We start from the raw sequence: 64,598 nt of genomic DNA on the forward strand, positions 1-64,598 counted from the left end.
AAGCTGGCTGGTGGGTGATTCAGAGCCTGTTCTCTCTTCTCTCTCGCTCTCTTTTTTTTTTTTTTTTTTTTTTTTGAGACAGCACCTTGCTCTGTCACCCAGCTGGAGTGCAGTGGCATGATCACGGCTCACTGCAGCCTCGCTCTCCCGAGCTCCTCCTACCTCAGCCTCCTGAGTAGCTGAGACTACAGGCACGTGCTACCACATGTGGCTAATTTTTCTTTTTTCTTTTTTTTTTTTTTTTTTTAGACTGCGTCTCACTCTGTCACCCAGGCTGGTGTGCAGTGGCTCCATCTTGGTTCACTGCAACCTCTGCCGCTTGAGTAAAGAGGTTCTCATACCTCAGCCTCCCGAGTAGTTGGGATTATAGGTGTGCGCCACCATGCTCAGCTAATTTTTGTGTTTTTAGTGGAGACGGGGTTTCACCATGTTGGCCAGGCTGGTCTTGAACTCCTGACCTCAAGTGATCTGCCTGCCTTGGCCTCCCAGACTGCTGTGATCACAGGCATGAGCCACCATGCCCAGCTTTTTTTTTTTTTTTTTTAAATAGAGTTGAGGTCTCGCTATGTTGCTTGGGCTGGTCTCTTGAGCTCAAGCTATCCTTCCGCCTTGGCCTCCCAAAGTGCTGGGATTACAAGCGTGAGCCACTGTGCCCAGCCCAGAGTCAGCTTCTTTAGGCCACTCCTGGCACCAACTGTCTTAGATTAGGTCCCCAGGAAACAGACTTTAAGATGGAGTTTTTTGTGCAGAAATTTTGGGGGTAGTAACTGCAGTAGGACTGGGCAGAGACAGACATTTCACTGCAGCGGATTCACAACAAAGGCCTCAGCCGACCCCACAAGGAGTTCTGGAGCTGAGGTAACCCTTGGGAGTTGTCCCTGCCTTAAGACAAGGAGTCAGGCTTTTATACCCTCACAACAACCAGCCCTAGGATGACCGCCCCCCAGGGTGGGAGCGAGACCTCCGGACTCCCTTTGCCTTGGGTGATACTTGGGGAGGAATATCGAGGCAGCGGCCTCCAGCATTCAGCTGGGGAAATGGGTGTTGCCGTCCTGCAGGGGCACCCACAATACAGGCTGAGGAAAAGCAGATTTCACAGATCTCCCCAGCCATTGGAGCCTTCTTGAAAATGTGTGGGCTGGGCGTGGTGGCTCATGCCTGTAATCCCAGCACTTTGGGAGGCCGAGGTGGGTGGATCACCTGAGGTCAGGAGTTCGAGATCAGCCTGGCCAACATGGTGAAACCCCATCTCTATTAAAAATACAAAAATTAGCTGGGTATGGTGGCGCATGCCTCTAATCCCAGTTACTCAGGAGGCTGAGACAGGAGAATCGCTTGAGCCTGGGAGGCGAAGTTTGCAGTGAGCTGAGATTGTGCCACTGCACTCCAGCCTGGGCAACAGAGTGAGACTCTGTCTCAAAAAAAAAAAAAAAAAAAAACCTGTGGTGGCCCTGTCACCAGAAGTATGTAAGATCTAGTTTATAATTCCCTGTCTAGGGTTTTAGAGCTCAAAACCAAGTACTGAACTGAGCTTGGCCTAAATTAATGGTTTTCAAACTTGGTTCCATGGTATCCTGGGGGTTTCTTATAATTCTCAGGGGGTTCCATGTTCCATGGAGATTCATATTCAGGGGATCATTTCTCATCACTGCTGTGACCATTGCAACTCCATTCTTATCTGTTCACAGACTAGGACTCTGCGGAAGGTTTTGCTTGAGGAAAGGCTTTTACTGCTGAAAACTAACAGTAGGACATTCTATGGAATACCTGACCAGTACTCCTTGAAACTTCAGTCATGAAAAACAAGGAGTGACTGAGAAACTCTCAAGAACCAGAGGAGACCAAGGAGACACAAACACCAAATGCAATGCGATATCCTGGATGGAATGCCGGAACGGAAAAGGGACCTTAGGAGAAAAATTCGTGAAATCCGAATAAAGTCTGGAGTTTAGTTCACAGCAAAGCACCAGTGTTGACATCTTCATTTTGGCAAATGTTCCATGACGATGTAGGATGTTAACATTAAGGGAACTGGATAAGGGATACATGGGAACTTTCTGTACTTTCTTTTCAACTTTGCTGTAAATCTAGAATTATTAAACCCAAATTGTAAAAGTTTATTTTAAAAAAAATAGCATTCAAAAACCGTCAGACAAATGAGCTCCAAATACATCCAGAGATGAGAAGAAAGATGGTGACCTGATTCTGGAAGTTCAGATGTCCATGTTGGTGACCTGATTCAGGAAGTCTTTCAGGAGGATATCAAGCTTGGATCTTGGATAGAACTGGGATGCGAGGCACTGGTGATTGGGCAATATCCCTGCCTGTAGGATTCTTTGTGGAATGCTGGATATTCATATTCTGGTCTTTTCTTATCTCTGGCTGCCTCAGGGAAGTAAGAACCCATATGGGAAAGAGAGGACAGGACTGAAGAGGGACTCAAGGAAGTTGAGCTTACTGGATTGAGGGTGAATGTTAAAGTTCCAGTTTGAACAGGTTTGGAGGGAGAGATGGATGGTGGGGAGGGCATCATACCTTCATCCTTGCTAAATACTTCCTCTTCTTTCCAGCAGAGCCCAAGCTGGAGACCAGGAGAATCTAGAGGAAGGAGGTGACACAGGCCTGCTCCTAGTCTGATGGGAAAACCTACGTTATAACCTCAAGGAACCCCAATCTGGTATGGGAGACACACTCCCCTGACTTCAGAGAGCTCTCTGTCTGAACGAGTGGACACAAGGCCTACCTTTAAGGAGACCCTCTGTTTGATGGGAGGGACACAGCTTCTTCCTCCAATCCGAAGGGGAGGTGCATCACAGGCACACTGGTGGTAGCTGGGCTGACCTTTAGACATTAGTATTCAGGGACAAGGAGAGCCTGGGAGGAAGGCTTGAGGATGACCCGTGGTCCTTTGTGAAGACAAGGCCAGTGTAAAGTGTGCTGGGATGGAGCTGATGGGCCCCCGGGGAGTGGGCCCTGCTCAGACATAGATGTCCATATTGGTGACCAAGCTGTGATCTGTTGTCCCCACAGGGGTCTATACCAGCTGAAAAACAGTGAAGAGACAGGGAAAGATAGGAGACACACAGAGCAATATATGGAAGAAGATCTGAATTGGAGTGATAAAGATAGATATGAGGCTGGGCGCAGTGGCTCACGCCTGTAATCCCAGCACTTTGGGAGGCTGAAGCCGGTGGATCACCTGAGGTCAGGAGTTCGAGACCAGCCTGACCAACATGGTGAAGGCCCATCTCTCCTAAAAATACGAAAAATTAGTAGGGTGTGGTGGCACGCGCCTGTAGTCCCAGCTACTCTGGAGGCTGAGACAGGAGAATTGCTTAAACCTGGGAGGCAGAGGTTGCAGTGAGCTGAGATCTAGCCACTGCACTCCAACCTGGGTGACAGAGCGAGACTCCGTCTAAAAACAAAAAAGGAAAAAGAATAGATATTAGTATATGATTAAAATGCAGGCAGAAGCGAAGAGAGATTCCTGCTCCCAGACCTCTCCTCACCCCCCACCCTATCCCCCACCCCTGCCCTGGCCCCAGCTGGCACCCCATTTGCATCTGCCTGTGTCCATGCTCCCCAGTCAAGCGTTACCTCAGTATTTTCTTTCACTAGGGGTCAAAGGCAAACAGAGCCAATATCCACATGCGCCAGCTTGCGGGGGAGGAGGATCTCTGGAAAAGGAGAGTGAGAGCAGGTACAGCCCCCATCTACCATGTGGTACACACCAGGCTGGGTCAGGAGGAGGGGGCAGGGAAGAGCCATCCCGGGGGCCTGTGCAGAGTTGGGCACAACACGGCAGTCAGTAATAGTTGATGACTGACTGAATGAGTGTAGCATGCAATCAATATTAGAGAATGGGCCATAGCACAGTGGTTAAAGCCTGCGTCCAAATCTCAGCTCTGCAACTTCCTAGCTGTGTGACCTTGGGCAAATTACTTAACCTCTCTGAGCCTCAGTTTCCTCATTTGTAAAATGAGGATAAGAATATTAAAGGAACCTACATCCTAGGATTGTTGTGGCCTTGCATCTAGCTCATGCCTACACGGACCTTACAACAGGGCCTGGCACACAGGAAACTCCAAAAAGCCCTTAGCCTGTGTCGTGCAGGTACTACCTGAGTGTGATTTTCCTGTCTGTGACATGCATGTGTTCTCATTGGGAATATGGTGTGTGCAGGGGGTGCTTCTGGGCTGGTGATAGTGAGGGTGGCAGGTGGTATTGGAGGGTGGGAGGAGCGGTAGCTTTGTGGCCAGGCCAGGCAGATGTGGTATCTATTCACAGCTTTACCACTTCCAGCCGGGGGAAGCCCCAGCAAGGGGCTTCCCCTCACAACAGAATGGGCATAAGCCCTTCCTGGGGCATTGTCAGTGAGGAGGTGCAAAGTGCCTCTTCAAACACTACCGAGAGCTGTAATTTTTTTTTTTTTTTTAGATGGAGTTTTGCTCTTGTTGCCCAGGCTGGAGTGCAGTGCTACGATCTCAGCTCACTGCAACCTCTGCCTCCTGGTTTCAAGCGATTCTCCTGCTGCAGCCTCCTGGGTAGCTGGGATTACAGGTATCCGCCATCACGCCCAGCTAATTTTTTTGTATTTTTAGTAGAGACGGGGTTTCATCATGTTGGCCAGGCTGGTCTTGAACTCCTGACCTCAGGTGATCCACCCACCTCGACCTCCCAAAGTGCAGGGATTACAGGCGTGAGCCACCGCGCCCGGCCAAGAGCTGTAATTCTTTCCAAAGTTCTGCGTGGTCTGTTGTATGTGGCTGTGTGTGTCTAGAAGCCATGTAGATTTGGAAATAGGGGACTTGTGGATCAATGAGAGAAGCCTGATCTGGCTGTTGGGACACCTGGGTTCTTTCTGAGCTTGAGAAAGGGGATCTTGCGCAATGCCTCGGCCCTTCTGACTCTCCAGCTATAAAATAGAGATATTAAGGCTGACGTCCCAGAGCTGTTGTGAGGATTAAATGAGATGTCGTGTGTGGTGTGGTCAGCTCACAATAGTTCCTCAGCAAAAGGGAGGGAGGCAGCTCTGTTCTGATCTTTCCAACTACTGGTGGTGCCTGTGGTCAGTTTCCAGCCACGTCATCCTGTGATCCTTTCCATGCACGCACACAGATGGAAGCCTGTTTGTGCAAATAGCCTCTTCTTTAGATGAAGGGGGAGGGTGTCCCTTGGACCATCCTGGGTCCCTTGGACCAGCTGGGAGTAACAGATAAGCCAGGCTGCCTGGGTTTGAATTCCAGCTCAGCCACTTGCTAGCTTTGTGACTTCAGGCAACTGACTTGACCTCTCTGTGCCTCTCTTTCCTCCTTTGAAATTGGAGACAATTGGAGCACCCATCTCAGAGGGCTTTTGGAGGAGTACAAAGGTGTAAAGGGCTTACAGCAGAGCCTGGCACAATCATTTGTTGTTATTCTGAAGTTGGGCCAGGTCTGGAGGGTGTGCTCCGCTGCCCAGTTCCCACGCCTTTCCTGGCCAGCAGATATCTCATCCCCTGGAACAGTCCCTCCTGAGCTCTGACCAGTCTGCCTCAGGCGGAAGTTCCTAGAAGGGTGCAACCTGGGGCAACAGCCAGGGCAAGCTGCTAAAATGATCACACTTCAGAGGAGGCCTCCGGATGTCAGTGGGACAGATTTTGTTGGAAAGCGAATGTTCATAATGTTCAGGAAAGACAAGTGAAGGGCACCCTTTTGCAGGTCCCCAGCTGGGTAGGAAAGAACCAGCCTTTCTCAGCTCTATTCTCTCTCCTCACTCAGACTCCCTCCCACCCAAAACTCAGAAGGAGCCTTAGGGGATGGTCAGAGTGGTCTTTGGCAAGGTCAGAGGTCTGATACTCTGAAGTTCAAATCTCACTGCCCTGCCAGTGACCTCAAGAGGAGGAGAACCAGAAGTAGAAAAATGTAAAGAGGGTGGCTAAAGGGGGTGGGGTGGGGGCTGGGGGAGGTATGATTGGAATGAGACAAGACATGGTGGGCTGTCAGAAAGAGGGAAACAGAAATTGTGGGGATTTGCTGTACCCTAAATAGGCAGAGGGCCACATGTGCGTGCAGATGTGTGTGTAAGTGTGCATCGGGGAATGTGTGAGTGAATGAATGTGTGGGAGAGCGTAGGTGGGTTTGAGTGGGTATGAGTGCCTGAGTCTGTCTGACTGTGCAGAGACAGAATCACAGACTCACCCATGGGTGGAGACTCTTTCTGTTCATCCGCCTTATTTTCCAGTTGAGGAAACTGAGGCTCATTGATGGAGAGTGAAATGCCCAGACAGGCTGGGAGGGGGCGGAGAGGAGCTTTTCCTAGCTTGGTTTTCCCTTCAGTGTCCCCTCCCCCCACCCCCCAGCTATTTCTTGAGGTCAGAGGGAGGGGGCAGGCCAGGGCTGCTGGGGAGAGAAGGGAGAGGAGGAGGGGGGTGGGAGGCAGCCTTGCAGGGCACAGGGGCTCTGCGGGAAGGGTCCAGACACGTGGCCTCCCCCTTTTCTGCGGACGTGGACTCCCCACCCAGCAGAGACGTGTCATCCCTGGAGCGGGCAGCAGAGCCTCTCCAGCTTTTCTGCCAGATCCAGCCTCGAATGCAGGGAGGGCCCTTCAGAAGGACACTTGGGCAGGTTCCCAGTCTGACAAAGCTGAGCCCTAAAAGGGAGTGGGTGAACCTGGGCCCACCCAAGTTCAGGCCCTCCCCTCCCCGCCTCTCCTCAGTGTCCCCACCTGGGAAATGGGAGAAAGTCAGGGAATTCTATCTGCCGTGGGAAGGTAGAATCCAGGTGCAAGTCTTCGAAGCCTCCTTCTGATGGCAATCGGGGAGCAAGACCTCATCCCAGGCCTGCCTGTGGCTTCCTCTCCCACTTCAGAGCCCCCTGCCTGGGAGGAGCACCCTGTCCCTGAGTGTGGGGGAGGAGGAGAGAGAGGGTCCACGTCAGGAGAGGGAAGCTGCAGCCAGAACAGACATTCCCGATGACTCACAGCCCCGGAACGCCTTGAGAGCCACAGGGACAGCCCCCTGTTCAACTGGGGCAGCTGGAGACCCAGGACCCTGGAGGGCAGGGAGGAAAAGCGAGGGGGAGGCAGGGGTCAGAGGCAGAGCCTGGAGACAGGATTGAAGCGAAGGTCCCTGAGAGCAGCTGAGAGACGAAGACAGTGTACCGCCCACCTCATCCTAGCCACATACTGTGGTCCTCATACAGCAGAAGGAGGAAGACTAGATCTTACAGAGGACCCCCTCCTAGACCACCATGGAACTCTTCTTCTTGTGAATGCTTGAAAAGAGGAGGAATGTCCTGCCCCTGTCCCTTTCCGGGTCTGATCCTAGCACCGTCCTGCCCTGAGGAGGCAGGGGGATGGCTACAATGACCTGAGAGCCCCCACCTGATTCTCACCCACTCCAACCCACTTCATTGTCATGCTTCTCCCGTGACCTCTGTCCCCTCCACTTTCTGGGCCTCAGGTTTGAGGAGGGTAAACTGAGGCCCAGCCTGGTCATGGGGGACGCTTGAGGAACACAGCTGCCCTCCCCAGGCCAGCCTGACCCAGCAGAGCTCTGGGCTCAGGGCCTCTGTGTTCTGCTCTTCCTCCCTCCAGTGAAGATGCAGCTAAGCCTCCAGTCTACGTGGCAGGCAAGGGGGGAGCTTGCGAGAGAGGGGAGCTGGGAATGAGGTCAGCGGGTTGGATGGGCCAGGCCATGGCTGCGAAGGCATCTGGGCTGCCGCAGTCTGGAAGGTAGGGGCCTCCGGGTCAGGCCACTCCCAGCCCAAACCCGCCATCCACCCGCCCACCATGGCCTCCTTCCCGTCTCCTGCTCCTCCCCTCCCTGCAGCCCACATTCCGCCCGCCCAGGCCAGATGGTTCGCATCAAGGCTTTTCCATGTGGCAGTTCCTCCCCGTCCACCAGGCTCCCTTCCCCCTCTGGCCACACGGCTCAGCTGAGAGTTGGGGAGCAGCTCTCCCGGGCTGTCCTCCCAGGACCAAACTGGGATTATGTGGGATCCCCGTGTCATGCTGTTGCCACCATCCTCGGTGATCTCCCTGGCCTTGCCAGCTCCCCAGCCCCAACCGCCTGGGCTCTTGAAGTGTCACAGGGTTCTTATCTCTGATCCCTCAATCCCAGCTGTGTGACCTCTGGCAGCTACTTTCCTTCTCTGGGCCTCAGTTTTCTAATCTGTACAAGGAGGGGAGAACAGAATAAACTCAAAATTTCCTTCCAGCAGAACGTCTCTTATTCTGTGATATTTCCACCTAGAGACTCTAAAACTCTGAGATCCAGCAGAAGTCAAACAGCAACTCCGGAGGGGTTTTCTGGTCTACCTCTTTACCTGCTCCCGGCCCCATTTGTTTGTTCATCTGCATATCCATGAATTCCTCCCAACCCACCTATACTTTCCTCAAATCTTCCCCTCCCTTTAAGGGCCCCGGCCTTCTAACTTGAGTCCTTCTGCTGTCACCAAGGTATAAGTCCTCTGGGTGAGTTCTCGGCAAAAGGATCACAACCATTCCCCTCTCAAAGGCAGTCACCAACTCTCTATGGCCACCACTGAGTATAACTCCTTCCCCCCACAGAATCCCAGGCCTCTAGAAGTTGGCCCCAGCCTACTTTTCCAGCCTTATCTTCCTCTGCCCAAGGCCTTATCTCTCTTTCTGTCTGTCTGTCTCTCACTCAATCTGTGTCAAGCTTCCCAGGCTGGGCGGTGCCTTTCCTCCCATTTAAACCCTGCATTTGAACCCTGTCACGCACCCTCCCAAGCCTGGCTGGAAAGCCGCCTCCTCCGTGCAGCCTTCCTTATCTCTCATTGGCACTCCCATCATCCTTTGTGTCTAGAGGCTTCCATTTACTGAGCAAGACATAGACCAGCAAAGTGGTCTCACCACTACCCCAGTTCACAGACTGGGGAAATGAAGTTCCGAGATGGAGCATTTACTCAAAATCACACAGCCAGTGCTGCCTCAAGTGAGGGGCATTTTTGTGTGTGTTTTATTCCTCTTCCTGGCTCCCCACTCTCCCAGAATAAGAGCTATTGTCCCCAGAGCTCTCCCCAGCACACGGCTGGCCCCAGAAGGCCTGAAGTAACCACTCAGTGAATAGGATCAACTAGAGGGCCGGCAACAGGCACCAAACTCAGCATATTGTCCCCCAAGCAGGGTCCTTGCCCAGCCAGAAGCCCGGGGTCATCCCTGTTCCTCACCACCCCCACCCTACATCCAATCCAACCCCAGCACCTGTAAATTTTGCTTCCCAAAGGGCTCTCAAGCCCATCCTCTTCTCTCCATCTCCATTCCCACCTACCGGGTCCAAGCCCTTCACCTGGGCAAGTATAGCAGCCTCTCAGCTGCTCCTCCACCTTCGCCCACAGCCCTCCTCCCGCAGGTACCCACTCCATCGAGTGCCCATGGCATTCTTTTACAAATGCAGACCTGATTGTGACCCTCCCCTGCCTCAGGCCCTCTGCTGGGGCCCATAGCTCAAAGGAGGCAAACTACACCCGTGATGGGGCTTCTCTGGCCTGCCCAGCCTTTGCCTGTGGTACTCCAGCCACACTGGCCTTCCCTGAATTCCTTGGGCATTCAGCACTCGCCATGCTCCCTCCTGCCTTTGCATATATGATCCCATCACTTTCCATCCTGCTGCCTACCCTTTTCCCATCAGCCTACCCAGGGAAGCCTTCCTAGGGCTCCAGGACTAGAGCAGACCCTCTGCCATGTCTGCCCATTCAAAGCTCTGCATTCTTCTCCTTAGTAACCTTAGTGGTTGCACCTCCACATTTATTCATGTGATTTCATTGCTGTCTGTGTCTTTACCAGACACAAACTCCATCAGGCAGACACAGGGTCTGTGCTGCTCACCAATGAATGCCCAGTACCCAGCACAGTGCCTGGCACATGACTATTGTTGCATGAATTTATCAGCAAATGAATGTAGCTCCTTAGCAAAATGGGGTGGGGGTGGCTTTTGGGAAGAAGGCAAGGTCATGTTATCCGTACGGGATACTTTCTGTGTCTGAGCCAGACTGTCCAAAGGGGCCCTCTGCCAGGATCCCTGCCTAACACCCCGCCCTGAAACTCCAGAATCTCAAGTTTGCCAGGAGGAAGAACTGGTGGCTGGGGCAAAAGCGGAAGACAGGAGACATCGGTGGCCAAGGCTTACCTGGAGTGGGGGTTGTGGGGGCTGGGTATCAAGGAAGGAGATCGAGATCTGGAAGGTACCTCTGCCCAACAGAGGCTTCTCCTCAGCACCCCCCTTCTTTTATTTAAATTCAGGATTCAAAGGAACCCTGGCATTTATCTCCCAAACACAACACAGCAACCAGACATCTGGCTGTGATGCAAGCCCTGCACCACCCGCCCTCCTGGCCACGCCCTCTATGGCTGCTGCCCTTTCTCCCTTGGAGCAGCTCACGAAGGCTGCACGCCCGCCTACAGCATGAGGAGACCCAGCAGAGCGCCATCCCCCAGGATGGGCACCAGAGAACTGGGGACTGGGGAAGAGGAGATACTGGAAGAGAATAAGAGAGGAAGAGAGGGTGGGAGAAAAAAGTATGTGGGTGGAGGGGTGGGACAATGAGCCAGAGACCGAGGAAAGAAAAGGAAAGGAAAAAAAGCTAGGAAAAGGAAGAAAAATGCATGAAGAGAAAAATTTGAAGGGAGAGAGGTTGGGGGAGGGGGAGAGAAAAGGTAAATGAATAGAAAAAAGAAAGGAGGAAAGGAATGGAGAAAAGTAAGTGGGGTAAAACAGGCACAGAATTGAACCAAACCAGAAAGGTGTAAATATTCAATCAATTCATGGGGCCAACTTTTTCTTTTTTTTTCTTTTTTCTTTCTTTCTTTTTTTTTTTTTTGAGAGAGAGTTTCGCTTTTTTTGCCCAGGCTGGAGTGCAATGGTGTGATCTCGGTTCACTGCAACCCCCGCCTCCTGGGTTCAAGTGATTCTCCTGCCTCAGCCTCCCAAGTAGCTGGTACTACAGGCGCATGCCACCATGCCTGGCCAATTTTTGTATTTTTAGTAGAGATGGGGTTTCACCATGTTGGCTAGGCTGGGGTCTCAAACTCTCGACCTCAGATGATCCGCCTGCCTCAGCCTCCCAAAGTGTTGGGATTACGGGCGTGAGCCACCCCACCCCCCCCAAGCCAGCTTTTAAGAAGAACTACACTGCCTCCAGACATCAGGAGCAGGGAGGGATGTGACAGAAAAGCTGCCAGCTACCCAGCTGGGAGCTCACTCCAGCAGGAAAGATGGGGGCTGACCCCTCACTTCTGACTACCAGAGAGCAGCAGTGAGAACTGGGGTTCCCTAACTCAACAACATCCCCCGTTCACTGCATTATTCTCAGCTGGCGCCTGGCTGGGACCTGGTGGGGTGGCTGGAGAGGGCCTGGGAGCTGGGGCCATGACAAACCTCATGTCACCTGGGGCCATGCCCCCAGCTCTTCTCTCTCCAGCTCCCAAGTTCTCCTCCTAGGACTGGGGTGGGGGTGGTGGAGGCGGGGGGCAGAGAATGGGGTGGGATCCGTCCAGGACTAGAAAACAAGGTTCATCTTCAAGAGCCTGGAATGAGGGCTTGTTCCAGAGGAGAATGAGGGGGAGGCTGGGCCTGGCTGTGGACATTTGAGGGCTCCGGTCACCTGGGAAGAAAAGGAAAGGGGGAAGGAGAGCAAAAGAGGCAAATGAGATCTGGAAAAGGAGCTCTGGAGACAGAGGTGGATGGAGAAAGCAGCAAAGTAACTTGGAAGACATAAGAGGGATGCAGGGGCCTGAAAACAACTCAGGATCCGGGCTGGAAAGAAAGAGAAAGAGCAGGGGAGAGATGCCTCTCTAGACTCCTGCCACAGCCAGACTCCTCCTCCCAGTCGCTGCCCTCTGACCTTGCTTCCCGGCCTCCCACACACTCCTTAGCCCACTCCAGTCCGGCTTCCTTGCCCGTCTCTCCACCACAGCAGCTCACGCTGCGGGGATCAATCACCATCATTCTGCTAAATCCAGGGAACGTTTTACTCCTTACCATACTAGTTCTCTCTGCAGCATATAACTCTCCTTCCTTCTAGTACCATCTCTTTCCTCTGCACTCATGACCCCCCAATCCCTCTCACTCAGCCCTCCTTCTCTGGCCACTCTTGCCCTGTCTCCTCCCCTCTACCCAGCCCTCACACCCTGAGGGTCCCCAAGGCTCAGTGCCAGCCCCTCCACACGCCTCCCTCCATGCTTTCTCTGAGACAACACCATCCACAACCCCAGCTTCAGTTACCATCGTCCTGGGACCCACATTTGTCTCTCCTCTGAACTCCTGACCCAGGCGCCCAAGGGTTTCCTCCATATTTCTAATTGGATGTCTCACAGGCTTCAAACACTCAGCATGGACAAAACCTACTTCATCATCTTCCCCCTAACCCTGGAAAGGAAGGAAGGAGGGAGGAAGGGAGAGAGGGAAATCCTAGGAGGCTGGAGGATTTGGGTTTGGGGCTAAGGCATAGAAGAGCAGAGCTGTACCTGGAAGCTGAGGAACCTAGCAAAGGGCTCCGACTGTGCAATGCTAAAGCAAGGGAAGAAGGGCTTGCACACACCCGGGTTCTGTCCCCAGACTCTTCTCCAGGCTCCCTCAACAGGAACTGTGCAGGGCTCCATGATAGAGATCATGGAGAGCTTCATCCTGGGGTCTTCACTGCACCCCCACTCTTAGACCCTGCCCTTCTCTCTCCTCAGTCCCTCTCCTAGGAACCCCCTCTCTATCATCAGACTAGGGCTAGAGGTGGGAGCAGAGAAGCGTTCTGGAGAATCGGAGTTGGGGGAAGAGCAACAGAACCTCAACTGGAGGCTGCAGCAGCTGGAAAAGGTGACCCGGATGTGCAGGGCAGGGGTGCATGCCCCCCACCAGGTGCACAACACCTGGGCTACCTCTTCCAGGTGTGTTCTCCTCCTTTGTCCCACACCATGGAGTCCAGATGGGGTGCCTGAGGAGCTCTGAGGGTGGGGGCCTTTTCCCTCCTTCTTTGGTGTCGGCGGGGGCACTTGGGGAAATTTGGAGAAGGAGAGAACTCAGAGCTCAGCACTTTCCTCTTTCTGTTTTTCTTCTTAAGGAATTTTTTTTCCCTAACTGCTGATGACTTTACCATTTCTTGGGGGTGTGGGGAGGAGATTTTGGCTTTTGCTCTCCCCCACTTTAAGTGCCGGACAAAGTCTTACATTCCACAAGAAGCCAGAGCTTCAGAGTTTCCTAAAGATGAGGTGGCGTCTCCTCCTCTCACAGGCACAAGCTCCCTCCTCGTCCTACCCCCCACCCCCCTAGTCTGCAGCCCTCAATCCTGGCCAGGAAGGCCCAGCCAGGCTGGGAGGAGACCCCAAGCACATTCTTCCTCTCACTGTCATACTGCAGAAATTAAAGACACATCTTCAGCCTGGGCGCCCGCCAAGCGTTTTAAGTCGAAGAGTGGCAGGGGAGGCCTTGAGCCTCAGCTCCATGCCACGTGTAAAGGATGCTTGGAAACTGTCTGCCTCGGCCCCTGGGAGGAAGGCCTGGAACTGGACATTGGGGTGGTGGCTGTCACACTCCAGGCACACAAAACCCCAATACCAGGGATCCCCAAATATCCTTCAGAACCCCAGGCCCATGATGTAGCAACCCCCAATTCACACCTTGGAGGTTTCAACTCTTCTTTACGATGGGCGTGGGAAAGCCTGGATGGGAAACATATGGGGAGGGGCGGGGAGCTGCAGGCAGGAGCCCTCCTCGCTATGAAAACCCAAGAAGCGAGGAAGTAGACAGGTCACTAACCTTCATACTACAAAGCCCTGTGGCACCCTGCCCTAGACCACCACTCTAAATGTCTGTTCCCTCCAAAAACAGGACCCCTGTCCCCTATTAGGGAGGGGGTCTCTTGGAACTGACCCACAGTAGAGGGCAGGACTTTGGTGGGTTCAAGAACTGCCATCTCAGCACCTCAGCCCCCCAGTCCTGCCGTGCAGTCGCTGGCACTAGGCGGGGGCAGACCCTGGGCCACAAGTTGCTGCCACATGGTCGAGATAATTGATGAAGGTCCATCCCTCCATTGCTGTCTCCAGCCCTGCCTCTCTGGAAACTCTATATTTTCCCTTTAATTATAGCCCCTGCAGTCTCCCTCTGCTGCCCCACCCGCACCGCTCATCCTGGCTGCCCACGGCCAGCCGACGTGGCTCCCTCCCCTTCTGTTCCTTTTTTTTCCCCTTTGCCTTCGTTGCACAAAACCAGCTGGGGGAGGGCGTGGAGAGGGGCGGGGGGAGGCAATGGAATCTTGGATGGTTTGGGGGAGGCGGGACTCCCCGCTTCCACGTTTGCAGCTCTGGAGCACCGGGGGTGGGGAGCTGCACAGGAGGGAGAGAAATGAACAGGGCACTGCAAGGAGACCCCCAGGCCTTCTCTCAGCCCTACAGAGTTTCTCAGGACAAGGTAGATTGGGGTTGATGCAGAGCCTTGTTGGGGGATTGGGACATAGAGGAAGACAGGACGTGGAGTTCTAGAGGCATCTTCCCTAGATATAGCCTGCTGTCCTTCGGGTCCCCAGCCCCTTTCAGAGTGTACAGATGATTCTCTGGTTGCTAAGGCAGAGAGCAATGACTGGGATTTTCAGGAAAGAGATGAGGCAGTGGGAAGTAGCCCCTAAAATAAAGTCAATCATCCTCTGCAGCCCATCCCACACCCCCAAAGGCAAGTTTCACCCAGACACCCAAAATATCCTATACATCCCCAACACTGAGTCCAGGTACAACTGGAGAAGGGGCTTTATGCAGCTCCCAGAAAGACACCCCTTTAGCTAAGTGCCCTCCCTCCACCCAGGTTCTCTCTGGTTTGACTGTGCTGGGTAGGAGGGTCTCTAAGCAGCCCCTGGCCACAGCCATGGCAAACAAAACTCTTCTCTAAGTCACCAATGATCACAGGCCTCCCACTAAAAATACTTCCCAACTCTGGGGTGGAAGAGTTTGGGGAATGAATTTTTAGGGGATTGCAAGCCCCAATCCCCACCTCTGTGTCCCTAGAATCCCCCACCCCTACCTTCGCTGCTCCGTCACCCAATCACCAAAACTTTCTTCTGGAGAGGCCACCTAGTCATGTTTCTCACCCTGCACCTCAGCCTCCCCACCCCATCTCTCAATCATGCCTAGGGTTTGGAGGAAGGCATTTGATTCTGTCCTGGAGCACAGCAGAAGAATTGACATCCTTAAAATTAAAACTCCCTGGCCTGCACCCCTCCCTCAGATATCTGATTCTTAATGTCTAGAAAGGAATCTGTAAATTGTTCCCCAAATATTCCTAAGCTCCATCCCCCAGCCACACCAGAAGACACCCCCAAACAGGCACATCTTTTTAATTCCCGACTTCCCCTGTTTTGGAGAGGTCCTCAGCTGGCCTCTTTATGCTCCTCCCTTAGCTCTCGCCAGGAAAGTCAGAGGGCGACTGGGGCACAGCCAGGAGGACCCCCTCCCCAACACCCCCAACCCTTCCACCTTTGGAAGTCTCCCCACCCAGCTCCCCAGTTCCACTTCCTCTAGATTGGAGGTCCCAGGAAGAGAGCAGAGGGGCACCCCTACCCACTGGTTAGCCCACGCCATTCTGAGGACCCAGCTGCACCCCTACCACAGCACCTCTGGCCCAGGCTGGGCTGGGGGGCTGGGGAGGCAGAGCTGCGAAGGGGGGAGATGTGGGGTGGACTCCCTTCCCTCCTCCTCCCCCTCTCCATTCCAACTCCCAAATTGGGGGCCGGGCCAGGCAGCTCTGATTGGCTGGGGCACGGGCAGCCGGCTCCCCCTCTCCGAGGGGCAGGGTTCCTCCCTGCTCTCCATCAGGACAGTATAAAAGGGGCCCGGGCCAGTCGTCGGAGCAGACGGGAGTTTCTCCTCGGGGTCGGAGCAGGAGGCACGCGGAGTGTGAGGCCACGCATGAGCGGACGCTAACCCCCTCCCCAGCCGCAAAGAGTCTACATGTCTAGGGTCTAGACATGTTCAGCTTTGTGGACCTCCGGCTCCTGCTCCTCTTAGCGGCCACCGCCCTCCTGACGCACGGCCAAGAGGAAGGCCAAGTCGAGGGCCAAGACGAAGACAGTAAGTCCCAAACTTTTGGAAGTGCAAGGATACTGTATATCGCGCCTTGCGCTTGGTCCCAGGGGCCACGGCTTAAACCGAGACATGGATGCTCCGGAGACTCGGGAATGGAAGGGAGATGATGAGGGCTCTTCCTCGGCGCCCTGAGACAGGAGGGAGCTCACCCTGGGGCGAGGTTGGGGTTGAACGCACCCCGGGAGCGGGAGGTGAGGGTGGAGCGCTGCGTGAGTCGGTGCAAGAGAGAATCTCGAGCGCCCAACCGGGAAAGTGGGGATCTGGGTGCAGAGGGAGGAAAGCACGTCGAAGATGGGATGGGGGCGCCGAGCGGGGCATTTGAAGCCCAAGATGTAGAAGCAATCAGGAAGGCCGTGGGATGATTCATAAGGAAAGATTGTCCTCTCTGCGGGCTAGACTGTTGCTGGGGCCGTGGGGGTGCTGGGCCGCGGCGGAGGGGGCGCGGAGCGTGGGCGGGTGGAGGATGAGCAACTTTGGCGCTGACTCGGCGGGGCGGGGTCCTTGCGCCCCCTGCTGACCGATGCTGAGCACTGCGTCTCCTGGTCCAACGCTTATTGGGGCAGGAGCCGGAGCGGGAAGACCCGGGTTATTGCTGGATGCGGACCCCACCTCTAGATCTGTAAAGTAAAGCCGGGGATGGGGCAGCCCAAGCCTCTTAAAGAGGTAGTCGGGCAGGCGAGGTCGGCCCCGCCTCGGCCGCATTGCTTAGCGTTGCCCGACACCTAGTGGCCGTTTGGGGAGCTGCTAGCGCGGTGGGAGTGGTTAGCTAACTTCTGGACTATTTGCGGACTTTTTGGTTCTTTGGCTAAAAGTGACCTGGAGGCATTGGCTGGCTTTGGGGGACTCGGGATGGCCCCGAGAGCAGGCTTTTAAGATGTCTAGGTGCTGGAGGTTAGGGTGTCTCCTAATTTTGAGGTACACTTCAAGTCTTGGGGGGCCTCCCCTCCAATCAGCCGTTCCCATTCTCCTAACCCCGCCCCCGCCACCCCACCTGCCCAGGGAATGGAGGCGGGATGAGGGCTGGACCTCCCTTCTCTCCTCCCGCGCCCTCCTTCTGTCTCCACCATGCAAGCCACTCCCCACGAGCCTGCCCTCCCGATGGGGCCCCTCCTATTCTCCCCCCGCCCTCCCCCTCCCACCCTGTGGTTTTTATTTCACTTTGGGCTGAGGTTGGAGTTGGAAGCTACCGCGGACTAAAGCTTTGTTTAAATTCCTGAGAACTGGAAAGAGTTACAGCCTCCCTGGCCAGGCGCCTCGGCGCTGTCACCCGCGCTGATGAGGAGCAGGCGAGCTTTTAAGGATTTGAGGAAAGAGGAACGGGGGGAGGGGCGGGAAGTGAAAAATCCAAGTGTGCCTCTTAGACCTGGGGGAAAGGTGGTTAAGGCGGGGGTCTTGGAGCCCCAAGGTGGGGGTCGCAGTCACTACTGACAACGCCCCTCTTCTTCCGCCTGTCCCAGTCCCACCAATCACCTGCGTACAGAACGGCCTCAGGTACCATGACCGAGACGTGTGGAAACCCGAGCCCTGCCGGATCTGCGTCTGCGACAACGGCAAGGTGTTGTGCGATGACGTGATCTGTGACGAGACCAAGAACTGCCCCGGCGCCGAAGTCCCCGAGGGCGAGTGCTGTCCCGTCTGCCCCGACGGCTCAGGTGCTGCTGCGCTCGGGGCCTGGGGCCTGGAGCTGGGGCTGGGGGTGGTCGGCGCGCGCTGGCCCTCCGTGCTAGAGGCCTCTGCCGACGGGAGCAGCATTAGCAAACCTTGGCTCTAACGCGCGTCTCTTCGTCCCCCAGAGTCACCCACCGACCAAGAAACCACCGGCGTCGAGGTAATCTCCTGCCCTCGAATTTTGCCCCTGCGCGGCCCGTGACTCCTCACAGTCCTCCCTTCTCTAACCTGGCCTCCTGTTTCTTCTCCCCCAATCCCACAGGGACCCAAGGGAGACACTGGTCCCCGAGGCCCAAGGGTAAGCGTTGCACTCTGGGCTGTGGGGGGGCTGCAGGTGGGCGTGGCTCCTGGCCCCACGCTCACTCCGGCCCCGTCCTCTCCCCCTGCAGGGACCCGCAGGCCCCCCTGGCCGAGATGGCATCCCTGGACAGCCTGGACTTCCCGGACCCCCCGGACCCCCCGGACCTCCCGGACCCCCTGGCCTCGGAGGAGTAAGTGGAGAGGCCTTGTGTGTCCACTCCCCCCTGTTTTGTTTTTGTTTTTGGCAAATGACATAATTTTATACTTTGAAATAATTTCAAACTTACAGAAAAGTTGCGAGAATCCTACAGGAAACTCTCACATACCCTTCACAGTTTGTGACATGTGCTTTATTAGTCTCTGTTTATGTATATGTATCTTTTTTTTTCTGAACTGTTTGAGTAAGTTGCTAACATCAGGCTCTTTTGCGCCTAAATACTTGGGTGTGTTTTTCCTAAAAACAAGAGCATTCTCTTAACTGACCATACACAATGATTAAATTCACTCTCTAATGTGCAGTCCATATTCAAAGTTCACCGATGTCCCAATAATGTCTTTTATAGATTCCACCCCCCACCACCCCAATCTGGGATCCAGTCCAGGATTATGAATTGCGTTTAATCATCATGTCTCTAGTTTCCACAAATGTAGAACGTTCCTCAGACTTTCTTTGTCTTTCGTGGCACTGGGAGTTTTGAAGAGTCCAGTTGTTTTGCAGATCGTCCCTCAATTTGGGATTGTCTGATTAGATTAGATGCAGGGATGCATTTTTGGCAGGAATATCTTAAAAGCAATGTTATTCTTCTCAGCACATCACACCAGGAAGTGCATGATGTCAGTTTCTTCCATCCTCAGTGCCGTCTGCTGCCTTTCAATTCACTGTCCTGACCCTGACTTCTCTTGTTTGTTCTAGAACTTTGCTCCCCAGCTGTCTTATGGCTACGATGAGAAATCAACCGGAGGAATTTCCGTGCCTGGCCCCATGGTGAGCCAGCAGGGGGAGCAGAGATGACAGAAGAGAGAATGGGTATCCAGAGGAGGTGGGCATAGGCGGCTGGTATAGACAGCTTGGGAGGTCAAGATCACCTTTGGGACCTCAGGGTCCAGAAAGGATGCAGGACGACGACTGGGTGGTCCCAACAGGCATGAATGACTACATCCACATGCTTTCCTACAGAGGGATCACCATGACCCCCCTTTCTTCTCCTTCTATAGGGTCCCTCTGGTCCTCGTGGTCTCCCTGGCCCCCCTGGTGCACCTGTGAGTATCCAGGACATCTTCATATGCCTCCTTGGGCTTTGGTCTTTTAGAGGGAAGACTGAGATGAGGGCAGAGGGGATGCTCAGAGATCTCTTGGTAAGATTGGAGAAGGTTGACAGGGACTTGCCTTCTAACCCCATCTTTCTTTCCTTCTTCTCAAGGGTCCTCAAGGCTTCCAAGGTCCCCCTGGTGAGCCTGGCGAGCCTGGAGCTTCAGTAAGCACTCTCTATACAGATACACACTCCTTCTACAAACACACAGACTCTCCTATCGAAGAACTCCCAGGCCTGGGGTCTTCCTTACCTCTTCCCTTCATTCCCAGCCTTCCCCTTCTTTTTTTCTTATCCATATTCTAACTACCTCTTCTATCTTTTCTAGGGTCCCATGGGTCCCCGAGGTCCCCCTGGCCCCCCTGGAAAGAACGGAGATGATGTAAGTATCCCCAGCAAGGAGGTACCATCTGACTGCATGGCCTCCATGGGTTGCGTCCTGCAATTTCCACTCCACCACATTTGGGAACGATACTCAGAGGAAGGAGGGCAAGTCCTTTCTGATGCACGGACTGCCCTGGAACAATGATCTTTTCCTTTAGTGAGATGATTCCATGTCCCTAACAAAGTGACTGTTCTCCTCACCCCAGCCACCTTAGAGTAATCCCCAACCCTATCCCTTTGGGGAAATTGGTGCACAGATGGTGAGATTAAAATGCTGGTGACAGAAGTAGACAGAAATTCCTTTAGAGGCACTCAGATTTCACCAAACGAAGGTTTCACTGTAGATTTAAACTGAGCTGTAGATTCAAAGATAAGATTCTGGGCCCCCAAACCTGACCTGCAACAATCCAAAGAAGACTGAGACCTTCTCCTCTTTTCCAGCCCCTGGGTGGTGGTGGGGAGGCAGGGGCATGATGGTCTTTTCTCTCCCTCTCAGGGGGAAGCTGGAAAACCTGGTCGTCCTGGTGAGCGTGGGCCTCCTGGGCCTCAGGTGAGCGGGGCGCTGTGGCTGAACCTGGGCTTCACTGCACTTGGGCTTCATTTAGGAGCTGGGTCCACAGTGGTGTGTTCTAATGGCTCTTCCTTGTCTTCTTCATCTCTCTCCAGGGTGCTCGAGGATTGCCCGGAACAGCTGGCCTCCCTGGAATGAAGGGACACAGAGTGAGTTACCTTTGAGTCATTTAAGCTCCCCAAGTCCCTAGCATACCCCCATCCAGTCCCAGCCTCTTCCCCAAAAGATCCTGAGTTGCATCATGGTGGGTGGCAGCTACAGAAGTCCCAAGGGACAGAGAGTGGACATCCAAAAGCACCTCCCTCCATGGGAAAGCAGTCCCGATTAAACGATTGGGTGAGATCTAGAGCCAGTTGGGGTTTAGTCTAGCTCAGAAACCGGGGGATGGCGGTGATGGCCTCCCAAGGCTCTTTCTCAGATCTAGGTGGGTGTCAAGTCTGTTCCACCCCCTCCACAGGTTCTCACGTTCTACCTCTTTCCTGCTTTAGGGTTTCAGTGGTTTGGATGGTGCCAAGGGAGATGCTGGTCCTGCTGGTCCCAAGGTAAGAGGCTGTCTGAATATCATGGTCCTCCACATCCCCGGAGTCCCACCATGAATGAATTTCTCACTCATTATTCTCTGTTCTACAGGGTGAGCCTGGCAGCCCTGGTGAAAATGGAGCTCCTGGTCAGATGGTGAGTGTGCCCAGTTCCAGAGGGCAGGGATGGGGCAGGAGGCAGGGGCAAGATGGAGGCCTGGGGGAACGAGGCTGTCTCCCATCTCATCTGACTTCTCTTGGTTTGGTTGTCAGGGCCCCCGTGGTCTGCCTGGTGAGAGAGGTCGCCCTGGAGCCCCTGGCCCTGCTGTAAGTATTCCTGGCCCCTTGGGGATCCCTGAGCTCTGGAAGGGGCTCCCCAGGAACTCTGGGGACTGGCCAGTGCTCAGTGGACTTAACGGGGCTTCCCCTCTCTCCTGCAGGGTGCTCGCGGAAATGATGGTGCTACTGGTGCTGCCGGACCCCCTGTGAGTGTGGCCTGTAGGCCTCAGGGCCTGGGAGTGGGGAGGGGTCTCAGTGTCTCCTCTTGGGGCTGACAATGGGGGCAGGTTATGTTGGTCTGAACCCCAGGACTTCCTCTGTCTCAGGGTGTGACTTGCAGCTGCCATCTCTTCCTTCTCGCTAACATCTCCATTTCATTCACAGGGTCCCACCGGCCCCGCCGGTCCTCCTGGCTTCCCTGGTGCTGTTGGTGCTAAGGTGAGACCCCCACTCTCCTCTAAGCATGACCCTTATTGGCCAAGGGGTTCATGTCTCCCTGTTCCCCAAACCAAAGGGACCCAGAGTGGCAAGAGAGCAGCCCATTCACTAACACCTTTGTCCTGGGGTCTCCGTCTCTGATCTTAGAGTCCTGATCATTGCTCTCCTGTCCCTGTCTCCCCCTCCTCCTGCCATCCCGAGAGGCAAGGTTGGGTTTCCCAGGGTGGCTTCTGATATGTCCTTTCTTCCGATTCAGGGTGAAGCTGGTCCCCAAGGGCCCCGAGGCTCTGAAGGTCCCCAGGGTGTGCGTGGTGAGCCTGGCCCCCCTGGCCCTGCTGGTGCTGCTGGCCCTGCTGTAAGTGTCCCCGCCTCAGTGTCTCCTTTGCCACTTTCTAACCTCAGAGTCCTTGCCTGTCGCTCACACTCCTTTCTCTGTGCCACAGGGAAACCCTGGTGCTGATGGACAGCCTGGTGCTAAAGGTGCCAATGTAAGTATGCTGCCAGGCTTCAGTCCCACTCCTGCTGCCTGCAGCCTGCCTGCCCCTTTCCCTCTGCTCCTAGGCTCACCTGGCTGTCTGTCTCCCACAGGGTGCTCCTGGTATTGCTGGTGCTCCTGGCTTCCCTGGTGCCCGAGGCCCCTCTGGACCCCAGGGCCCCGGCGGCCCTCCTGGTCCAAAGGGTAACAGCGTGAGTACCAAACTCTCCCTTCTGCCTGCCCCATGCACTGGCTCCACTGCGGCTCTCATCTGGGGAGCAGAAAGATGCAGGCCAACTGAGCGCCCCCGACTCTCAGCTCATCCTCTTGTCCCCCCTTGCAGGGTGAACCTGGTGCTCCCGGCAGCAAAGGAGACACTGGTGCTAAGGGAGAGCCCGTAAGTCTCCCTGCCATCCTTCTTGCAGCCCAGCCCACCCTGCCCTAGGAGCCCCCTGAGGGAAATCCAGAAAGGAAGAGGAGCCCCTAGTGTTCTGGGGGAGTCCCTGCCCCACCCCCAGGAACCCCTGATGCTGGAGACTGAGCCTCAGCCGGCTCTGAGGCTGGCACAGGATGGCCCCTCACCACAGGCTGCCTCCTCCTCTCGGCCCTCTCCAGGGCCCCGTTGGTGTTCAAGGACCCCCTGGCCCTGCTGGAGAGGAAGGAAAGCGAGGAGCTCGAGGTGAACCCGGACCTACTGGCCTGCCCGGACCCCCTGGCGAGCGTGTAAGTGTCCCTGCCCGCCCCCTCCCGCTCCACCCTCAGTGCCTGGCTGGTGCCCGTGTGTCTCGGAGTTCACTGGCCTCCTCTCCTCCTGCAGGGTGGACCTGGTAGCCGTGGTTTCCCTGGCGCAGATGGTGTTGCTGGTCCCAAGGTAACCTCTCCTTGAGGCCGGGGGGCTAACACTACCGCTCCCTGGGCATCTTCTTCCTCTTTTGGCCCATGGCAAAGAGCCACAAACTTGAGACCCTAACTGTTCCTGTGACTTCCCCCAACCAGGGTCCCGCTGGTGAACGTGGTTCTCCTGGCCCTGCTGGCCCCAAAGGATCTCCTGGTGAAGCTGGTCGTCCCGGTGAAGCTGGTCTGCCTGGTGCCAAGGTGAGGCCCCAGCCCTGCGGCCTGGCTTGGCCAGGCCCTGACCATCCCATGTAGGGTCTGGGATGAGGCATTGTGGAGCAGGCCCAGGGGTCTGCCCTCCAGAGTCCTCCCCCACCTCCATCATGCTTCTCCCCAAATCCCACTCATACCTCTCTGCCTCCCTAGGGTCTGACTGGAAGCCCTGGCAGCCCTGGTCCTGATGGCAAAACTGGCCCCCCTGTAAGTATCACTCCCCCTGAACCCCCTGCCACTGTCCTGTCTGCCTCCCTGCTATCCTCACCACTGCTTTCATGCCTCCCATCCTTAGGGTCCCGCTGGTCAAGATGGTCGCCCCGGACCCCCAGGCCCCCCTGGTGCCCGTGGTCAGGCTGGTGTGATGGGATTTCCTGGACCTAAAGGTGCTGCTGTGAGTATTCAGTGAGGATCCATGAAGAGCCAGGGACAGACACACCTGAGACTCGAAGGAGTCCTGGGCTCTGGGCTCATCTCTGCTGCTGACCTGCCGTGTGGCCACTCACTCTCGCTTTCTGGACCTCAGCCTCCCTATCTGTAAAATGAAAGACTTCTCGGTGGGGCGCAATGGCTCATGCCTGTAATCCCAGCACTTTGGGAGGCCGAGGCGGGCAGACCATGAGGTCAGGAGTTTGAGACCAGTCTGGCCAACATAGTGAAACCACGTCTCTACTAAAAATACAAAAAATTAGCTGGGTGTGGTGGTGTGCACCTGTAATCCCAGCTAGTCAGGAGGCTGAGGCAGGAGAACTGCATGAACCCAGGAGGTGGAGGTTGCAGTGAGCCGAGATCGCGCCATTGCACTCCAGCCTGGGCAACAGTGCAAGATTCCGTCTCAAAAAAAAAAAAAAAAGAAAAAGAAAGAAAGAAAGAAAGAAAAAGAAAAAATGAAACACTTCTCCAGGCTCCGTGACCACTGCTCTGTCCTGGAAATAAGTGTTGTTGGTGGCCCTCCACCCCTGACACGTGGGGATAGGACAGGCCTTTGATGTGTTAGGCACCCCCAGTCTTGGTGGGTTCTTTGAGGTCCAAAAGGAGATAGCAGAGGAGATGAAAGCCCTTTGCAGTGCAGGCCACAGCGGGCATCTAACAGGGAAAAGGCAGGGGAGAGGGTGCAGGAGGAGGAGCCTGGAAGGACATCTTGGGAGGAGTGGGCTCAGAAGGGGCCCAGCAAGAAGCACTTGCAGGGGCATTCCCCGGGGGCCAAACAGTCTTTTGAAAAGAAAGTCCCTTAAAAAGTCCCACTCAGAGTAAATGAGAGGCCCCAGGAGGCCCTGGCTTCTCATTTCAGCCCCCTCAACCCTAACTCCCTTTCTCCACAGGGAGAGCCCGGCAAGGCTGGAGAGCGAGGTGTTCCCGGACCGCCTGGCGCTGTCGTAAGTATCTCCTTTTCGTTCCTACCACCTTCCCGTTGCTGCCCCGGCACTTTTTCCTCCCTGCAGGAGGGGTGCTAGAGGCCACAGTCCTTGGCTGCTCGGGGCCTCCTAACCCTGAGTTCCCCTTTGCTCTCTCCCCGCAGGGTCCTGCTGGCAAAGATGGAGAGGCTGGAGCTCAAGGACCCCCTGGCCCTGCTGTGAGTGTCCCTGATGGGGAGATCTGGGGAGCAGAAAAGGGGAGACACCCTCAGCCCCTCGTCTCCTCAGCCTCCCCGTGACCATAGTATTCTCTCTGTGCAGGGTCCCGCTGGCGAGAGAGGTGAACAAGGCCCTGCTGGCTCCCCTGGATTCCAGGTGAGGCCTCATGGCTGTCAGGGTTCTGGGAGGTAGGGGTGGGAAACACCTCTTTGGTCTCTTCCAGATTCTAAACCTTCCCTCCCTTCTTCCCCCATTTCCCACCTACAGGGTCTCCCTGGTCCTGCTGGTCCTCCCGGTGAAGCAGGCAAACCTGGTGAACAGGTAAGAGGGAGCAGCCGGCCAGAGGGGTGGGAGATGCAGCGAATCCAGAGGGACAGGCCCCTGCTCCTAGCTAATCAGACAGCCATCAACTAGAGGGATTGAGGTTAAACGCCAGAAAGAACTTCCTACCATGAAGGGAGCAGCACAGAGGGAAGTGGGGGCTGCATGATTGCTAGTCTGGGTGACTTCTTTTAAGAGCTGCTGGAATATGCTGTGACTTTCCCTCAACCTCCTATTGATAAATCTTGGTCCATAGTTTGGGGAGGGGTGAGGCCTTTGACACATCCCTAGGAGGAAGAGAGGGGCTGTTTGGGATAATTCCAATTCAGTGCTGAGAAGGGGTTCCTCTCTAATCACGGCCAGCTCCCAGGAGGAGGGACAGTGCTTTCCAGCAGAGTGGCCCCAGGTAGGTTTTGCTCACTGTCTGTTCCTCCCTCCCTCCCCCTCAGGGTGTTCCTGGAGACCTTGGTGCCCCCGGCCCCTCTGGAGCAAGAGTAAGTAGGCCTCTCTCGCTGCATCCATCAAGGTGCCTTGTACTTGGCCCTGTCTCCAGAGCAGCCGTCACACGCCCTGTCCTTCCCTTCTAGGGCGAGAGAGGTTTCCCTGGCGAGCGTGGTGTGCAAGGTCCCCCTGGTCCTGCTGGTCCCCGAGGGGCCAACGGTGCTCCCGGCAATGATGGTGCTAAGGTGAGGGCAGCGTGGAAGGGGCTCTGGAAAGTAGCCCAGGGACCAGGTCTCACCCATCCTGCAGCAGGGGATGGCTGGCTATGACCAAAGTCATGGAGATAGGGTGCGGGGTTGGGGGAAAAGACCAGGGTAGGGGCCCACACACAGCCTGGAGTCTGGGCTGTGAGTCTTTTCATCTTTTCTCAAGGCTTGTCATTGGCCTTGGAAACAAGCCTGGGAGATACCAAGCGGGGCTTAGGGCTGTGACCCACTCTTGGGGCCCCAGGCCTCACTCCAGTCTTCTTGGTTGTCACATAGGGTGATGCTGGTGCCCCTGGAGCTCCCGGTAGCCAGGGTGCCCCTGGCCTTCAGGGAATGCCTGGTGAACGTGGTGCAGCTGGTCTTCCAGGGCCTAAGGGTGACAGAGTAAGTTCAACCGTCCCCCTCCCCTGAGCCCTACATGGCTCCCATCTCTGCCTGCTTTGAATCCCTCAGCATCTCTCCTTCTCTCTGGGATCTGTCCCTCTTCTCACTAATCCTCCCCTCTTCCCCTTTCCCCTCTGGCCTTTTTGCTGATGAATCCTCTCCTTGTGGTCCAGGCCCGTCTCTCCCCATGAGTTACCATGGTGATGAGAGGTAGGGGCATCTCCTTGAAGGAGGCTCCCTTATTCATCCCGCTACACGAGTCAGGGGCCTCTTAACCTCAGTTCCACCTGAGTCTCCAGGCAGGCACCCTTTTTCCTGAGAGAATCTTTGGGTCCTTGGCTCAGGTGGAGGCAGGGCAGAGCTGCAGAGGGCCTCTCAGGAAACCCAGACACAAGCAGAACACTGTAGGTCACCTCCTTGCCCCACACTGGAAATCTCAAGCTTATCCATGTCTTTAGGGTGATGCTGGTCCCAAAGGTGCTGATGGCTCTCCTGGCAAAGATGGCGTCCGTGGTCTGACTGGCCCCATTGGTCCTCCTGGCCCTGCTGGTGCCCCTGGTGACAAGGTGAGGTGGCCGCTTCCCCACCTTCTGCCCTAACACATAGGCTCCTCAGCAGGCCTGGGCACGGTTCCGTGGGGTTGCATTGGGAGAGCAGGTCCTGCCAAACTGAGCTGTCAACCTGGGAACCTGGAGGGACCAGAAGGAGGGGAGGCTCTCCTGGGGCCATCTACTAGGAGTATTCAGGGGAGGCCCTGACCCTGAGCCTCTTGTCCCTTGCTCTCAGGGTGAAACTGGTCCCAGCGGCCCTGCTGGTCCCACTGGAGCTCGTGGTGCCCCCGTAAGTACAGAAGACCTGTTAAGACCCCGTACTTGGCCCTTCCCTCCCTTCACACAGCACCCCTGGCCCTGTCTGTGCCTCCACCCCTTGCCTCTCCCCTCACCGCATCCCCGCCTTCCCTCATGTCAGCGCATCTCTCCAATCTGCCTCCTTTTCTTCTAGGGAGACCGTGGTGAGCCTGGTCCCCCTGGCCCTGCTGGCTTCGCTGGCCCCCCTGTGAGTACCAAGACCCCCGTCATTTTTCATCACCGACTGGGACCTGGGACCTCGAGGGACGGAATGAGGACAAAGGCGTCAGCCATCCTCAGGGGAGAAGGGTGGAGACGGGATTGTTTCCCACCCTAGCATCTTCCTGCCTCGTTTACTGCTCCTCCCCCAGCCGGTGGAAACTCCTGCCTCCTTCCCTCCACTCACCGCCCTGCTTCCTCCCCTAGGGTGCTGATGGCCAACCTGGTGCTAAAGGCGAACCTGGTGATGCTGGTGCTAAAGGCGATGCTGGTCCCCCTGGCCCTGCCGGACCCGCTGGACCCCCTGGCCCCATTGTGAGTGGCTTGCCCTCTGTGCCCACGATGCTGGTGGCCTGGGACCCAGGACGGGTCCAGGCTTGATGCCTCTGTGCTCTCCTACAGGGTAATGTTGGTGCTCCTGGAGCCAAAGGTGCTCGCGGCAGCGCTGGTCCCCCTGTGAGTGTCACCCGCCTCTCTGCTGAGCCTCTCCCCTCTCCCCAGGCAGCGGTGGCAGGTGAGGGCAGCTGGGTCGGGTGAGTTGGCTGTTCCCCCTCTGACTGTTCCTGTGTTCTCTCCTTCCAGGGTGCTACTGGTTTCCCTGGTGCTGCTGGCCGAGTCGGTCCTCCTGGCCCCTCTGTAAGTCTCTGCAGCAGAGTCCACTGCTCTAGGTTGGGGGTGCTGGGTGGGGGCTGCCAGAAGGATGGTGGGTCCGACTGAGGACCCAGTAATGCACCAGAGCCCCCTGGAGTCTGACAGCCCCTCCTATCCCCATCCAGGGAAATGCTGGACCCCCTGGCCCTCCTGGTCCTGCTGGCAAAGAAGGCGGCAAAGGTCCCCGTGGTGAGACTGGCCCTGCTGGACGTCCTGGTGAAGTTGGTCCCCCTGGTCCCCCTGGCCCTGCTGGCGAGAAAGGATCCCCTGGTGCTGATGGTCCTGCTGTAAGTGCCAGCTCAGATCTCTGCAGCTCCAGAGGTGTCCAGAGCTGGGGAGGGGTCCCTGTGCTGCTGTCCGGCACCTCACCCCTGTTTGCCTCCCAAAGGGTGCTCCTGGTACTCCCGGGCCTCAAGGTATTGCTGGACAGCGTGGTGTGGTCGGCCTGCCTGGTCAGAGAGGAGAAAGAGGCTTCCCTGGTCTTCCTGGCCCCTCTGTAAGTTCCCCCCTCCCCTTGGGGGGCCCTGAGAAAAACCTTCACAGGACTTGGAGTGGGGCGGAGCCAAGGAGAACAGATTTGGTAGAGATGACCCCAGCAGACTCAAGGGTCCTCCCAGACCCTATCTCTGGCCTGACTCTTTCTTCTCCCTTAGGGTGAACCTGGCAAACAAGGTCCCTCTGGAGCAAGTGGTGAACGTGGTCCCCCTGGTCCCATGGGCCCCCCTGGATTGGCTGGACCCCCTGGTGAATCTGGACGTGAGGTGAGCAGTCCCCAGCCCCCATGCCAGTACCCTCAGCATGGCCATTGTGGCCTTGCCTAAGCCCTCTTCCCCGGCTGACTCTCACTTCTCTCTCTCTCTCTGCAGGGAGCTCCTGGCGCCGAAGGTTCCCCTGGACGAGACGGTTCTCCTGGTGCCAAGGTAAGATGGCGACACTCCATGACCACAGCCTTGTCTGCTGCTTCCCTGCCCCATCCTGGCCCTTCAGTCGTGGCTGACCCATATTCCCCTGCTCTCCCCGCCAGGGTGACCGTGGTGAGACCGGCCCCGCTGGACCCCCTGGTGCTCCTGGTGCTCCTGGTGCCCCTGGCCCCGTTGGCCCTGCTGGCAAGAGTGGTGATCGTGGTGAGACTGTAAGTAGCTGGGCTCCAGTTCTCTGTGTCTGGTCAGGCCAGGGACTCTCCAGGCCTCCTCAGAGGCCTGGGGATGGGTGTCGGACTTCACCCAGGCAGGAGGAGGAAAGGAGATCCTGCAAGATGTCCGGGCCTTAATCCAAAAAACTGAGTTAAAGCTCAGCCCCAAGTCCCCTCTCCCAGACAGGACCCCCTCTCCCGTGAGTTGGCCCCAGCTCCCGTGAAGATTGCAGTGGGGAGGTTTCCCTGGGAGTTGGGAGAGATGGCCACAGTGGGAAGCAGCTGAGGAGAGAGAGATCTAGCTGAGGGGAGGCCTCATCCTGCAGCCCCAGCCTCAGCCTCCCCTGGCCAAGAGCTCATGCTTTCCTTGCTCTCCGCAGGGTCCTGCTGGTCCCGCCGGTCCTGTTGGCCCTGTTGGCACCCGTGGCCCCGCTGTAAGTACCCTGCTGTGTCCGCATGCCTTCAGAACTCTACAGATGCGGACAGTGCCCCACTTGATGCCAATGGAACTTCTGCCTGACAGTTTGTCCCTTTCTCTCTTCTAGGGACCCCAAGGCCCCCGTGGTGACAAGGGTGAGACAGGCGAACAGGGCGACAGAGGCATAAAGGGTCACCGTGGCTTCTCTGGCCTCCAGGGTCCCCCTGGCCCTCCTGTGAGTATGCTCAGCCCCTCCCCAGTCCCCATGCTGTGCTGTGTGATAGGAGGGGGAGCTTAGCCTCAGTTTCTCCCTCTGGATAGTCATTCTTTCTCCTCCCTGGTGGGGACTGGAGTCTAAAGATTTATGGGCATGTCCAAGTAGCTTCTGAGAGGGTGAGGGGTACACAGAGAGGGATTATGGGAGAGGTCTCTGCCTATGGACACCCTCGGGCTAGATTTCCAGAATGACGAAGGGGCATGGGTTGCCCACACTGCCCTTGTCTACATTTGACCCTCACTGGGCCTGAATTGCCTTTTTATCTGTCCTTCAGGGCTCTCCTGGTGAACAAGGTCCCTCTGGAGCCTCTGGTCCTGCTGGTCCCCGAGTAAGTCATGCCTTCTCTCTCCTCTTCCTGAGCCCCAAGCCCAGGCTTACCTCGGGGACCCTTGCCAGGGACTCAGGCACCCTTTGCCTCTCTGGAGAAGGGTTCAGGGACAGGGAGTGGGCAAAGAAAGGAAGAATCCTGAACAAACAATCTGATCTAGCTTTGGCCTCTCTGCTCCCCAATCCGTCCTCCCCTGGCTCAGCGGCTGGAAGGAGCTATGGCATGTCCTATGGAAAGAGGCTGAGACTGGCTCTATGAGGCCGTGGAGCCAGAGCCAGCAGGGAGGGTGGTGGGCTTCTCCTCCAGAGCTGGGGTTGTTCAGGCTCTGGCAGCCTTTCTCAAACCATTTCCCCCACTACAGGGTCCCCCTGGCTCTGCTGGTGCTCCTGGCAAAGATGGACTCAACGGTCTCCCTGGTCCCATTGGGCCCCCTGGTCCTCGCGGTCGCACTGGTGATGCTGGTCCTGTTGTACGTAGCCCCTCATCCCCTCTGCTTGTGGCCCTCCAGCCCCCAAAGCAATTGGATGCCGGTAATCCCCACTCTCCTCCTTCTCTGTGCAGGGTCCCCCCGGCCCTCCCGGACCTCCTGGTCCCCCTGGTCCTCCCAGCGGTGGTTTCGACTTCAGCTTCCTGCCCCAGCCACCTCAAGAGAAGGCTCACGATGGTGGCCGCTACTACCGGGCTGATGACGCCAATGTGGTTCGTGACCGTGACCTCGAGGTGGACACCACCCTCAAGAGCCTGAGCCAACAGATCGAGAACATCCGGAGCCCCGAGGGCAGCCGCAAGAACCCCGCCCGCACCTGCCGCGACCTCAAGATGTGCCACTCTGACTGGAAGAGCGGTGAGGGCCTGCCCTAGCCTCTCCCTCCCTCCTACTCCTGCCATGCCAGGGTCCCCATGCCCATATGTGCCCCTACCATATGGTGCTGGCTGCTCCCCTTCCCTGACTCCATCTTGCCCTGCCCTACCACAGGAGAGTACTGGATTGACCCCAACCAAGGCTGCAACCTGGATGCCATCAAAGTCTTCTGCAACATGGAGACTGGTGAGACCTGCGTGTACCCCACTCAGCCCAGTGTGGCCCAGAAGAACTGGTACATCAGCAAGAACCCCAAGGACAAGAGGCATGTCTGGTTTGGCGAGAGCATGACCGATGGATTCCAGGTGCGTGAGCTGGACCTCAGAGCCAGTGTTAGGAGATGGGCTAGCCCAGTGCTCAGAAGGGACATGAAGTTCTGGAGTAGGTCTCTGCTAAGGGTGATGGTCAGAGCTGGGCTGGGAGGCAGGGGTCTCAGGTCCCTGACAATGGTTCAGACACAGGCTGCCTATGGGCAGGTGGTGCCTTCTCTTGATATAACGGTGCATTGGGCAGCTGTCTGAGGACCCTGGACAGGGAGGCCAGGCAGGACTAGAGTTTCCCGCATAGCGGCTCACTCTTCCCTCTCTCCCCGCCCCTGCAGTTTGAGTATGGCGGCCAGGGCTCTGACCCTGCTGACGTGGCCATCCAGCTGACCTTCCTGCGCCTGATGTCCACCGAGGCCTCCCAGAACATCACCTACCACTGCAAGAACAGCGTGGCCTACATGGACCAGCAGACTGGCAACCTCAAGAAGGCCCTGCTCCTCCAGGGCTCCAACGAGATCGAGATCCGCGCCGAGGGCAACAGCCGCTTCACCTACAGCGTCACTGTCGACGGCTGCACGGTGAGTGCCCAGAATCCCCAGGCAGGGCCCCACCTCTCCGGCCTTGGGCTTTTTGGGCAGGCCACAGGACCCTCTTTCCATCACTCCCACGTGGTAATGCCCCCTCCCATTGTCTCCGCCCCACCCCAGAGTCACACCGGAGCCTGGGGCAAGACAGTGATCGAATACAAAACCACCAAGACCTCCCGCCTGCCCATCATCGATGTGGCCCCCTTGGACGTTGGCGCCCCAGACCAGGAATTCGGCTTCGACGTTGGCCCAGTCTGCTTCCTGTAAACTCCCTCCATCCCAACCTGGCTCCCTCCCACCCAACCAACTTTCCCCCCAACCCGGAAACAGACAAGCAACCCAAACTGAACCCCCCCAAAAGCCAAAAAATGGGAGACAATTTCACATGGACTTTGGAAAATATTTTTTTCCTTTGCATTCATCTCTCAAACTTAGTTTTTATCTTTGACCAACCGAACATGACCAAAAACCAAAAGTGCATTCAACCTTACCAAAAAAAAAAAAAAAAAAGAATAAATAACTTTTTAAAAAAGGAAGCTTGGTCCACTTGCTTGAAGACCCATGCGGGGGTAAGTCCCTTTCTGCCCGTTGGGTTTATGAAACCCCAACGCTGCCCTTTCTGCTCCTTTCTCCACACCCCCCCTTGGGGCCTCCCCTCCACTCCTTCCCAAATCTGTCTCCCCAGAAGACACAGGAAACAATGCATTGTCTGCCCAGCAATCAAAGGCAATGCTCAAACACCCAAGTGGCCCCCACCCTCAGCCCACTCCTGCCCGCCCAGTACCCCCCCAGACCCTGGGAGACCTGGGGTTCTCAGACTGCCAAAGAAGCCTTGCCATCTGGTGCTCCCATGGCTCTTGCAACATCTCCCCTTCGTTTTTGAGGGGGTCATGCCAGGGGAGCCACCAGCCCCTCACTGGGTTCGGAGGAGAATCAGGAAGGGCCACGACAAAGCAGAAACATCGGATTTGGGGAACGCGTGTCAATCCCTCGTGCCGCAGGGCTGGGCGGGAGAGACTGTTCTGTTCCTTGTGTAACTGTGTTGCTGAAAGACTACCTCGTTCTTGTCTTGATGTGTCACCGGGGCAACTGCCTGGGGGCGGGGATGGGGGCAGGGTGGAAGCGGCTCCCCATTTTATACCAAAGGTGCTACATCTATGTGATGGGTGGGGTGGGGAGGGAATCACTGGTGCTATAGAAATTGAGATGCCCCCCCAGGCCAGCAAATGTTCCTTTTTGTTCAAAGTCTATTTTTATTCCTTGATATTTTTCTTTTTTTTTTTTTTTGTGGATGGGGACTTGTGAATTTTTCTAAAGGTGCTATTTAACATGGGAGGAGAGCGTGTGCGGCTCCAGCCCAGCCCGCTGCTCACTTTCCACCGTCTCTCCACCTGCCTCTGGCTTCTTAGGCCTCTGCTCTCCGACCTCTCTCCTCTGAAACCCTCCTCCACAGCTGCAGCCCATCCTCCCGGCTCTCTCCTAGTCTGTCCTGCGTCCTCTGTCCCCGGGTTTCAGAGACAACTTCCCAAAGCACAAAGCAGTTTTTCCCCCTAGGGGTGGGAGGAAGCAAAAGACTCTGTACCTATTTTGTATGTGTATAATAATTTGAGATGTTTTTAATTATTTTGATTGCTGGAATAAAGCATGTGGAAATGACCCAAACATAATCCGCAGTGGCCTCCTAATTTCCTTCTTTGGAGTTGGGGGAGGGGGAGACATGGGGAAGGGGCTTTGGGGTGGTGGGCTTGCCTTCCATTCTTGCCCTTTCCCTCCCCACTATTCTCTTCTAGATCCCTCCATAGCCCTGCTCCCCTTTCTCTCACGCTTCTTATACCTCAAATCTTTCTATTTCCTCTTTTATTTTCTATTCTTGCAATTCCCTTGCACCTTTTCCAAATCCTCTTCTCCCCTGCAATACCATACAGGCAATCCACATGCACAACACACACACACACCCTTCACACCTGGGGTTGTCCAAACCTCATACCCACTCCCCTTCAAGCCCATCCACTCTCCACCGCTCTGGATGCCCTGCAGTTGGTGGCGGTGGGATGCTCATGGATACTGGGAGGGTGAGGGGAGTGGAACCCGTGAGGAGGACCTGGGGGCCTCTCCCTGGACTGACATGAAGGATCATCTGGCCTCTGCTCCCTCCTCACCCACGCTGAGCTCCTGCTGAAGGAGCAACGCAACAGGAGAGGGGTCTGCTGAGCCTGGCGAGGGTCTGGGAGGGACCAGGAGGAAGGCGTGCTCCCTGCTCACTGTCCTGGCCCTGGGGGAGTGAGGGAGACAGACACCTGGGAGAGCTATGGGGAAGGCGCTCGCACCGTGCTCTCGGGAAGGAAGGAGGCCTGGCCCTGCTCACCACGGACTGGGTGCCTGGACCTCCTGAATCCCCAGAACACAACACCCCTGGGTTGGGGTGGCCTGGGGAACCATTGTGCCCCTGCCTCCCGCCTACTCCTTTTTAAGCTTTTTCTTTTTTTCTTTTTTTTTTCTTAAATTCTTGCTTCTTCTTCCTCCATCTTCTCCCTCCCTTCTCTTTCCCTTCACCTTCTGCCTGCTCCTTGACTGTTCGGCTCCCCCATCTCAGGTAAGGGGGACAGCGAGTGTGGTCAGCGGGGGACAGAGAATCCAGGGCGTCAGAAGTCCAGAGAGAACCAGGCACCCGGAGCCAGGGAGACAGCGGACAGCTGGTCACCTCTCTCACCTTGTCTCAGGTCTAAACCCAAAAGGAACAAAAAGCCCGCGCTCCTCCCTAAGGTCCCCAGAGAGATGGGCAAGTCTGTAGATACCATCCATCAGCAATACTAATATCGTGGTGTCATTAAGTATTCATGGCCCTTCATTCTGGCCTTCAATAATTCATCATTAGCACTTCTCCCACACTTAGGACAGTGTAGAAAGTGAATCAGTCTAGAGAGGATAAGAATGATGGCATATAAATGAAGGCTTATTCATATGCAAATTACCCAAAGTTGTGTGATGCCCATCCATCTCTCTTTCTCTCTTTTTTTTGAGACAGAGTTTTACTCTGTCACCCAGGCTGGAGTGCGGTGGCGCAGTCTCAGCTCACTGCAACCTCCGCCTCCCAGGTTCAAGCGATTCTCGTGCCTCAGCCTCCCAAGTAACTGGGATGACAGCAATGCACTACCATGCCCAGCTAATTTTTATATTTTTAGTAGAGTCAGGGTTTTACCATGTTAGCCAGGCTGGTCTCGAACTCCTGGCCTCAAGTGATCCGACTGCCTCAGCCTCCCAAAGTGCTGGAATTGCGGACATAAGCCACAGCGCTGGGCTCCATCTCTTGATCAATGTGTTGATTGCTTGGTGATGCCTGCCATGCTGCCCAGGAAACCCTGTCCACCTGGACCTCTGGGACTTTAGGACCCTGGCTGTCCAGGCCACATCCCCATCTGCCCTCATGGGGGACCCATGGACATCCTGAGCCTGGCATCCAAGGCTCTACCTGGCCACTACCCACCTGTCCAGGCTCACTGTCCCCTCCCCTGCCCACCTCTGTCACACCAACCAAAAAGGGTGGCCATAGTTCTCACAAATGCACTGCATTTCCCCACTTCCAGGCCTTCTAGATGTCCTTTCTCTGCATGCTCAGCGCCCTACTGTCCAGGCCATGCTCAAATGTCTCATTCTCTTCCCATTCCCTTGCCCAACCCAGCCTGAGCTCAGCCCCTCTGAGTTTCCAAAGCTCTCCAGATCCACATAGCTCCCCTCGGTCCTTCATCCTAGGATTGTGGATGTGGTCGTGTTTCCATCCTGTTATTCTCTCCAGACTAGAGGCCAGGTGTTGCGATGCAGGGCTAGGCAGAGTCTGTGCTTAGGTACTGGGGAGACTAAAGACAGAGACTGAGCTAGAGAGGCCACCCACTGGGTGAGAGCATGGCACTGTGTGTGCTTTGTGCACACGAGTGAGCAAGTGTGAGAGGAAGAGCAAGCGAAAGGCCCATGGGGGAGCAGACAGCAACGGAGGGCACAGGGCAGGGCTTTCTGCAGCAACAGACATGTCCTAGAGCTGCACTGCCCAGTACGGTAGCCGCTAACCACATGCAGCTGTTGAGCATGTGAGACGCAGTTAGTGTGACTGAGGAATGCAGTTTCCACTTTTACTGAATTGCAATTAATTTTACTAACTATATGTGGGATAAGGGTTACCATATGGGGCAGCAGAGCTGTAGGCAAAGGAGTGAATATGCCTCTTGTCACCTCTGTACAAATCTATATGTGGGTACGTGAGTGTGCATGCACACGTGTGGGCATGTATGTGGACACACGCACTGTGGGTCAGGGCTGCAGCGGGGGCAGCCTTGTGTGGCAGTGCCCCATGGGCAGCTCTGAGCCTGCATCACGTGGTGTGGGGCCGGTGTGTGGTTTCAGTGTGTACAGGACAGGAGGGGAGGGGGACAAAGGGGCCATTGTGCCACATTCCCAACTCAAACCCTCCTTTCCGCTGACATCACAGCCGCCCTAAATACAGCCACCAAGACCCGCTCCCCGAGACCCTCACTATCTCCTGCAGGGTGTCACAGAGCCTGCCGCTCTGTCAGACTCACCTTTGTCTTCTCTGTGAGAAGGACCAGGCTCCTGATTTTTGGCTGATTTTTCAGTCAAGCCCAGATGGAAAATTCTAGAAAGGGAGGAGGCTTCATTTGGATTTTTAATTTCTGCTGCAATCTCAGAATCCTGGGTCCCTTTTGGGACCTGAGCCCCATCTCCTGGCAGGATTTTCTATCACCGGAATATAGTAGATTTTCCCTCCTTTTTGTCCCCGCCCCCCCCCCAGCACCTTAACTCTCAGCTTCCCAGACTTTCTCCAATGACAGAGCTGGGTGGGTGGAGGAGGAGAGGGTTTGCAAGAGAGCTTGCCGGCTGGGGTGAGGAGACTGTGTGTGGAGCAGGCGTGAGCGTGGGCTGAGTGGGAGAGAATGCGAGGCTGCCGTCAAGCCCAGCATCCACACGAGGAGGCCTGCGATGGCGTCTGAGGGAGCAAGGTGAGTGCCACCAAGGGGTCCCTGTCTCCTGGGAGTGCCTGGTGATGAGAATGTGTCTCACTCTCTGTACCCACCTACCTGTGCACAAATAAATGCGTCTGTGTTCACAGGGGCCTATACACATGCACGTGTGTGGGTTGGGGTGGGCGGGCATCTGTGCATGATGAGGGCAGCTTCCCCACACGTATGGCAGTGAAAGCAACCCTGTGTGAATTGTGAGAACGCATGGACTGTGGCATTTGGGACATATGTGTACATGGGCGTGACAGAGGGCGTAGGAGGGTCTGTCTGTGTGATACGGATGAATGGGGCAGGGGAGCAGAGAGGAGTGTGGGAAAAATTAGTGGGGGCTCGGTGTGGGAGGAGACCACTCTCCTGAAGTCCCCCAGCCAGTGGGAGCCCCGGTGCTGGGAAGGCTGTGTCTCCCTGTCCCCTTCCCCTGTGTGCGCTCCAGAGGGTATCAAGTCAGGCCGAGGGCATGTCCACAGTCAGGGAGGCAAGATCCTGGAAGCAGGAAGGGTCTTGTCCAGGAGGGTGGCAGGCTCTCCCCATGCAGAGATTTCAACCCTTTGCAGAGGATGTGCAAGGCAAGGCCAGGAGGGAGGTGAGTTTGGCACATGCTAATGCTGGAGAAAGTGGGATTTTCGCCGCAAAAGACAATGGGAGGAACTGGGAAGTGGGTACTGAATGAGAAGGGACAGAGAACCATGACGGGGACTAAAACATTTTAGAGAGGGAGGCCACATACATGTTCAAGTTCTGGATGAATTCACTGCTGTGGGGCAAACTCTGCCCGCATGCCAGGGCTTTGCTGCTGAGCACACAGAGGCCTAGGAGAGCAGGTGTTCTGTAGAAAGCAGGGAAAGGGGCTGAGTTCTGGGTGTGAGTTAATCTGGGATGGAGATACAGGAAGAGCCAAGAAACCAGCGCAGCCCAATAAAGACACAACCCAAGGCGCGGATGTAATTTTTCATGTTCTAGCAGCCATTTAAAAAAAGATAAAAAGGGCCGGGGGCGGTGGCTCACGTCTGTAATCCCAGCACTTTGGGAGGCCGAGGTGGGCGTATTGCCTGAGGTCAGGAGTTTGTGACCAGTCTGGCCAACATGGTGAAATCCCGTCTCTACTAAAAATACAAAAAAAAAAAAAAAAAATTAGCTGGGCCTGGCGGTGTGCGCCTGTAGTCCCAGCTACTCAGGAGGCTGAGGCAGGGGAATTGCTTGAACCAGGGAGGTGCAGGTTGCAGTGAGCCAGGATAGCGCCACTGCACTCCAGCCTGGGCAATGGAGCAAGACTCCATCTCAAAAAAAAAAAAAAAAAAAAAAAGATAAAAAGGCTGGTGCTATAGTGCATGTCCTAGCTACTCAGGAGGCTGAGGCAGGAGGATCCCTTGAGGCCAGGAGTTTGAGACCAGCCTGGGCAACATAGCAAGACCCTATCTCTACAAAAAAATTGTAAAAATTAGCCAGATGTGGTGGTGAGTGCCTGCTACTTGGTGGCTGAGGCAGGAAGATCACTTGAGTTTGAGGTAACAGTAAGCTATGATCATGCCACTGCACTCCAGCCTGGGCAACATAGTGAGACCTCATCTCAAAAGAATAAATAAGTAACTACAGGTGAAACTAATTTTAGCAATGTCTTTTATTTAACCTAATGTATCCCCAAATCCGATCATTTCACCATTACACTGAGGTACATCTCAGTTTGGACTAGCCACATCTTAAGTGCTCAGTAGCCACATGGCCTGAGGCTGCTGTACTCGATGGTGCAGCTCTAGGCAGCAGATCCATACCAAAGATCATACAAATTTAGGCTTCCACCCCCAATTCACAGGGAGAGATTGAACTTTTTACAAGGTGCAGGTGGAAATGAAGTTCATTTAGCCTGGATCTTAGGGGCCAGGGAGACCCCAGGGACCTCTGGCCTTGGGGGATTGGGTGTGTGCTTGTATGCAATAATGTGTCCATCCTTGGGAGCTGCCAGAGTGTCCAGTTCCCACAAATTCTCACAACAGCCCCAAGGCGGTTATGATGATCATCTTAAGAGTAAACTAACCCTCAGCTGGCTGAGCCAGCTGTTGTGTGGCAGGATCATGATTCCAGTCCTGCTCCCGGGCAGCGTGCAGCAGGGGGCTGAGGCTGGCCCTAGGTGGTGGCTTGAGTCGCCAGGTCTGGCCGATAGAGAGGTGGTGAGGGAATGTCTGAGCATCAGGCCACGTGTGGGTGCTGTGTTTAGAAGGAAGGTGGAGGCCACCCACTGGGCAACAGGGGCAATGCCATCATGGGACTGGAGGAGACAGGGGTGGAGCAGAGTGTGCAGCTGGGCCAAGTCTCCCGGTGGAGGTGGTGGTGGGGGCGGCTGCCCTTCTTTGTCCTGGGCTGTGGGGGGTGGAGCTTGACTGCTGGGTGGAATCTTGTGCGCCAGGGAGGGGCTGTTGCCCAGTGGGGAGGCACTAAGTATGTCTGTGCCCTCTCGGCATGCTGCCGGGGGCCTCTGGACGCGTGTGCCCAGGCAGGGCTCAGCGTCCTCTGCAGGCACACCATCCTCCCAGCTACTTGTCTGGGCCACTTCCTCTCAGGCCGGCAGCCAGGCTCCCGTGTGCTCTTTGGAGCTGAGCAGGGAGAAAGGCGCTGCCAAGACCGCAAGGCAAAGCTGGGAAGTGAGGAGCTGGCCTTGCACTCTCCCAGCCCTGGCCAGCACAGGAAGAGCACAGGAGGCCCAAGAGCTGCCTGGCTGCAGGGGGCGAGCCCAGAGATGAGGTGTGGGCAGCCTCCTCCTCAAGGGAGCAGGGATCAAGGAGGAGCCACCCCAGAGAGCAGGCTGGCTGCTGGAGCCTCCGGTCTGCGCAGCTCCTGGTTTCCTTCAGGAGAAAGAAGGAAATAGCCAATGAGAAGCCAGAGGCACCCGCTGGTCAAAGAACCCGTTTGGTTATGGCGTGGGCACCTAAAGAGCTAGTCATTCAACAGGCAATTATTAAGCACGTACACTGCACTTCAGCCTGCCTCAGCAGATGCTCACGAAACCAATGTTTGATGAGTTGATTAACTAATGGGTACAGGGAGGCTCAGGAGGTAATGGAAGAAGCTTTAGCCATGGCCTTGCTCACCCCCTGTGCCCTGAGAAGGGGAGCAATCTCCTTAAGAACACTGAGCACAGGCACGGTAGCTCACGGCGGTCATCCCAGCTACTCAGGAGGCTGAGGCAAGAGGATCGCTTGAGGCCAGGAGTTCGGGACCAGCGTGGGCAATGTAGTGAGACCATGGCTCTAAAAGAAAGAACGCTGAGCAAACCCAGACACATGGTGTCCCTTCATGCCTTCCTTCAGAACATCCTTCCTGAGCACTCACTGTGTGCAGGCACTGCACCTGCTGCAGGCTGAAAGAATCGTATGTTCTAGTGCAGAAGAGGACTCAGAATACGTGAGCCCAGACAGCGCAAATCCTCTTAGAGAGCAGAAGGCCTCTCAGGGCAGGCAGTGGGACCACAGCGGGGACAGGGAAGGCCTCTCTGAGGAGGTGCCCTTTGGGCAAGGACAGAACCTGCAGTGAGGGGCTAGTTGTGTGGATGCGGGAGCCAGGGCCTCCCAACGGAGGAAAAGGAGAAGGAGGCTGGAGTGGCGATGCCAGCCCTTGTCTGTGTTCTCTCAGAGTTGCCACTAGGGGAGGGCCTTGCCAGCTGTCCCTCTTTTAGCCGGGCCCCTCTCAGGCTGAGTCCCTGGCCTGTCCTCACGTGGGAGTGGGAGTATATGAGCCTGGATGTGGCCAGATGGCAGTGATCGGGGCAGAACCGGCCCAATTTGGTCGTGTCCACCTGAGAAAAACAGGCTCAGGCCTCCTCACGGCCAGCTGAGTTCTTCTGAGCTCACATGGGGTCAAGCTGTGCTAGCGCCACTCAGCCCAACAAGGGTCCCAGGCTGTGCTGTGTCCTCTGCACCCCTGCCCATCTCTGGAGGAGCTCAGCAAGGTGGGGAGTCCTTGAGCCTAGGGCATTCCGGGACCCGCATTCCAACCTCCCTCTTTCCATATCTTTTTTTTCTTTTTGAGACAGAGTTTTGCTCTGTCACACAGGCTGGAGTGCAGTGGTGTGATCTCGGCTCACTGCAACTCCACCTCCTGGGTTCAAGCGATTCTCCTGCCTCAGCCTCCCGAGTAGCTGGGATTACAGGTACGTGCCACCATGCCTGGCTAGTTTTCGTATTTTTAGTAGAGATGGGGTTTCACTATGTTGGCCAGGCTGGTCTCAAACTCCTGACCTCAAGTGATCTGCCTGTTTTGGCCTCCCAAAGTGCTGGGATTACAGGCATGAGCCACCACGCCCGGCCTCGTTCTCCGTATCTCCTCGTTCTCCGTATCTAGATTGGCTTCTCTCCAAACACAACAGACAGAGGGACTCTCCCTCCAGGGAATCTTGAGGTGCCAAAGAAATCTACAGGTAAGGGCCTGGATTTCCTGCTTCTAGAACCCCTCAACCCTGTAGAAGGCAGGGTGGAGGCAGAAGTGCCAGGGTCAAATTCAAGCTTTGCCACTTGCTTGTTCTATAACCTTGGGTAAGTCACTGACTGTCCCTCGGTCTCTGTTTCCTCGTCTATGAAATGATCCGGGAATCCCTCACTACCAGGTTCGTGGGAGGGCTGCAGATAGCAAGTCCTTCCCTCTTTCTTCCAGAGAATTTGAGAAAACAGCAAAATGCCAAGAGTCCAAAGGGCAGGCTGGCAGGCACTGGCTGCCTGTGGGGCCTCCCAGAAAGCACAAAGGGAAACAGAGCCAGTGAGGACGGGAGAGGCTGCCAGCAGCAACAGGTGAGCAGAGCAGCAGGTATTTATTCTGAATGTCCTTACTCCACACACTCTCACCCCGCCCCACCCCCTCTCCCTGCTTGTTTAGAGCCTGGGTTCCAGGCGGGCCAGGAGCTGGAATCAGCAGGTGGGATGTGCCGCTCATGGTGTGGACAGAGAAGGGAGGATGAAGTCAGGGCTGGACCAGGAACCACTGTGGGAAGAGAGAGTGGAGGGCTGAGAGGGCCAGATGCTGGTTATCCTGTTTTCCCCACCCTGACCCTCCAACCGCGAGTGCTTGGCATTGGGGTCATAGCCCTGGCACTGGTGAGGACCCCCAGCAGCGGCCTCAGAGGGGCAGACAAGTCTATGTGCCTCTTCCCCTGACCTCTCCCAGATCCCACCATTTGTCCCAGCCTTGAGATAAAGGCCATCTTGTTCCCAGAAATAAGGCTGGCATCACCCACCAGACCCACCTGGCTGGGCCCTCAGTGCTGGTCCAGAATGAGGGGCACCTGGGCGCTGTCCACGCGGGGAGGCAGCCGCTCGCCCGTGCGCACATTGAACATGGGCAGGGTGGAGAGTGGCCGGGGCACCTCGCGGCTGGCCGCCATCTGCCGCAGCTCCTCTGTGTTCCCGTGGATGGTGCAGTGGTGGACCATCTGGATGCTGGAGGCACAGGTGGGGAGTCATCAGCTGTGGGAGTCAGCTGCCCTGGAGTACAGCCTGGCACTGCCTCTGAGCCACCCTGCAGTCCTCCCCACCACTTATGTGGGGAGAGACTCAAAACACATGATGCAGGGGCAGAAAACAAACAGAAAGCTCTATGGGGCCGGGCGCGGTGGCTCATGCCTGTAATCCCAGCACTTTGGGAGGCCAAGGCAGGCAGATCACTTGAGGTCAGGAGTTCAAGACCAGCCTGGCCAACACGGTGAAACCCTGTTTCTACAAAAAATAAAAATAAAAATTAGCCAGGTGTGGTGGTGGGCACCTGTAATCCCAGCTACTCAGGAGGCTGAGGCAGGAGATTCACTTGAACCTGGGAGGCGGAGGTTGCAGTGAGCTGAGATCGCAATAGACTCCATCTCAAAGAAAAAGAAGAAAAAAAAAAGAAAGCTCTATGGTACCTGCTCAGTGCCCAGTGGTCAAAACATGGGCTGTGGGTGTAGACAGCCTGGGTTCAAGGCTGTGTGTCTTGGGCAAGTTGCTTAACCACTCCATGCCTTAGTTTGCTCAACTGCCAAATGGAGATAATAACACCTACCACCAGGCCGGGCGCAGTGGCTCACACCTGTAATCCCAGCACTTTGGGAGGCCAAAGCGGGTGGATCACTTGAGGCCAAGAGTTCAAGGCCAGCCTGACCAACATGGTGAAACCCCATCTCTATTTAAAAAAAAAAAAAAAAAAAAAAAAAATTCCTACCTCCTAGGACTGCTGTGAAGATTACAAGAGAAAATGAGGCTTAGTGTTTAGAACAGTGCCCACCACGTGGTAAGCGCTCACGAGATACGGAGACATGAATAGACATCCACAGGGGCCATATTCTTCCAGAAGCCAGTGTTTGCTGAGCTTTGTATTATGTTTTTATATTATTTATTTATTTATTTTTAAAAGATGGGGTCTCACTTTGTCGCCAACTTCAGTGCAGTGGCACAATCATAGCTCACTGCAGCCTTCACCTCCTGGGCTCAAGTGATACTCCTGCCTCGGCCTCCTGAGTAACTGGGACTATAAGTGCAAGCCACCATGCTCGGCTAATTTTTAAAATTTTTTTTGTAGAGACAGGCGTCTTACTATGTTGTTCAGGCTGGTCTTGAACTCCTGGCCTCAAGGGACCTTCCTGCCTCTGCCTCCCAAAGTGCTGGGATTACAGGCATGAGCCACTGCACCCAGCCAAGAATTGGTTTTCTTAGAGGAGCTGGGGCCCCAGGCAGGGCTGAAGCGACCCCACTTGCCACTTGGTTACTGATGAGATGAGGGAGGAGAAGTGATCCCCATCCATGTTCAGGTCCCAATTAGTGGACACAGACTCTGGTTAGAGCCTGACAGTTTAGACTGCAGAAAAGACCTAGCTTCACGCTGAATGGACCATGCTCCTCCTGCGGGGAGTGGGACCAAGTCCTGTCTGGCCAGCAGGAAGAGGTAGAGTCACCATCTAAGGCCAGGGGAGGGTCAAGATGAGCTCTTGAGTCTGGAATTTGGTGAGCTGAGTTGTCCGAAACACAATTTTCTATTCCCAGGCAAGGGGAGACTAAGGGGAAAGAAAGCAACCGGTGTGTGGATGCTGAGATGGAGACAGCTGGGCAGGTGAGGCCCTGGCAGAGGAAGGCCGCAGTCAGTGGGCCCCTTCCTTATTCCCAGCCCCACATCTGGGCCTCATTACTCTGGCAACACACAGGTGGAAAAATGTGCTGGGGATGTTTTTCTAGAGCAAGAGCAGAGGCCAGACCCCGCAGAGGCCAGACCCCGCAATGGCTTCCCCACGGTCCTTCCACATCAGCACTTGGGCACACAGACAAACGGCAGGCATTCCTACACACTCAGGCACACGCACAGACACACACACACGTGGCCCAGGTCTCACCCACACCCACTCCACCACCAACGCACAGTCCCGAAAGCACTGCCTCTGGCACAGAAATCCCCAGGAGAGGGTCGTGGGGCCTGGAGGACTCTGTGACCGCTGAAATCTGATCTAGGTGAAAAGCAGGCAGCAGAATCATAACTTGTGGATAATCTGAAAAGTGGCAGACATTGAACAAGTGAAAAATTGGATTTTGTAGAAATACATCAACATGAAATCCAAACCAGCCAAGGCTAATGTTGCACATGGTAAAATGGTTATTGATTTCAAATTGACTGAGGCAGCAGATTTTTCTGACAATATCAGAGCTACAGAGTTGACGCGGGGAAGGCTGGACGTGGAGGAAATACTGGTCACGAGAGAATATCCCCAGTGGCAGTAGATGTTAGTGATTAAATTTGGTGCAGTCCAAAAAAATTGAGGAATAAACTCTTCCTAGTGAAATGTACATGAAAAATCACTGATCCCCATGGGGAAAAATTCTATAAAATTGAAAACAGAAAATAAAAGCAAAGCCTTTTAACTGCTTTGTATAGAAAGTTGCTTAAGGAATTAAGTCAACCTAGCATAGATCAAGGAATTACATCTCTGTTCACTCTGGAAAATACATTTCCCATAAAAATTCATAAATGTTGGTATAACCCTGATGCCTACAAAGCTTGTATTCTTCAACCCAGTGGCTCAAAAACCCAGTGGGTCGAGACGGTGGGGTCAAAATGGTGAGTTTAAAACTGCGGGCCAGGCCAGGTGCGGTAGCTTTAGTCCCAGCTACTCAGGAAGCTGAGATGGGAGGATCGCTTGAGCCCAGGGAGTCTGAGGTTGCAGTGAGCTATGATTATGCCACTGCGCTCCAGCTTGGGTGACAGAGTGAGACCCTCTCTCTAAAAATTGAAAAAAAAATAAAATCAGCCCAGGAATGTGCACACACAAATGTATATGTGCACGCACTGTGCAGGCCCACTGTCTGGCCCACAAGCGCAGCCCTCCTCCCCAGGACACCTGGCATGTTACATGCCTCCACCATCTGGCATCTCTGGGCCACACCTCCCTGGAGGAAACAATGGGGTCACTGTGACTCACGCAGAATTCTGGTAGCCTCTGAGGTCACCACAGAGATAACCTCAACACCCCCTGCACCAAGAGCACGAGTCTGTGGAGGCCAGCCGTGGGTGACCGTCCTTGATCCTCTCTCTGGCCACCCAGGGAAAGGCGAGGGCCGGAGCCCAAGAGGAGGCCTCAGAGAGGACCAGGAACCGGGACGCACCTCAGCCATCCTGCGAGAGGCAGCCCAGTGGAGACTTCCAGCCGCCCTGGAGGTCCTTGCACCCAAGACACTTCACCCACCCCAGGGAGAGAAGCAGAAAGGCACTTCGCCACTGTCCCCGTCAGTGCCATTGAACTCAAATACTGCCATGGGTGGAGGCCAGCAGGGCAGCGTGTCCCTAGCAAGACAGGGACTGGGCAACACACCTGTGCCAAAGCCTACCAGAAGCCCAGCATGTTCAAGGTGATCCTGAGGGCTGTGGCAGACAAGAGGACCTGCAAGTATGTGTCCCTGGCCACCCTGAAGAAGGCTGTTTCCACCACGGGCTACGACATGGCCCAAAATGCCTATCATTTCAAGCATGTGCTCAAGGGGCTGGTGGACAAGGGCATGCTCAGCAGGTGACCGGCAGGGTGGCCTCAGGCTCCTCCACCCTGGGCAAGAAGCAGGCCTCCAAGTCCAAGCTCAAGGTCAAGAGACAACGGCAGCAGAGGTGGCGCTCTGGGCAGCGCCCCTTTGGACAGCACAGGTCACTACTGGGCTCCAAACAGGGGCACAAGCGGCTTATCAAGAGGGTTCGAAGGGTGGCCAAGTGCCACTGCAATTAACAAGGCAGGCCAGGCAAGCAGTCAGGGGTGCCAAGCCTGCCATTGGCTCAGTGCAGTAGGAATAAAAGGAACCTAACTTATTTCACATCTGCCTCCTGGAACCTGGGGTTCAGGGGGTTGGGACAGGAAGAGGGCTGGGGGCACATAGGAGGGGTAAGGCCATGAGTAGGGGAAACCAGGCCAAAATAAGACAGGAAGGATTTGGAAAGGGCTGGCAGAATTGGAAGCACTCATAGACACCAGCTAGTCCAACCTCGTGATCTTGCAGATGGAGCATCAGAAGCCAGAAAGAAGGGTGATGGAGTAATTGTGTGGCAGAGCCCGGCCTGGACCGCAGGTGTCTGACTCATACTGATACTGGGAGTCTCTCAAGTTGCTTCTCAAGCCCTTTCCCCCAGAGTGGCAGCAGGCCCCATTCCCCTGTGTCACAACAAGCTCTTCTTTTTTGGGGGAAAGAGTCTCACTCTGTCGCCCAGGCTGGAGTGCTGTGGCACGATTATGGCTCACTGCAGCCTCGATCTCCCAGGCTCAAGCGATTCTCCTATCTCAGCCTCCCAAGTAGCTGGGACCACAGGCATGCTCCACCACGCCTGGCTAATTAAAAAAATTTTTTTGTTGTTGAGATGGGGTCTCACTGTGTTGCCCAGGCTGGCCTCAAACTCCCAGGCTCAACCAATCCTCCCACCTCAGCCTCCCAAAGTGCTGGGATTACAGGCATGAGCCACCACACCCAGCTCACTAGAGACTCTTCTATGGACACCAGCAAATAAGAAGGCAGAGTCAGGAAAGATCAGGCCCAGCATCCAGCCCGCCCGGAGCTAGGGCTCAGAGGTCAAGGGAAGGGGGTGAGCATCACCCCAGAGTAATTTATTTTGTCTCTGCTGTTCATGGCATAGTTTGGCGGGGGGGATCCAACAACTGTCTAGGTGGGCTCCCACCCCACCCCCAGCTTTCCTTTACTCACTCGGAGGTAGCCAGGTCTCTCTTCAGCCTGTGGAAAAGTGAAGGAGAGGGTTAGCCCAGCTCTGGGCTTCGCCCCAAGGTGCCCCAGGGCTCCAATGTGTGTGGAGGTCTGTGTACGATTATCCACAATGCCCTCCTGGTGCCAGGCCAGGCAGATCTCGAGCCCCAAGTTGCCTAGAAAGGGGACCCGCACTCCTTTTGTGCCTGAGAACCCCATTCCCAGGGTGTCTGGGTCCCACACAGCACAAGTGCCACTGTGAGTCCCATGGGTGTGAGCTTCAGCAGGTGCTCCCCCACCCTTCATACCCACACTCACCTTCCCTCCCGCCGGCAGCACATGACATAGGCCAGCAGCAAGGTGAGAAGCAGGGCGACCAGCAGGGGCACCAGGAGGGTGACCAGAGCATCCACCACGAAGTCACGGTCTGGGGCCTCAGTGGGTGGGCAGAAGAACGGGTCATGCTCCAGGATCCCATCGCCTGGGGTGGGCACCTCATCTGCAGGCTCCGGCACTGACTTATCCACCTGCACAGAGAGCTCAGGGCTGACGCAGGAAGTGGCTGGCTGGACACAGAGGTCCCCAGGAACAGGGCAGGGGCCAGGACTAGGAGGCAGGAGACACAAAGTCCAGCAGAGGCGGGACAGTGCACTGGTTAGCGCACAGCTCTAAGGTCTGACCGCCTGGTTTGAATCCAGACTCAGACAAGTGCTTAGCTAGGATGATTATGTGCCTCTGTTTCATCACCTGTAACGTCAGAAGGATAATAGTAGCACCTGTCTCCTGGAGTGGTGGTGAGCATAAAATATGTTGATGGGACAGTGCCAAGCACATAGCAAGTGCTCAAGAATGTTGTCAATTACCAGTCGCTGGCTGTGGACCCTGAATGAGTCCCTGCTCTGTTGGTCAATTCACAGGAACAGTGTAGACCAGCGGTGGGATCCTGTGAACCTCAGCTCAGTATCCAAAGAGCTGTTGTGAGCATCTTTGGTTTATAGTGTGAAGAGCTATCAGATCCTTGTTGTAAGTGGGTTTGCTAGGTGGCACCTTCGAGAAAAGCAGACAGAGCTGTCACGCAGAGGCCCTTGGTAGGGAAAGGGTTTGGGAACTGGACTATGATATAGCTCTTGACCTGGGCAGATCTGGGGCGCGGGAGTTGGAGACCCCACGTGTGGATTGTGGACTCTGTCGCCCTCTTGTGGGAGAAAGGTAGAACTTCAGGGTGTGTGTGTGTGTGTGTGTGTGTGTGTGTGTGTGTGTTAGGAAGCAGCATGGGAGGGAAGGGGGACTGGGATGGGGGCCATGCCCCACCCCACCCTGGGCCCAGGGTCCCTCCTCACCAGGGTCACATTGCACCAGTCAACGCGGAAGTGGGGTGCCAAGGTGTCGTAGCAAGACAGAAGTGGAGGCTGGCCCTGGGCACAGCGGGCATGGCTATCGGGGGATGCCACCATCTTCAGGCAAGTAGAAAAAGGTGAGGCAGAACCCACCTTAATGTACACCCTGGGACCAGATAGAAGTCACTGTCAGCAGAGTGGGGGCAGGGGGCACCAGGCACCACTCTGCCAGGGGTTGTTGAAACTGTCCTGATTGTAGGCTATGACCTGGGGATGGGATGAGGGAGACGCCTAGGAGGGAGGATTAAGGGAGGAACATGGCACAGCTGGGGTCTGGCAGGAGTCACAGTCCTCCCAGAGATCTGAGGTCATGGTGAGAGTACACAGAGCACCCCATTCTTCTAGGGGCCTTACCCTCCCCACTAAGGAATGTCTTTTAATGGATGTATCTGGTATGTCCTCATGAGGCACCAGGAAGTACAAAGTTCAGGGTAACTAGGGTCTAGACTCTGGAAGGACAAGGAGATGCGGGTGTAGCCAGAGGAGAGTGGAGAGTGGTGTGAAGCTGGGAGGTGGAGATGTGCATGGTAAAGCCCCACCTGAAAATTAGGGAGACCCTTGTTCTATGCCAGCCACAAGCTGCATCCTCCTCTTTCAGGAAGTCCTCTAGGGTTGCACACCTACCCTTCTTTTCGGCCCTCAATGGGAAGGGGGACACGGCCCCCACGGTCCAAGGCAGAAGTGATGTTGAGCAGCTGAAGCTCTCCGGGCTCCCAGAGTCCCCCCAAGGCTGAGAGGAAGCGGCTGGCAGGTGTTGAGGGCAGCACCTCCTCCACATCGTGGCTGCGCACGAGGAACTTGGCTTGGTATGGCAGCAGGGGGCCTGGGAAGGCCAGGTGGACACCTCAGGCTGCACCCAGCCCCAGCTCTGCCCCGCAAAGCCTCCCCGAAGCTCCTCCCCACATCCCTGCACACCCCTTCAGGCCCCTCAATGCCCCATCCATCACAGACCCCAACAAGCCAAGGCCCCATAGTCTGCAATGCAGCGGGTAACAGAACTCCAGAGCCCAGCACCCATTCCCTAAGAGCCTTGTCCCCACTTTCCAGGATGCCCTGCTCCACTCCTCTCCAAGCCTCTCCTGTCTGCAGCCCCCTCCCCTTCCGGGAGAGATTCCCCAAGACCGGCATTGGTGGGGAAGGGATGGGGCACAGCTAGAGGTACCTTCCGGGTCCCCAATCTCCAGCACCAGCCTCTGCCGAGTGGTATCAAAGCTGTCCCGATTGTAGGCTGTGACCTGGGGGATGGGAAAGACACCTGAGAGGTGGGTTAGGGGAGAAACGTGGCACAGCGGGGGCCTGGCAGGAGAGGACTCAGATACCAAATTAGAGGTATGTAAATTATATGTAAATGACTGTGAATGAACACCCAATCCCGACTCGTAGGGCTGCTCCTAGGAGGCCACTCTAGCCCACCCCTGTGATTTTCTCGGGGTCCCTGACGGCACCTCAATGACCTGACGCCCACGATCTTCTGGGGTGGCAGAGCCGTAGAGGAAGCCAGGGTGGCGGGGGCTGCGCTGGGTGTAGCGGAGCCACCGGGGCAGGTCTGGGTGTCCCTGGAGGTGGGCGTGGTAGGTGATGCGGACAGCGGGTGGGACAGCTGGTGGAAGCGAGGAGAGGGGATTAGAGTCACAGCAGGAGCCCTGCGGGGTACACCTCAGCCCGCCTGCCTGGGTGCCTGTCAGGCGACTCACCGACATGCTCAGGAAGGCTCAGAAACGTCTCATGGTCCAAGGTGTGCACAAAGACACGGCCCACAAGTGGGTGTAGCGTGGTCTGCTGGGCCTCGGTGTCCCCCAGCCCTGCCAGGAGAACTGTGGGGACCCCACAAGTCCCAAACACACAGGCCAGCCTCAGTCCTGGGCAGGGGATAAGCTCCCTTCCCCACCAAGTCCTTGGAGCCCCTAAGGGACCAAGAGAAGCGCTTCCTTTGCTGCCTCCCAGGAAGGGATTTGGGTGGGGGTGGGGGAGCAGGCCCTGCTGGGCTAGACATTTTAATCGTCTGGGTTTCGGGATTCGCGGGACAGCCTCTCCCACAACCTTTCCATTCCTTGTTTTAGGCCCCTGTTAATGGTGCAGTGGGCAGGGACTGACGTTTGACTGGGAAGAGTGTGTGTGAGGGTGTGTGTATGTGTGTGAGGGGATGTGGGTGTGTGTGTGAGGGTGTGTGTATGTGTGTGAGGGGATGTGGGTGTGTGTGAGGGTGTGTGTATTGTGTGAGGGGATGTGGGTGTGTGTGTGAGGGTCTGTGAGGATGTGTGTGAGGGTGTGTGGGTGTGTGTGAGGGTGTGTGTGCACGTGAGAGTGTGTGTGAGAGGGTGTGTGTGTGGGGGGTGTGTGTGTGAAGGTGTGTGTGTGGGGGTGTGTGTGTTTGAAGGTGTGTCTGTGAGGGTGTGCGGGGGTATGTGGGGGTGTGTGTGACAGTGTGTGAGGGTGTGTGTGTGAGCGTGTGTGTGTGTGCATGAGGGTGTGTGTGTGCGCGCGTGAGAGTGTGTGAGGATGTGTGTGAGGGTGTGTGTGAGAGGGTGTGTGTGTGAGGGTGTGAGGGGGTGTGTGTGTGAGAGGGTGTGTGTGTGAGGGGATGTGTGCATGAGGGTGTGTGAGGGTGTGTGTGTGAGGGTGTGTATGTGAGGGTGCTGTGAGGTTGTGTGTGTGTGGGTGTGTGTGTGTGAGGGTGTATATGTGTGAAAGGCACTGGGAAAAGAATCCCATGCTAAATGCCCAAGAGCCTGGAGGAGCGGAAGAGGAGGAAGGGTAGCCATTCTGGGCCTGGAGACCCCCACCTTCCTCCCCTAAAACACAGGGAAGAAGAAGGCCTGCCCTAGAGGCCAGTAGGAGCTGAGCAAAAGGAATCCTAAGCCCAGGAGAGGAGCAGAGGACCTGGCTGCCAGCTCCACCCTCCCTCCCAGGGCCAAATTTAGCCTGGGCTTAGAAGCTGCGGCCCAGCCAGCTCATTAAAGGGCCCACGACCCTTTGGGCCTGTGCTGTCAGACCCACCCGGGCCCTAGGACACCTCCAGCCCTCAGAGCTCCCAGCCCCCTCATCCCAGAGCCCAGCTCCCAGCCCCATTCCCTGGATCCCCAGCCGGCCATGGCATTAACACCCCAAAGCCCTTCTGGCCCCTGCCTCACCCAACCCAGATCCCTCTTCTGCGGGCCCTCCACACCTCCATCTTACCACCCCTAAATCCCACCCCCTCATCCCAGGCCTCCCCACTGAACAAGGCCCCAACTTGCCCACGAGGATAGGAGTCCAGAAGAGTGTCACAGCCATGGCTGCCCAGCCTGTCCCGCCCCGTGAGTGACAGAGACAGGGGGCAGGGAGGAGAGGAGGGAAGGAGGGAGGTGGCTCGGGGCAGCTGGGTCCCAGCGTCGGCCTCCCCTCCCCGCCTGGAGCATGCATCAGATCTGGGCTAGACACCCTCCTCACACTCATTGTCCCTCCAACCGTCCCCTCTAGTGGCCACAGTGTTTTTTAAACCACCAACCTGGCCACCTCCATCCTCCCTTAAAACTCTAATTGTTCTCATGGCCCCTGAGTTCCCAGCTCATCCGCAGTTGGTGGCTTTCTGGCCCGTCCTGAACCTGGTCAGCTGGTCTAGATTCCCATCCTCTGCCCCTACCCTTCCAACCCCAGGCCCCTGCTCAGCCTCACTCTGTTCCTGCCTAGCTTGGCAGACTCTCTCAAGTCTCCATGCTGTCGCCCAGGCTGTTCCCTCTGCCTGCAGTTCCCTTCCCACCTTCATTCAAGCAGCAACCTTCCAGTCACCTTTCCAGACTCTGCACGGATGTCCTCTCCTCTCTGAAGCCTTTCTGACCTCCCTTCTTCTGCTAGGCCAAGCTGGGTGTCCCCTTAGCCCCTGTGTGCTTTCCTGGGCACAACCCAACCACACAGACTGCTCCAAGCTCCTCGAAGACTAGGATCTTGTCACGTTTGTATCCTTGGGCCTGGCACAGGGCCTGGCAACTAGTAGGTGTAGCCAGCTGGTGGCAGCTTCCTTAACAGCAAATGTAGGTGCCATCCACCCAGCCTTTATCCCCAGTCCAAGCACTTCAGCGTGCAGGTCTAGCAAGCCCTGGACAGGACCAGCCAGGTAGAGACAGGTTAGCGGAGGAGGCACCCTCTTTGGGCCATGGAGTCAGGGCTCGGCGCACAGACTCAGAGGCCTGGAGGTGGGCACGAGTCCCACCTTGGCCACTTGCTGGGGATGCGGCCTTGAGTGCACCATTTGCCCTCTAGCCCATTTCCACAACTATAAACTGGCAAGAATAGTGCTTGCCTCTTGGCAACATTGTGAGGACTCCACAAAGTAATGAATGCAGTGCATATTTACAGAACACCTGCTATGTATCAGACATTGAAATTGCAGAGATAAGCAAACCTCTGCCCACGTGGAGGTCACCTGCCAGTGAGCAATACCAACTAGCCCTGCCAGCTACTGTGCTGAGAGTCTTACATATATCTACCTATATTACCTCATTCCATCTCCTCAGCAGTTCCATGAGGCAGGTATTATTACTGTGCCCATTTAACAGATGATAAAACTGAGGCACAGGGGTGTATACCTTCCCCAAGGCCACATTGCTGATGAGTAGAATGCATGCAGATGGCTTAGCCCAGTGCCTGACTCAGTCGATGACTAAGCTGCCGATGTACTTGCCCGGCCCTGCTTCCCCTTCCTTCTTGCCTCTGCCACAGGATCTCAGTCCAGGGGTGATGGGGCGGGGTGTCCTCTCCCCAGGTCTCTCACTTAGGGCAGGCACAGGGGCATTCTCCCCAGGTGCCCTGAGAAGGGGGCGGGGACCTATGGCTGCCGGGGTTCCCAAATCCTTGGTGCCTGTGTGACCTCTCCTCCAGGGCCTCAAGAGGACAACAAAATACCCCAGGCAAGGATCGCTTGGGTCCAGCATAAGGGCACAGGTGTTGGCCTGCAGATGGGGTAACTGGCAGGCAGTTTACTCAGTCCTTGTCCCTTCCTCTCTCTCTCTCCACCTGACTGACCCACTCATCCCTGGAGAGGCACCAAATTCCAGAGTCAGCATCTCTTTAGGCAAGGCAGTATTTGTCCCAGCATCACCTGGCCATCTCTCTGTCTTCTCAGAGACAGAGGGAGGGAGGAAGAAAGGTTCTGGAGGCAGAGGAAGAGTCCGAGGGTTCTGGGGGAGCAGGCAGAAGCGCCAACCCTCTGGGCACCTGCCCAGCCTCACCCCTGAGCTTCTCCATGTGACTCCCCGCCCCCTGCTGTCCCCCTGGCTATTTTTGGAGCCACCCACTCAGCTGTCTTAAGGTAGCAGTGCCTGGCCCCAGTGTCACCAGGCCCACAGAGGCCAGACTTCCTTAATGAAAAGCTGCAGCCACTTCCCCATCAGATCCTCCCTGCCCAATTCAAGGGAGCCAGGGACTGTCCCACAAGCCAGAAAGTCCCCAGAAACCCTTCTCAGGCCCGTCAGCTATCAGAGGACCTTCCCACTCAGAGCTGTCTGCATTGCAACCTGCTGCTTGTAACACACAGCACCTTCTGTCTGTTGGGCATAGGGGTGCGAAGGGAGGTCACAGGGTCTTTAAACTTCTTAGTTTGAAAAATTTGCAGCATACTATAATAAGCCCCCATGTATCTGTCACCCGGCTTCAACAAGTATCAACTCATGGCCAATCTAGTTTCATCTATACCCCTCCTGATTAATTTCATCCATCAATATTTCAGTGTGTATCTTTAAATGATAATGACTCTTTTTAACATAATCACATAACACGTTCAGTTATTAACATCATCAATAAAATTCCTTAATATCAAACTTCTAGTGTTCAAATTACCGATTTCTCATAAATATACGTATTTTTACAGTGTATTTGTTTGAATCAGGATACAAAGAAGATACATTGCAATTGATTGATGATTTATAGGGCTTTTATTTTTTTTTTTTTTTTGAGACAGAGTCTCGCTCTGTCACCCAGGTTGGAGTGCAGTGGCATGATCTTGGCTCACTGCCACCTCCGCCTCCCAGGTTCAAGCAATTCTCCTGCCTCAGCCTACAGGCACACGCCACCATGCCCAGTTAATTTTTTTTTATTTTTAGTAGAGACGGGGTTTCACCATGTTGGCCAGGCTGGTCTCAAACTCCTGACCTCAAGTGATCCACCCACCTTGGCCTCACAAAGTGCTGAGATTACGGGCGTGAGCCACTGTGCCTGGCCAAGGCTCTTTTAAATTTCTTCAAATCTATAGGTTCCCATACATCCTTTCTCTCTCTTTTTTCCTTCCTCCCTTCCTTCCTTCGTTCATACTTTCCTTCCTTTCCTCCCTCCTTCCTTCCTTCCTTCCCTCCCTCCCTCCTTCTTCCTTTTCTCCCTCCCTCCCTCCTTTCTTCCTTCCTTCCTTCCCTCCCTCCCTCTCCTTCCTTCCTTCCTTCCTTCTTTCCTTCCTTTCCTTCTCTCTCTCTTTCCTTGAAGGAGCCAGAAAATTTCTTCTGTAGTTTTTTGCCCTCTAGATTTTGTTGATTGCATCTCTATGGTGATCTTTAACATGTTCCTCCCACCTCCATACTTCCTGTACGTTGTATTTCCTGTACATTGTTACTGTAAATTGTAGTTGGATCTAGAGGCCTCATAAGGTTTATGTTCGGTTTCCTTCGTTGAGACCACTTCATAGGTGGTGACAGTGTTCTTCCATTTGAAGGCACATCCTGCGTTTCCGTGGTCTTAGCAGTGTCTGTGCCTCCGCCATTAGCGTTTTATTTTTTGTGTGTGTGCAGAATAGTGATATTCAGATTTGATAACTCTGATCACGCCTTCCTTTATTAGCTGGAATAATTATAGACAGAAACTGCCCCTTGCGATTTGGTTACTGAATGGGAAAGTTCGTATAAGAAAGACAGGAGAAACGCTGGACTCTTCCTGTATCAAACAGTTTCTGAATAAAGAGCTGTTTCCCTAGCATCCTCCAAACTCTGGCCAGTCCGAGCTTTTTTGGTAGCAGTAGAATGATGAATACATGGTTTACACTTATCTGACTGCTTCAGTCCATTGCAACTAGGGTCCCTTCTCATGCTCACATTGCCTATCTTTAGCTCTCCGTTTTGTCATCCCCAGTTGGGGCGTCGGTCAGGAGAGCTGAAGGGGTCGGGGCTCGCACCCCGCCTCGCACAGCTGGTGCCCTTGCCGTGCCGTAGGCTCCGCCGGGACTTCCCCGGCCTCCGCCTCACTCCTGCGGCCCAGCCCTGCCCTGAGCTAGTCGCTTATCTGTCCTGGCCTTTTTGACATCCGCATCCGTCTCTCCAGCTTTCTGCCCCGTCTCTGCCCACCAGTGCCTAAATGTAAGCCCTCTGGTCCTTTGTCCCTGTATCTCCCCATCCCAGTGAATGTTTGCTGAATGAATGAATGACTGCTGTCCAGTGTGTCTCATTCAGCTTCAGTTTCTGTGCACCTGTCTCTGAGTCTCTTGAGGTCTGATGCCGTGTTTTCTTTATCTGCATCTATACGTTGCCGTGAGGCACAAAGGAAAGGGCTTCTCGTCATTGTGATCTGATTCTCGCATCTGCCTCCCAGACTCCACCCACATCTTTCTCCCCTGTCCCGTTCGCCGCCTCCAGTGCAACAACAAAGACTGCGACCTGGCCAGTCCGCCACGAGAGGGCGCGTTCGCTGGCGCCAGCCCGGTCTTGCGCCTGCGCGATGTTGAGACGGAGCGGGAGTCGGGGGCGGGATGCCTGCGGAGCGCACCGCCCCGGGCTGGGGATGCGCGTCAGCAGTGCGTGCTGGGGGACGCAGTTACAGGGGGCGACGCAGGAGGGAACCCAAGGCCACGAGCTCCATCTCGTCCTCCCCTTCCCGACCCAGAAAACGCTCTAATCTACAAGGGGGGAGAACCCTCACGGAGGCAGGGGGCTGGACATAATGATGTCTTCCCCATCCCGCCATCTGTATCAAGCCTCCGACTTCCAAGGACATTTCCATATCCCCCCAGACATTTTGGGGTACCAGCCTGGAGACCTAAAGGTACCCAGAATCCCCCGCCTTTTTATCGGTGGATTTCAGCCCTCAAAGGGTTCCGTGAGCCTCTGACCGCCCAAATCCATCACACATGAGTTGGAATGCCAGGGACCATTTCCGGCCAAACGTTAGCTTACAGGAGAAAGAGAGAAGAGGAGGGACTGTCCGAGGTGCCTCGGCACTATGCCTGCACAGCTGGATCTCTGGACACGGAGCCCTGGGCCGTTTCCACCTAGACACTCCCATTCCATCAAGTGGGGGTAAGAAGGATCAATGAGATAATGGAAGCAAAAGTGCTTTGCAAACTGTAAAGCTCTGGAGAAAGTAAGGGTGTTTTATTTATTTATAACTGACAGTGCAAGGTAATAGCTGCCCAGGGCCAGCCCACAGGCACAGCCCAAGAGCTGGAAGAGGTCAGATTTAGAAGCCACCATTCACTGATAGAAGGATTAGGAAAATAAGACCAGGCACGGTGGCTCACGCCTGTAATCCCAGCACTTTGGGAGGCCGAGGTGGGTAGATCACGAGATCGGGAGTTCCAGACCAGCCTGGCCAACATGGTGAAACCCCGTCTCTACTAAAAATAATTAGCCGGGCGTGGTGGTGGGCACCTGTAATCCCAGCTAATCAGGAGGCTGAGGCAGGAGAATCTCTTGAACCCGGGAGGCAGAGGTTGCAGTGAGTTCAGATCATGCCATTGCACTCCAGCCTGGGTGACAGAGCGAGACTCCGTCTCAAAAAAAATTTAAAAAAAGAAGGGTTAGGAAAATAAGAGGCAAAAGTCTCTGACATCTTCTGTAGACAGCATGATTATTTATATGGAAAATCCAGAGATTCTACGGGCATATTATTAGAGTGATTAAGTGAAGTCATGCTGGACAAAGGTCAACATCCAAATACAAAAAACCATATAAAATTCAGCAGTGTTTCTATGCACTAGCAATAGTTTATTAGAAATTAGAAATTATAGTATCTTTCAAAAAGAAATCATTCACAATAAAATTAAAATTGTACAGAACCCAGAAAAAAATTACAAAACACATTGCAAGACATTTAGGAAGTAAAACATAGGCTACAATAGTAATAAATGGAGAGCCGTAGAGAAGTATTAGGTTAAGTATGAGATGCCTCAATGTTATGAAGATGATTCTCTCCACGTTAATCTGTTGATTCATTGCAGGTCCAATAAATATCCCAACAGGATTTTTCACAGAGCTAGGCAAACTGATTCTAAAATTCATAGAGAAGAGCAAAGACCTCAGAAAAAAGTAGACAGTTCTGAAAAAGAATAAGGAAAGAGACCTGGCCCTAACAAATACCAAGACTTTTTTGAAAGCAACAGTAATTAAAACAATGTGGTATTGGTGCCGGGCTAGACAAAGGGATCAATAGAATAGAATGCCCAGAAACAGATCCAAGTATATGTGGGAATGTGATTTATGATAGTGGCGGCACTGCAACTCAGTGAGAGAGAATAGACTTCAATAAAATGTGTTGTGACAATTGGCTTTTCCTATGAAAAATCTTCACACCATCCATAAATATGAATTCCAGATGGATTAAAGACCTAAAAGTGAAAAACAAAACTTTAAAATAATTAGGAGAAAATGTAGGAGACCTAAGGGTAGGAAAGCATTTCTTAGACGAGACACACTCAAAAAAGATCAGTTGATTTTTATTACATTACCCCCCAAAAGCCCTCTGCTATGAAAATGATATTACGAACAAAGTTAAGAGACAAGGAGCAGCCTGGGTGGCAATGGTGACAGCATACACAACAGATAAAGGGTTAGCATTCAGAATATAAAGACCTCCTGGGAATCTACAAAATTAACTGGGCGTGGTGGTGCACACCTGTAATCCCAGCTACTCGGGAGGCTGAGGCAGGAGAATTGCTTGAACCTGGGAGGCAGAGGTTGCAGTGAGCCAAGATTGTGCCATCCCACTCTAGCCTGGGCAACAAGAGCGAAACTCCATCTAAAAAAAAAAAAAAACCCTCCTAGGAATCAATATGGAAAAGACAGAACTTTTATTTTATTTTTATTTCTTCTTTTTTTTTGAAACAGGGTCTTGCTCTGTCACTCAGGCTGGAATGCAGTGACACAACCTCGGCTCACTGCAACCTCTGCCCCTCCAGGCTCAAGTGATCTTTCCACATCAGCCTCCCAAGTAGCTGTGACTACAGGTACATGCCACCACCATGCCCGGCTAATATATATACATAACATATATATAACATATATATATATATATATATCATATATATATTTGGTAGACATGGGGTCTCACCATGTTACTCAGCCTTGTCTGAAACTCCTGGGCTCAAGCAGTCTTCCCACCTTGGCCTCCCAAAATGCCAAGATTACAGGTGTGAGCCACCAAACCTGGCCTATTTTTTTCTTTCAAGGTACTCATCAAGTAGTAAGGACAGACATTTTTTGTGCCACTCCAAATAGCATCCCTTCCTTCTTCCTTGATAATCAGAACCCCTTTCTGATTCAGAGGTTTGGGCTTTGTGGGAGGCTCGGCCTTCCTCGTCCCCATCAGGTGAACGATGATTGGTCTAAATATAGCATGATAATTTAGTTCCTCTGGTCAATGATTGGTTTAGGTGTGAACGTTTATGCAATTCTGGAAGGTCTCCTGGTGGGGACCCCTGGGAAAGAGACTAATAAGAAAGCATCCAGTTTCTTCTGTCTCTGATGTTGTTGTCTGCACAAGAGAGTTAAGGCAGCCATCCTGGGACCATGAGGGGGCCAGTCTAAGAGGCAAATCAACACAATGAGAGGGTGTTGGAAAAAGACAAAAAGAACCTGGTCCTCGATGTCACAGCCGGGCCTCTGAATTAACCACCCCCAGGACTTCTTGTTACGTGAGCTAATAAACGTTCCTTTTTGCTTAAACCCCTTCTAGTTGGGCTTTCTGTTGTAACTTGCACCGAAAACTACAATAGGATAGCAAAGGATATGAACATAAGTGATTTGCCTAGAGAAAACCCACATGGTCAATGAGAATAAGATGCTCAACCTCATGGGCAGGGAATGCAGCTTCAAATGAGATGCCACTTCATGCCTATCAGATTGGCAAACATAAGTCTAACAAGAGCAAAAGTTGGCAAGGATGTGGTAAAACAGGATGTCTTGTACAAATGCTGGTGGTGAGAGGATCAATTGGTTCAGATGCTGTAGAGAGCAGTTTGGCAGTGCTAGTCAACTTTAAAGTGTGCCTGCCCGACAATCCTAGCTTTCTAAGTATATGCCCTAATAATGGGTTCAGAGAAAAGTCCAAGCATGTTCATTAAAGCCCTATTTATATAATAGCAAAACAGGCCCGGCACAATGGCTCATGCCTGTAATCCCCAGCACTTTGGGAAGCTGAGGCAGGCAAATCACTTGAGCTCAGGAGTTTGAGACCAGCCTGGCCAACATGGTGAAACCCTGTCTCTGCTAAAAATACAAAAATTAGCCAGGCGCAGTGGCGTGTACCTGTAATCCTTGCTACTCAGGAGGGCTAAGGTAGGAGAATCGCTTGAACCTTGGAGGCGGAGGTTGCAGTGAGCCAAGATTGTGCCATTGTACTCCAGCCTGAGCGACAGAGCGAGACTCCATCTCAAAAATAAATAAATAGCAATAATAACAAAACATAGAGACAACCTAAACACCCAATTGATAAATATATTGTGGCTTATTCTTCTGATAAAATAATAAACAGAAGTTAAAATGAACAAATCAAATGCACAAATGTGGCTACATTGTGAAAAAACATGTTGACTGGAAAAATGATACACATAGTATGATGGCCATTGCATAATTTTTTTTTTTTCAGGGTCTTGCTCTGTCACCCAGGCTGGAGTGCAGAAGCACAGTCATAGCTCACTGCAGCCTGGAACTCCTGGGCTCAAGAGATTCTCCCACTTCAGTCTCCTGAGTAGTCAGGACTATAGGTGCACTACCACATCTGGCTAAGTTTTTATTTTTTTGTAGAGACAGGGTCTTGCCATGTTGCCCAGGCTGGGCTTGAAATCCTGGCCTCAAGTGATCCTCCTGCCTCAGCTTCTCAAAGTGCTGGGATTATAGGCATGAGCCACTGTACCTGCCTTTGTTACATACATTTTTAAAATACATAATTCTAGACCAGGCACAGTGGCTCATGCCTGTAATCCCAGCACTTTGGGAGGCTGAGGCGGGCAGATTACCCGAGGTCAGGAGTTCTAGACCAGCCTGGCCAACATGGTAAAACCCCCACCTCTACTAAAAATACAAAAATTAGCCTGGCATGGTGGCGCGGGCCTGTAATACTAGCTACTCTGGAGGCTGAGGCAGGAGAATTGCTTGAACCCGGGAGGCAGAGGAGGGGAATGGGGACTTATATGGGTATGGAGTTTCAGCTCTGGAAGATGAAAGTAAGTTCTAGAGATAGATGGTGGTGATGGTTGCACAACAAGGTGATTGTACTTAATGCCAGTGACCTGTACACATTAAATGGTGAGTTTTATTTTATTTATTTATTTATTTGTTTATTTATTTATTTATTTATTTTTGAGACGGAGTCTTGCTCTGTCGCCCAGGCAGGTGTGCAGTGGCGCGATCTCAGCTCACTGCAAGCTCCGCCTCCCGGGTTCATGCCATTCTCCTGCCTCAGCCTCCCGAGTAGCTGGGACTGCAGGCGCCCACCACCATGCCCGGCTAATTTTTTTTGTATTTTTAGTAGAGACGGGGTTTCACCGTGTTAGCAAGGATGGTCTTGATCTCCTGACCTCGTGATCTGCCCGCCTCGGCCTCCCAAAGTGCTGGGATTACAGACGTGAGCCACTGCGCCCGGCCAAAATGATGAATTTTATATCTCTAGTCTGCTACAATTAAAATATAGTAATGCAAAAATTATGATCTAGAAAAGCTGTATTCCAAATGTGTGAGTGTTGGGGGAGGTGGACAATGGAACTGGGGAGAAAGAAAAGGGGGCTCAAATATATATATATATATTTTTTGAGATGGAGTTTTGCTCTTGTTGCCCAGGCTGTAGTGCAATGGCACGATCTCAGCTCACTGCAAGCTCCGCCTGCCAGGTTCTCGCCATTCTCCTGCCTCAGCCTCCTGAGTAGCTGGGACTACAAGGCACCTGCCACCATGCCCAGCTAATTTTTTTGTGTATTTTTAGTAGAGACAGGGTTTTAATAGAGACAGACTGTTAGCCAGGATGGTCTCGATCTCCTGACCTCATGATCCGCCCTCCTTGGCCTTCCAAAGTGCTGGGATTACGGCACTGGGTGGCGTGAGTCACCGGGCCCAGCCAAATATTCTCTTTTATATGTAAAAACCCAAAGCAAAAATGACACATTGCTAGCATTTGTAAATTCTCTCACATGATTCTTTGAAGGCCTCTTACTGTTAAAGAAACTTTTCAAAGTAAAAGTAAAAAAACAATTAATGAACATTTTTGTAGAAAAAAGAGGTCTCTGAAGTAGAACTGCCCTGAAGTGCAGGATTTCTCACCCCACATCTCACCCCAAAGCCACCTGCGTGCTGGGCACTGAGCGTGGGAGACCTGAGAGCTGGTGTTCTGGAGGCTGTACCTGCGCCAGGCAGAGCCTGGCAGGCTAGTGGGGATGGAGATGGCGGGATGCTGTTTCCCCTGACCCAGGGCAGATGAGGCAAAGGGTGGCAGGAAAAGGTGTCTCCGAGAGCCAGTCTCCTTCTCAGGCACCCACTGCACAAGATCCGGAGAGCAGATGAAACATAGGAACCATCAAAACACAGAAATGTGTATTATTAGCAGTGAGAGCAGGCAGTAGAAAGAGTTTTTTGAATCTGCTGATGACAAAATATATTGCCTAAGCTTTCTGATTATTTTTTTTTCTTTGACCTCCCTGCATATCTCTGGAGCTCCCACGGATACGGGCTGTCTGCCTTGCAAAATACATATTTACAGGCCCTCTAAGCCCAGCTAAATATAGGCTTTCTTTTAAAGCAACTGATGATTTGGAGAAATCTTTCCTCTGTCCAACCCCTTCCCCCACCCCCCCAACACACACACACCCTGACTCCTCCTACCGAGTCTCCCTCCCTAGTCTCCAAGATGTATCTGAACTTTCCAAGAGCCACTGGAGCAAGCGTGGAGAGTGATAGAAAGAAACCAGGTAGAGCAGAGGGAACCAGCAGCAAGGCAGTCTCCTAGCTGTGAGAGGACCCTAAGGGACCCCTCTCCCTGTAGGGACAATGAGGGGCTTGAGGCACCCACAGGCAGGAGTGAAAAACCCTTTGGGAAGTAGAGAAGAGAGGCCATCCCAAGAATGACCACCAAAGATTTGGAGAAGCTGTAAGCAAGGGGTGTTTATATTTCAAAATTTCACATAATGAACCTTAAAGAAAATGAGAGCCCCAAAGTCCTGTGAAGACACACATAGAGATGCAAACACCGAGTTTCATTCTCAGCCATACCTGCCCGCATGTGCATGCAGGCACACACCCCCACATGTGCTTGGATACCCTGCAATCAGTAACAGCCAACACTCTGAGCCCGCTTTTAGTGCCTTATGCATTGAGGACCCATTTATTCCTCACAACAACTCTATGAAGTTGGTATATTATCTCCATCTTATAGATGAAGGAATCTGTTGAAGCCCCTTAGCTGGGGAGTGGCGGGTTGGAGATTCTAACAAAGATGGCCTGGCTTCAAGGCCTGTGTTCTGCTGTGCTGCATGCACAAAAGTGAGGGACACCTAGGGTTATCTATGCTCAGGAAACAGACAGTCAAGCTAAGCTTTTTGAGGAAACTGAGGCTTTGGGAGGAGACATGACTAGCCCACGGTCATCCAGCAAATGAGTGCAGCTAGGACTCAATTCAGGCCTCATGAACCCTAGCCTGGTCTGTTTCCTCTAAAACTAGGTATGTCACTTCTCAGCTTTCGTCATTCTCCCTGTGAAGAGGTCAGCCAAGGGCCACTAAAGGCCCCTCCAGCACTGACATCCTGGATTTGAGGTGTACACACACAAGCATACCTTTCCAGCATCCTACAACCAGCCCAAATCCCTGGCAGAGGACAACTCTTGAAGGAGAGCAACTGGGTGGGGATCACTGGCTCACCACAAAAGGATCCAAGTGCAGGGTCTAGGCCAGCCTCTGCTTAGATGACCGTGGCCAAGGAAAAACCGCTTTTAGAAGCTGAGTCTCAAGGCCCCAGGGCTGGAAAGAGAAGCCAGCCTTGGCACCCAGCCCGGGCCTGCGCCCAGGGCGCTGAGGGCTCGAGACTTATCGCTCATCAGGCCTCTCCCTGCCTTCATCACTATCTTTGCAGTTACACCTGGTGTTTAAAACTAGCAAGCCTTGGGGAAGAGTCCTAACAGAGCATCTTCCCAAGGACCCTAATCAGATTTGGGGGGTGTGGGAAAGCTTTGGCAGGGGGGCGGTTACCAGGAGGAGAGTTGGGGGTGAATTATCTCTGCCTATCGCAGCCTCTGGCCTTTTTAGCACAGGCTGGGAAAGGCATCTCCTCCCCCACACCCTATCTTCTGTGTCCGAGCCACTCTCGTCTCTTTCTGGGCCTTCTTTTATCCTCCCAGAGCACAGAGGAGGATAAGTGACTTGTCCAAGGTCACACAGCCAGTAAGCAGTGAAGCCAAGATTTGAACCCTGGCAGCCTGGCTCCTAGGTCAACCACTCTATGCCAAGGCAAAGGTAAGGAAGGAACTTCCATCCAAAGACCACCGGTCAACTTGGCCATCAAAGTCTCTTCCATGAAGACAAAGGAAAGAGAAAGGTGGTTAAATTATCCTGGAGTGCTTCCTCACCGGAGGAAGTAGGTGAAGATGACAGCCCAATGAATGAAAATTCGATTTAAAGCCTTCAGTTTGGATGGTAACCCTCCCAAACCCTCCTTGTTCCTATCAGGTGCGACTACTGTTCCAGACAGGCAGAGAAGGGATGGAGGGAATGAGACCCCATTCTTCACCCATCTCACAGGCCAGCCGGCTTGGTGCCTGACACCAGAGAACAAGTGATGGGGAAGCACTTACCGCTCCATAAAAGCGTCTTTGGGAATTCTGGCCGGGGTGTTGCTCTGCTAACCAGGAGCCCATGAAATAATAATCCCACTGATTAGCTCAGTCCCCCAAGCTCTGGCTAGCTCCACCCTCTTGAAGCCCAAACCCCCTAGAGGGGTCTGTTACAGGGGTTTGTCCAGAGATTCATAAACCTTTGGACAAGGGAGACCCAAGAGCACCCCTGTAATTCCAGTTTGCTCTAAGCTGCTACAGGAAATGCTGGGAGTCCGAGGGTCTCTGGGTCTAGCAGCTGGTTCTCAGCTCCTTCTCCCACCCTCAGAAACT

General features: G+C 54.3%; 3 protein-coding genes and 1 long non-coding RNA gene across 11 annotated transcripts; 2 read left to right on the top strand and 2 right to left on the bottom strand.

Moving 5' to 3' along the window:
- Window positions 1–1,707: 1,707 nt before the first annotated feature.
- LOC103889595 (uncharacterized) lies at window positions 1,708–10,296 on the bottom strand. Of its 8 annotated transcripts, none has more exons than XR_008519614.2 (6): window positions 10,133–10,296; window positions 6,706–6,878; window positions 3,598–3,677; window positions 2,744–3,043; window positions 2,536–2,598; window positions 1,708–2,382 (listed from the first exon to the last, which is right to left on the bottom strand). It is a non-coding gene; the product is annotated as an uncharacterized LOC103889595 (long non-coding RNA). The 8 variants fall into 8 exon arrangements; XR_010138306.1 differs by having other exon boundaries at window positions 2,744–3,415; XR_653977.4 differs by having other exon boundaries at window positions 3,598–3,777.
- A 5,401-nt stretch (window positions 10,297–15,697) lies between these two features.
- On the top strand, window positions 15,698–32,225 carry COL1A1 (collagen type I alpha 1 chain). Its single transcript, XM_024234928.3, has 51 exons — window positions 15,698–16,050; window positions 17,523–17,717; window positions 17,859–17,893; window positions 17,996–18,031; window positions 18,123–18,224; window positions 18,947–19,018; window positions 19,249–19,293; window positions 19,455–19,508; window positions 19,672–19,725; window positions 20,224–20,277; window positions 20,394–20,447; window positions 20,787–20,840; window positions 20,929–20,973; window positions 21,090–21,143; window positions 21,257–21,301; window positions 21,480–21,533; window positions 21,790–21,888; window positions 21,977–22,021; window positions 22,122–22,220; window positions 22,352–22,405; window positions 22,624–22,731; window positions 22,826–22,879; window positions 23,005–23,103; window positions 23,269–23,322; window positions 23,411–23,509; window positions 24,438–24,491; window positions 24,635–24,688; window positions 24,792–24,845; window positions 24,957–25,010; window positions 25,460–25,504; window positions 25,598–25,696; window positions 25,994–26,101; window positions 26,560–26,667; window positions 26,888–26,941; window positions 27,104–27,157; window positions 27,376–27,483; window positions 27,571–27,624; window positions 27,751–27,804; window positions 27,945–28,106; window positions 28,208–28,315; window positions 28,473–28,580; window positions 28,686–28,739; window positions 28,844–28,951; window positions 29,332–29,385; window positions 29,497–29,604; window positions 29,921–29,974; window positions 30,336–30,443; window positions 30,536–30,818; window positions 30,951–31,141; window positions 31,438–31,680; window positions 31,810–32,225. Exons 1-51 carry the CDS (start codon window positions 15,948–15,950, stop codon window positions 31,954–31,956), a joined length of 4,395 nt encoding a protein of 1,464 aa, XP_024090696.2. The 5' UTR covers window positions 15,698–15,947; the 3' UTR covers window positions 31,957–32,225.
- Window positions 32,226–41,365: 9,140 nt separating this feature from the next.
- On the bottom strand, window positions 41,366–51,558 carry SGCA (sarcoglycan alpha). The gene is made up of 10 exons (XM_063719062.1): window positions 51,522–51,558; window positions 49,980–50,144; window positions 49,731–49,885; window positions 49,448–49,520; window positions 48,910–49,108; window positions 48,229–48,391; window positions 47,207–47,415; window positions 46,892–46,918; window positions 41,947–42,139; window positions 41,366–41,684 (listed from the first exon to the last, which is right to left on the bottom strand). The coding sequence occupies exons 1-9, from the start codon at window positions 51,556–51,558 to the stop codon at window positions 41,959–41,961; spliced, it is 1,209 nt and encodes a 402-aa protein (XP_063575132.1). The 3' UTR covers window positions 41,366–41,684; window positions 41,947–41,958.
- LOC129054957 (putative histone H1.9) lies at window positions 44,900–46,012 on the top strand. Its single transcript, XM_054546593.2, has 3 exons — window positions 44,900–45,264; window positions 45,411–45,707; window positions 45,743–46,012. The coding sequence occupies exons 1-3, from the start codon at window positions 45,060–45,062 to the stop codon at window positions 45,925–45,927; spliced, it is 687 nt and encodes a 228-aa protein (XP_054402568.2). The 5' UTR covers window positions 44,900–45,059; the 3' UTR covers window positions 45,928–46,012.
- Window positions 51,559–64,598: the final 13,040 nt, after the last annotated feature.

Source organism: Pongo abelii, chromosome 19 (genome assembly GCF_028885655.2).
Source record: "Pongo abelii isolate AG06213 chromosome 19, NHGRI_mPonAbe1-v2.0_pri, whole genome shotgun sequence".
NCBI lineage: Eukaryota > Metazoa > Chordata > Mammalia > Primates > Hominidae > Pongo > Pongo abelii.

Coding starts and splice junctions, on each gene's coding strand:
- COL1A1 (XM_024234928.3), top strand. CDS start 15,948: ATGTTCAGCTTTGTGGACCTCCGGCTCCTGCTCCTCTTAGCGGCCACC. Junction 21,534..21,789: donor CTGGTGCTGTTGGTGCTAAG/GTGAGACCCCCA, acceptor CTTCCGATTCAG/GGTGAAGCTGGTCCCCAAGG. Junction 28,107..28,207: donor CTGGTGCTGATGGTCCTGCT/GTAAGTGCCAGC, acceptor TGCCTCCCAAAG/GGTGCTCCTGGTACTCCCGG.
- SGCA (XM_063719062.1), bottom strand. CDS start 51,558: ATGGCTGTGACACTCTTCTGGACTCCTATCCTCGTGG. Junction 49,886..49,979: donor GAGCCTTCCTGAGCATGTCG/GTGAGTCGCCTG, acceptor CGCTTCCACCAG/CTGTCCCACCCGCTGTCCGC. Junction 42,140..46,891: donor AGAGACCTGGCTACCTCCGA/GTGAGTAAAGGA, acceptor CTGTGCCTCCAG/CATCCAGATGGTCCACCACT.
- LOC129054957 (XM_054546593.2), top strand. CDS start 45,060: ATGTTACATGCCTCCACCATCTGGCATCTCTGGGCCACACCTCCCTGG. Junction 45,265..45,410: donor CTCTGGCCACCCAGGGAAAG/GCGAGGGCCGGA, acceptor CCCCAGGGAGAG/AAGCAGAAAGGCACTTCGCC. Junction 45,708..45,742: donor CAAGGGGCTGGTGGACAAGG/GCATGCTCAGCA, acceptor GGGTGGCCTCAG/GCTCCTCCACCCTGGGCAAG.